Source organism: Malus sylvestris, chromosome 12 (assembly GCF_916048215.2).
Source record: "Malus sylvestris chromosome 12, drMalSylv7.2, whole genome shotgun sequence".
NCBI classification, from domain to species: Eukaryota; Viridiplantae; Streptophyta; class Magnoliopsida; order Rosales; family Rosaceae; genus Malus; species Malus sylvestris.
This window is the reverse complement of record NC_062271.1, coordinates 5,013,280-5,085,368: the sequence shown is the minus strand read 5'-3', so window position 1 is coordinate 5,085,368 and position 72,089 is coordinate 5,013,280. Positions and strand designations below refer to the sequence as shown.

The 72,089-nt window shown below is 37.9% G+C and overlaps 4 protein-coding genes, 1 long non-coding RNA gene and 2 pseudogenes across 5 annotated transcripts; 1 reads left to right on the top strand and 6 right to left on the bottom strand.

The window, feature by feature from the left end:
• Positions 1–13,123: 13,123 nt before the first annotated feature.
• On the bottom strand, positions 13,124–17,011 carry LOC126593644 (G-type lectin S-receptor-like serine/threonine-protein kinase At4g27290; annotated as a pseudogene).
• Positions 17,012–25,385: 8,374 nt separating this feature from the next.
• LOC126592029 (uncharacterized) lies at positions 25,386–26,757 on the top strand. Its single transcript, XR_007612575.1, has 4 exons — positions 25,386–25,613; positions 25,719–25,781; positions 26,127–26,377; positions 26,589–26,757. It is a non-coding gene; the product is annotated as an uncharacterized LOC126592029 (long non-coding RNA).
• An 11,736-nt stretch (positions 26,758–38,493) lies between these two features.
• On the bottom strand, positions 38,494–41,445 carry LOC126593643 (putative serine/threonine-protein kinase receptor; annotated as a pseudogene).
• Positions 41,446–42,705: 1,260 nt separating this feature from the next.
• Positions 42,706–44,923, bottom strand: LOC126593642 (uncharacterized). Its single transcript, XM_050259735.1, has 3 exons — positions 43,966–44,923; positions 43,449–43,779; positions 42,706–42,754 (listed from the first exon to the last, which is right to left on the bottom strand). Exons 1-3 carry the CDS (start codon positions 44,921–44,923, stop codon positions 42,706–42,708), a joined length of 1,338 nt encoding a protein of 445 aa, XP_050115692.1.
• A 3,400-nt stretch (positions 44,924–48,323) lies between these two features.
• LOC126592027 (probable glutamate carboxypeptidase AMP1) lies at positions 48,324–53,047 on the bottom strand. Its single transcript, XM_050257781.1, has 10 exons — positions 51,910–53,047; positions 50,817–51,059; positions 50,495–50,647; positions 50,302–50,370; positions 50,125–50,212; positions 49,947–50,030; positions 49,737–49,825; positions 49,296–49,409; positions 48,940–49,074; positions 48,324–48,769 (listed from the first exon to the last, which is right to left on the bottom strand). The coding sequence occupies exons 1-10, from the start codon at positions 52,876–52,878 to the stop codon at positions 48,587–48,589; spliced, it is 2,127 nt and encodes a 708-aa protein (XP_050113738.1). The 5' UTR covers positions 52,879–53,047; the 3' UTR covers positions 48,324–48,586.
• A 10,617-nt stretch (positions 53,048–63,664) lies between these two features.
• On the bottom strand, positions 63,665–66,888 carry LOC126593917 (amino acid transporter ANT1). The gene is made up of 3 exons (XM_050260087.1): positions 66,593–66,888; positions 65,052–65,699; positions 63,665–64,276 (listed from the first exon to the last, which is right to left on the bottom strand). Exons 1-3 carry the CDS (start codon positions 66,803–66,805, stop codon positions 63,866–63,868), a joined length of 1,272 nt encoding a protein of 423 aa, XP_050116044.1. The 5' UTR covers positions 66,806–66,888; the 3' UTR covers positions 63,665–63,865.
• Positions 66,889–69,381: 2,493 nt separating this feature from the next.
• On the bottom strand, positions 69,382–71,704 carry LOC126592460 (uncharacterized). Its single transcript, XM_050258134.1, has 2 exons — positions 71,500–71,704; positions 69,382–70,644 (listed from the first exon to the last, which is right to left on the bottom strand). The coding sequence occupies exon 2, from the start codon at positions 70,642–70,644 to the stop codon at positions 69,826–69,828; it is 819 nt and encodes a 272-aa protein (XP_050114091.1). The 5' UTR covers positions 71,500–71,704; the 3' UTR covers positions 69,382–69,825.
• Between the last annotated feature and the right edge of the window lie 385 nt (positions 71,705–72,089).

The window sequence follows — 72,089 nt, the reverse complement described above, 5'->3', positions numbered from 1 at the left end:
CGAGATTCGGAGGGCAGTGCCTCTTCGATTTTGGAGCAAGCAATCATGTTGGGAGTGTTTTCTCGAATGTGAGTAAAGGTTGGGCATGTTTGCTAGTCTACCTTGCCACGGAGCACAGAGGTTGACACACAGGGACTTTCCAATTATCCAGTAGTGGTGCTGTTCCTTTACCCTTGTGGGTAATAATATGGTAGCTAGACCTTCAAAATTTATGTGTCTAAACTTTGTTAGTGCTGTTTCTGTTCTATTCTTTTACCCTTCTTGGTCATAGCGATGTAGTGGGAGTTGCAAGCTTCACGTGTCTAAACTTTGTCAGAGATCTTTGGCAAAGTTATTTATGGTACCCATGAGCTAATGTTGCGTGTGGAAAGTGGATGATTAAACAGTAAGATTCATGTGCTTTCTACTTCACCAGAAATCTTCGATAGAATGCCCGTAATTTCCGCAAAGCTGAGTGTGCATGTGACAGGTGCTGACAAGGCTGAAAAAGCACGTGCCTCTTCAATTTCTGAGATCGGCCATCGTGGTCTCTGAGTAGCCCAACTTTTGAGAAAGCAAGCGCCTCTTCAATTTCTGAGATCGGCCTTCTTGGTCTTTGAGCAGCCCAGCTTTTAAGAAAACAAACGCCTCTTCGATTTCTGAGATCGGCCCTCGTGGTTTCTGAGCAGCCCAGCTTTTGAGAAAGCAAACGCCTCTTCGATTTCTGAGTAGGCGCCTCTTCGATTTCTGAAGCTCCGTCGAGTGCAGATTTTTATAGAGGCTGGCATTAAGTTCCAAAGCACACTTGAATCTCCACCAGTAGAAGCTCCCTTCTTGCACTTCTAAGATCTTGATTTGTCCGACCTCTTCTCTCTTCAACACCTTTGAAAATGTCTGGCCCCTCCGACCGTCGTTTTAACTTGAACCTTGTTGAAGAGGCAGCCACGCCTTCTCCAGACAACATATGGCGCCCATCCTTCTTATCCCCTATCGGTCCTCTTACCGTTGGGGATTCCGCGATGAAGAATGATATGACCGCTGCGGTGGTAGCCAGAAACCTTCTCACTCCCAAAGATAACAAACTACTTTCCAAACGGTCTGATGAGTTGGCTGTTAAGGATTCTCTGGCTCTCAGTGTTCAGTGTGCAGGTTTTGTGTCTAATATAGCCTAACGCCTATTTGCTCGAACTCGCCAAGTTGAATCATTGGCGATTGAAGTGATGAGTCTGAAACAGGAGATTAGAGGGCTCAAGCATAAGAATAAACAGTTGCATCGGCTCGCACATGACTATGCTATAAACATGAAGAGGAAGCTTGACCAGCTGAAGGAATCTGATGGTCAGATTTTACTTGATCATCAAAGGCTTGTGGGTTTGTTCCAAAGGCATTTATTGCCTTCGTCTTCTGGGGCTGTACCGCGTAATGAAGCTCCAAATGATCAACCTCTGATGCCTCATCCTTCTAGGGTTCTGTCCAGTACTGAGGCTCTGAATGATCCCCCTCCGGTACCTTCTCTTTCTGGGGCTCTACCGACTGCTGAGACTTCTCCTAAGCAACCTTTGTGAAGGCTCCCTCTTGTTTGTTTATTTTGACTCACGTATATGTACATATTTGTAACTTATCGGAGATATCAATAAATAAGCTTTGCTTCATTTCAACGTATTGTGTTAAATACACCAAAACCTTCTTCACTAAGTTATTTGAATTTTTCTTTTGTTGAAGCTTGTATGTTGAGGCTTTGTGAGTGGAGCATGTAGGTTGAGGTAGTGTTCCCTTAATTTCCCGAGTGAGGAAAACTTCTCACTTGGAGACTTGAAAAATCCAAGTCACTGAGTGGGGTCGGCTATATGAATCTTAGAACGCCATTGTGCTCGGTCCTATGTCATGTCCTCTGTTAGATCCAAGTACTCTAAGTCTTTTCTTAGAGTCTTTTCCAAAGTTTTCCTAGGTCTTCCTCTACCCCTTCGGCCCTGAACCTCTGTCCCGTAGTCGCATCTTCGAACCGGAGCGTTAGTAGGCCTTCTTTGCATATGTCCAAACCACTGTAAACGATTTTCTCTCAGCTTTCCTTCAATTTCGGCTACTCCTACTTTACCTCGGATATCCTCATTCCTAATCTTATCCTTTCTCGTGTGCCCACACATCCAACGAAGCATCCTCATCTCCGCTACACCCATTTTGTGTACGTGTTAATGCTTCACCGCCCAACATTTTGTGCCATACAGCATCGCCGGCGTTATTGCCATCATATAAAATTTTCCCTTGAGCTTCAGTGGCCTACGACGGTCACACAACACGCCGGATGCACTTTTCCACTTCATCCATCCAGCTTGTATTCTATGGTTGAGATCTCCATCTAATTCTTTGTTCTTTTGCAAGATAGATCCTAGGTAGCGAAAACGGTCGCTCTTTGGTATTTCCTGATCTCCGATCCTCACCCCTAACTCATTTTGGCCTCCATTTGCACTGAACTTGCACTCCATATATTCTGTCTTTGATCCATCTTCAGCTTCTTTGTTGTTCATTTCTGCATCCGCAGTTGCAAGGCTTACTTGGTATTGTGCCATCTGCATTGCCAAGCTACGCCTTATTCTATCACCCATTGATAAGATATTAAAGATTTTGAGGAAACAAAAACACTTTGAAAGTTGGAAGATTGGTGAATATGTTGTGTGATGGTTAGATATTCAACATATGCTTATATAGAGGATGATTGAAGGTTTGTGGTTCATGTGTGTCGGTTTGTGTTTCATGTGTTTTGTATGTATTTGGTTTGTGTTTCGTGTGTATCATGTGTTTTACATGTTTGGTGTGTTATACATCTCTATCATGTGTTTTGTATGTGCTTCATATGTGTTTTGTGTGTCGTGTGTTTCATGTATTTTGTGTTTATACATCTCTATGATGATTTTCATATTCTTCCATAGTGTTTCATGAGTTTCATATATCGATTTAGTGCAGCGTGATAAAGAAGAGTGTCATGACCGATTTAATGCAACGTTCATTTGTGCAGCGTGATAAAGAAGAGTGTCATGACTGAATGATGAAAGATTATTTCATCGAACGTCCGAGATATCCTCCTCATGATTTTCAGAGGTGGTATTGGATGAGGAGAGAGCTTTTTGAAAGCATTTTGAACGCAGTTATCCATCGTGACCATTACTTTACAAGGAAGATAGATGTCGTAGGCTGACAAAAGTCTATCACCTCATCAGAAGTTCACATCTGCATTTCAAATGCTAGCGAATGGGTGCTCTGTAGACTTAACTGACGAACATTGTCGACTTGCGAAGAGTACTACTATTGAGAACCTCAAGCGTTTCTGTAAGGCAATTGAAGCCATATATGGAGCCATATACCTCTGCAAGCCAAATCGTGAAGACTTGAAAATGCTTCTACGCAAGGCAGATAAAAGAGGCTTCCCTGGCTGATAGGAAGTCTTGATTGTATGCATTGGGAGTGGAAGAATTGTCCTACTGCTTGGGCTAGGCAATTCAAGAACTTTCACAACAAGTCAACCATCGTGCTCAAGGCTATGGCGTCTTACGACACATGAATTTTGCATGCATTCTTCGGCACTCCTAGATCAAACAACAGTATCAATGTTCTTTGGTTTTCTCCTCTGTTCGATGATGTTGTCAATGGATGGGCACCGGAATAGAAGTACAAGGTAAATGGTAATAGGCATGAGCTAGGTTACTACTTAACTAATGGTATTTATCCTAGTTAGTCTACTTTTATGAAAAGTTATTCTCATCATAATAGTGCGAAGAAGAAATTATTTTCGCAGAAACAAGAGTCTTATAGGAAGGATGTGGAGAAAGCGTTTCGGATCCTACAAGATCGATGAGCCATTGTTAGAAGGGTTGCACGATTGTGGAATGTGGAAAATCTCCATTCAATCATGATGACGTGCATAATTTTGCACAACATAATTGTGAAAGATGAGTACATACAAATTGAAGAAGATTCTGACGAAGATGTGGATGATGACCAACCAACATATGCGAGAGCTATGGCAAGATATGTTGAATATCTTGCTGAAACCGCATATGAGACCTGACATGATAGGGTCACACTGAGTGAGTATATGAGACGTTTAAATAGAATTCAAGCTCCTCAAGGTCATGACACACTCCGCAAGGATTTGGTTGAGCATATATGGTGCTGAGAAGGAGAACGTTGATGATGGATAATCTTAAGTGTATTAATGTGTTAGTGTATTAATGTGCTATGTTGGTGTATTAATGAGTTCTTGTGTTAAATTTAAGTGTCCTATGTTGTTAAAATTATGTAATAATTTTAAGTGTACTATGTTGGTATTTTCTAGTAATAAATTGAAGTGTCTTCTTGTGACAAGTCTTTTGTCTAGTACGTTGTCAAAATTATTGAAGGCCGTTTGAATTATTGAAGGCATCTATTGTACATCAAAGTGTGCAACAGTAAGTACAATAATTATTGAAGGCATCTAGATTAATAGAAACAATAATTAATAAGCCATAAATACACACGATAATTAATAAGTCATAAACTTAATACAAATGACAATTAATAAACCACATAAACTTAATACAATCAATAATTCATAAACTTAATAATGATATCCACTATCTTGACTTGGTGGTGGACTTAGGATATAGCCTTGAGATGAATCATCATCTTGAAATATACGCCTTGTGGCATGCCTTCGCAAAATTTCCTTCTGCTTATCACGTAAGAACTTCTTCCTCTTTGGAGTGTATTTGCTGAGGTCCTCCATCATGAAATTACATTCGAACCTTTCTTGCTCCATATTCCCTTCGTGCGTAATGGCCAAACGCATTTGGGTCACTTCTTCCTCCTGAGAGCTATGGCTTTCAGTCAATCTTGCAAATCCGGCAGCAATTTCTGCACTAATCGGATCTTGGGACTTCCTTTTTCTCTTTGCTTCCTTTTGCTTATCTTTTCCCGGGGGCCTTACAAAAGAAGAAGTTGGGGTCAATTTATCGACACCATCATTGAATCATTTGTCTGTGCGGCTTCACTATGAAATAATTTTCCCCATTTTTGGTTCGCATCGGTTCCCCACCTCGGACAATCCTTGAGGACATTCGAAGCATGATGTGTAACGACCCATCCCCAAAAATTATGAATTTTTTTTTTATAATTTTAATAAATGAATTTATGAAAATGCCCTTTGAGGCAAAGATGTTGACTCTTGTTGACCGTCTTGTCGTGTCATGTAAGATTCGTTTTCTTGGTGTATACTCGTAGTACTCATCGCTACGAATACGTGGGCGCAAACGGAACACAATTTGGAGTTATAACGAAGGAGTTATTAGCGAACGAAGTCGAGGACAAAATGATCAATTAATTATTTTCTAGAAGGCTCCAGATTTTTGGAGCAAAATCTGGAAAGCCACGTGTGTGGCCCAATTTTTAGGGTTTTTGACGGGTTCTAGTGAAATTGGGGCTTTTCCCGGAACAATTGGCCTTGGTCATGGGTATGAAAGTTGCTCCACTCATCGAGATCTTCATTCCTGTAAAATTTAAGAATTTTTGGAGCTGTTGGATTTTCCGGCAAGTCGGGGCGACCGACTGCCACGTGCGGCAACGCGTGGAGGAAAAACCCGAGGTTCCTTGACGTGCCGAATCCAAATCCGCCATCCGTTTTCCAAAATTATAACATTTTAGTAGAGTTTTACTAAAAGGTCCTTATTTATGTTTAGGCGCGATAGCGGGAAAGGATTACATCCTCGATAGTTTGAGCGACTTTCGGGCAATGGAAAACTTGTGAGTGGACCCCTTCTTAACCTATATATTTTATTAAATATTTATCTAGCATGAATGGCATATTTCATTATTTGAGTGATTTATATTTTATGCTTTGTTTTATGGATTTCTATATTATGATTTATTTAATTTACGTTTCATGAAATGTTATAAACTATTAGTTTTACATTTAGAAAAGGTTTACGACTATTGCTTTTATGCTCTTTGAAATATTACGGATTTATGAAATATTATGGAATGTGGTTTATGAGAATGATTTGATTTGGAATAGCTTTCATGGTTTTATACGATTTATGAGACGAGGTTGAGCTTTTGAACTTCGAGCTTTTATATGAGTTTTGAGATATGTTTTCAATACTTGCCTAGTGGGTTATCATACGACACATCCGCACACCACGAGTATTGTCTATGGCCATAGGACACAGATGATGGAGGAGGGATATATGATATATTATATACCCCCAGCTTCACCGCCGAAAGCGGTGTCGGACAACTTCACTAGCCACGGCTAGTGTCGATGTGGATGTATGCTATTCTATACAACTTTACCTTCAGGTGATGGACAAGTTATTCAACTTCACCTTCGGATGATGGACAGGTACTGGCCTTCAGGTGACTATGATACCCCTAGTTGAGTACAACACATATATGATTTACGATGCTTCACAAATGTTTTACACTGCATGCTAGGGTTTTTCATAAAACCTATATGTAGTATTATATATATGTTTTCAAAACAGGGGTTACTGTTCAGAAATAAAATATTTTTCCTATTATTAGTATTATTATTATAAACTTTGGTCCACTCACATTTTCTATTTTGCACCCCCTTCAGGAGTTAGGATCGAGGCACATGATCCCAGCGTCAGGGCACTTCAGCTTAGTTATCCTCTAGTCTTCCCATTATAGGTATCATTTCCTTGTTCATATATTTTCTTAGTAATCCTTTCATATTATTCTTAGTAGTTGTATACTCTGAACACGATTCTGCATCGGTTTATATCTTTCTAATTAAATATTTTATTAGTAAGCATGTTTAAAATGGCTTCATCACCTCTGATGTCGGCCATCACGTGTTTTCCTTGATATTTGGGGATATCAGGGCTGGGGCGTGTCATGATGCAACTTAAAAGCTTGATTTTTTTGTGTAGTTCTTGTCTTATAAATTGTCATTGCTTTGTCACCCTATGCAAGAAATACAGATAAACAAATTAGTTGCAAAATATTGTACATGACAAATAAAATATCAACAAAGAAACTCACAACTTCTGCGGCGCTCCTTCCACTAGCCATGTCAACCACGGCTCTCTCCAAACTTCCCTTCCATAAAGTGCACGCTTTGTTGATAACCTTCCACCAATTGTAAACACCACCACCTTCCCTTCGGCTGGCGTTGGAGTTTCAATTGAACTTATCAACGATTTTACCCCGCAAAATCTTTTTATTTTTATTCGTGCCAACGACACCATCTTCGCTAATAGAAACCCATGCCAAGCATAAAGCAACATATTCCTCACAAGTCCAATTACGACCTCTAATATGCTATTTTGCCATTTTGAAAAATTTGGAAATGGGAAGGAATGGTAGAAAGAAAAATTGGAAGAATTGTAAGAGAAACATGAGTTTTGTGTGGATGTTTGAACAAATACATAGGTATTTATAGAGTTTTTGGGTGAATTTTGAGTTAAATAATTTTTTTTTTAAATAATTTTAGCCATTGGATTTAAATTTGGGCCGTTAGATCTTTTTTTTTACCCTTAGATTTGATTATATTCAATGTCAACCATTGGATTCAATAAATATATAAATATAAAAAAAATTGGAATGTAGGCCGTTGGATCAACCAACGGCCTAGTAATCTAAGCCATTGGATTAAAAAGAGCCGTTAGCTCTCTGGCGCAAGTGGCCGGCATGCCCACGTGGGTGGGGCCATGCTGGTCTTAGTTGAGGCGTGTCGCTCCCGTGGGGCACGTTTCTAGGGGAAGTCTAGTGCTCAAGCGCCGATTTTCACGCGCAATGGTGGGGCCCACACCATTTTCTTGGCTAGTTTCCAGCTTTTTTTTAGGTTTTAGGTCCAAATTAGAACCTGGGTTGGATTGGATGAGGGGGAATAGAAGAGGAAAAATAGGTTTTAGGCCATGGATTAGAGTTGGCCTTAAAACAACTTTGAGCTTCACAGCTAAAACACATCAAGGATAAATTGGGAAACATGCAAGCTATTCAATTGTGTTATCAAATTAGAATCCTTCATAATGTGTTGTTGGAAGGCTTTTAGGTTTACCTCAGGCCCATCTGGAGGCTACACGCTGGCCATTGCAGTGCCATGCGCAACCGATGCACCGTGAGTATAGCTTGCATTCACCTTTTCTGACAAGGCCAAGAGTGGCTGATTTCTGGGAAAACCTTCCAGAGCTCGATTCGAGTTCATTTCTCCGCTAGTCGATTTGTGCTAAACCTTCACCAAAACATGCATGGAGTACATGAGTACGATCCTAAACAACGAATGGAAACAATACATGAATACGAGCCTAAACAACTATTGGAAACCATTTAAGGTGTTTTCGAAGCTAACCTTTGTTGGAATCGACAATATTTATCGTCGGGAAGTTGAGCCGCGATGGCGCTTATAGGTTCGTTGGTTTCCCGTTCAATTTTCTGGGAACAAGAGGTAAGGTTAAGCTCTACATGTCGAGGTGAGTTTTCTTGATTTTTCTCTAGACTTGCAGAGATAAGGGGGCGAGAGAGTGAGTTGCAGAGGCGAGGGATATAGATGAAAGAGAGAGAGTTTGAGTGTGGGGAGTGGGGATGACAGAAAGAGAGTAAGGGCAAAATGAAGATATATCTTTCAGTGTGACCGGAACATGAAGTGGTAAACCATATGTCAATGTACAAATAGTGGGATAGGTGTGTTAAAAAGTTAATAACTTAAATATTAAAATTTCCACCACTTATATAAAAACACATGGTATACTACTCGTGCTCTATTGACAATGAAAAATTTCTTGAAAATGAGGGAGCTTGCACGGGGAGGAGGGAATCACACGTGGGTGGGTCCCACGGCACACCACTCAAATAGAAACAATATTAAAACAATTCAAATGGCAGACAGATATTTCAAACTTTTTTTTTTGGACAAAAGATAGATATTTCAAACTAGCTGTGAATTATGCGGTATAAACTAAAATTAACGATCAGACAGAAATAAAATTATAAACAAAAAAAAAATGCTGGGAGTATCCATATCATGACCAATTAGAAAGAAAACATTATCATATTTTAATACAACATAAATTGATAGGGTAATGTTCTCTCCTACCCAGGTATGCCCATGCTAGCAACACACATCCTTGAGGCGTGCGTACGCATCCGTTATTGGAGGGTAATGCATCGCCAAGGCGACCATCAGCAAGAGTGGTAAGATTGTACTGATTATCAACAGAACGAGTATGCTTCGGCATTAATAGATTGTCATGGACGTCAAGTCTTGGAGGATTCATTGTGGAATTTGCTGTTGTAATGTTTGAAGTAATAGACGAATGTAATGCTGGAGATTTAGTTCCAATTCTAACTCCGCGACATCTCCTGTCCCCTATTATCAATGATGTAGATCAAATTCAAAAGACACAAGTGCACGAAGCAACCTTGTTTGAAATATTCCATAGAAAAATTAGCAAAGGAGTGCTTACATTTTATACTAGAATAAAGGCACAAATCCATAATTGTGCCAACTATTCTTTTGCTGTATGGGGAAGTGGAATGATTTATTATTTATTAATATTTACTGGACACAATTTTTAAAATTTGTATCATAAAAAGGAAATTTATAATTATTAATATTCAATGGGCATTTATTTTCAAATTGTGTCATTAGTCTATCTGAAGACCCACTGCACCTTTGTACTGTTGATTAGATAGATGATCCTATGGACACAATTTTTTGTTATGTGTCACTGCATGAAGGACTTCTAATACAGTAAAAAAATATGAACACTTACAATAAAGACAAGAATCATATCACCAAGCATCATAAACCAACATGCATGAAGATTAGAATCTAAAAAGCAACTGAAAAAGATAAGAACCTAACAAGCATTCATTGCATTGCAGATGGAAATGATTCATCGTAAATCTAAAACACACCACTTAGTACTACGGTCTAATAGTGTTCCTCTTCACTTGTAAGTGAGAGGTTTTAGGTTCGATTCTGTTCAAATGCGAATTTGAACCACATTATTGCTAGCCTATTTTGAGATTGAAACACAACACATTAATAAACAGCTCTGTAACATTATTTACCATAATTTTATAAATTTAATTTACAATCTAATTTTTTGTGTGTGCTAGATGCAAAGACAAACAAAAACAAAAACAAAAAAACAAAAAAACACTTTTTGTTGTCTAGCTTCAGTAAAAATGTTGTCAATTGACCCCACTCGGCATGGTTTCCGTGCCCATTACTGTTTTGTGTCATCTTTTTTTTTTTAATAGATGGTGCCATCTATGGAATGGGAATTGTTTGAGTCTGTTGGTGGTGGTCAAACAGACACAAAATTTTCAATTGTATCCTTAGTTTTGTACCCAAAGCCCATTTTTCTTGTAGTGTATCTTAACATTTTCTTGTACAAGATAAATGGGATACATACTATATTTCCAACTTCGAAGCAAACGGTACAATTCAAACTAATTTGGGATGTTTGGCGTGTGGACGTATGGATCGGATCAGTTTGGTTTGGTGGAAAGGCAATTAATTTCGTGCAAATGCATGCATGCATGGGATAAAGATAAATAGTCAAAAGATGATGGAATTATGCATGTGGTAATGATGAAAGTAAAATAACATGGTGTTTTGATGAGATCAGATAGTCTTCGGCCTATGGGAACAGGCTTTCATATTTGGAAAAGCAAGTTAGCACGAGATAATGGCGTGGTAAACTCCTGACCATTAATCACATGATCATGGGAAAATGCCATCACCGTTTGACTGAGTTTTCGACGTGTTGGAAAGGTTCTATTAGCTTGAAAATTATCATGAGAAATGCTAAGGAAAATGAGATTCTCTATGTATACTCCGTCAATTTATGTTTTTTGCATAATTTTTGTATCAACATTTAAAATAGTGTGAAAAATGAGAGTCCATGAAGAGTCCTACCTTGAGAGAATCTTGGCTTCTTTGACTTAAACTAGGATTCTAAACCTAGCCTCTTTATGTAATTAATTCATTATTTGATCAGCCATAGGTTTTGATTCCTAAAATAATTTGAATCTTTATCAAATCCCACCCCATTCCTTAATAATTTTAATTTAACTAGGACTTGACTGAGCTATGTCTAAATCTGATCCCTTAGTAAAGGACTCGATCGCATCATGCTTTTCTGAACTGAGAAAGCTAGCTTGAATTATCACTATTGAGCCGAGAGTCATGGCCTTCCAACTTCAGTCACCTCTCTTCAGCCCAAATCCAGTATTTCAAGCCCAAATAGTATTAGACGAGCATGAGGTACCGTTTGGTACGCAGACGGGACGGAACGAGACGGGACGGGATGGAACGGAACGAAATGGAGGTTCGTGTTATGTTTGGTATGCATAGGACGGAACGGTTTGGATTTCGTGTTAAATGACTAACTTAGCCTTGTTTGTACACCTTCTTCCCTCCGACCCACCAAACTGTTTCACTCTCTCTCTCTCCCCAACCTCCCTCTCCAAATCTGGCGACTCCGTCCTAATCCAATGGTCCAGCATCGACTCGCCCTCCCGACTCGACTGGCTCGGCATCTACTCACCCCCTTCCTCCCACCACGACAACTTTATAGGATACAAGTTCCTCTCCTCCGCCCCCACATGGAAATCTGGGTCGGGCTCCATTTCCCTCCCTCTAGTCAATCTCCGATTCAACTACTCCTTCCGGATTTTCCGCTGGAACAAGTCCGAGGTCGACCCCAACCACCTCGACCAGAACCACAAGCCCCTACCCGACACCGCCCACCTGCTCGCCACCTCAGATGACGAGCTTAGCTTCGAATCGGGTCGTGTTCTGGATCAGATCCACCTCGCTTACACAGACGGAGATGACGAGATGCGGGTCATGTTCATGACGCCAGACGGCGCCAGAGAAGAAGAGGGTTTGCTATGGTGACGTCGTCGTCGTCAGATGGGTTTGCTGGGATTGGGTTAGCAGTTGGGTTACTGGGTTTGTGGTGGAGGAAGAGGAGGGCTACAGGAGAGACAAGGGTAGAAGAGAGGGAGGTTACGGGAGAGAAAGGGAGGTAGACAATGTAATTAATGAAAAATAAGAAGGGTATTGTTGTCCAAAAAAATATAATTTTGTGTCCCACGGGATGGAAAAACCCATTCCAGGGGGGGAGGGGGAACCAAAATCTAACCCATTTTCGTTCCGTGGGATGCGCGTTCCACATAATTTTAGCGCACCAAACGTGGGACGGAACGCGTCCGTCCCACTCTGTTCCGTCTCATCCCACATACCAAACGCACCCTGACAGAATGATAATATTATTTTTGGCTAACGGATTACAAAAACAAATGATAATACGTATAAGGTGGCTGGATATGGAACATAAAAAGCAGACAGCATAAATCAAAGGAGTTGTTTGTCAATGAAATATCTCAAAGGCAGTTAGAAGTAAAACTGATTCTTTCTTTAACTTTTCTTTGTTTTCTCTCTGAGTCTCGGACCAATTAGCCGATCTATTTCAATCGATTGTTTCAACAAGTCAAAACCTCGTGAAGCAAACTGGTTGGTAGCTACGTATGGAACAAGATAGCAACTTTTGAATCAAACATCTGTACACACACTTCCTCTTTTTCCTCCTGAATAGTATGATTTATATGAAACAAGTTTATTGTCATTTGTACATATTGTATTGTCGTGTATAAATTTTTCTTCATGTGACAGTACGTTATTCAACCTGAGCATTACAGCAATAGTAAATTCGTTACATGTAAGTTGCTCTCAATTCAAAGAGAGTATGAGTATGCAGCTCAATAGCATGTAAGTTGCTCTCAATTCTTTCCTTGATTATCCATTTCCAACCTTTTTTTCTTCATTTGTCATTGCAGCCTATTTATTTCACCTTTTTTTCTTCATTTACTATTTTCCAAAACAATAAATAGGATATTTGTCAACTCTAACTCTTCAAGTAAGTGATTATTTGGTTAAATCTATACCATTATGAAATGATTTAATACAAGTACTGTAGTCCATTTATTTAGTTGATCAAATTCATTTCCACATTAAATTTGCTAACAACAATCTCATGTCTCATTGTTTCCCAGCTAAGACTATAACCTTCATGTCAACATTCTGAACATGTTTTGTGATAGTAGATTGAGGACTGACAAGCACCGCATTGATGATCTACCGAGGTTCTATCAACATAGTGCTGAAAGTATTCTCTGAACATGAAAGCATCCTTGATGGTGATTCAGGGACGCTTCGTTCGGTGTAGAAACCAGGCTGCTTTGGTGCCGGCAAGGTAACATCACTGCTCAACATCAGAATCACAGATGACATGCTTGGTCTATCCTCAGGTACTCTTTGCACACATAACAGCCCCACATGAAGACACCTTACAATTTCATATATGTTGCACGGATCAGAAAGCATTTTATCGATCAGTTCTAGTTGTTTATCTTGCATCCATAGTGTCCATGCCTTGAAAAAAAGTTGAAACATGTATGATATGCAGGAAAATATATAAAAGGGGCTTTGCTGCACACCTTCTGTACTGTAATATGGCATGTCATTAGAGGAAATGCTTCAAAGATTTAACTGTCCAATTCACTAGTTTCATTAAAGGAAAATATCAGCTCCTAGTTTGTTATACTTACATGTCCAAGAAGGTTAAGGTGGTGATCAGGATGACTAAATCCCCTATTCTTCTTCCTGCTCAACATTTCTAGCAATATAACTCCAAAGCTGTAGACATCAGATTTCATCGAGAAAATTCCATCTACTGCGTATTCAGGAGACATATAACCACTGCCAAATCAAAATCACAGTGAGAGAATTTCAGGAAAACAGCAGAATGTGAAACAAATCATATAACAAAACTAATCAGGCTTACTATGTTCCAACCACTCTATTTGTATTGGCTTGACTTTGATCAATGTCGAATATTTTAGCCAGGCCGAAGTCTGCAATCTTTGGGTTCATATTACTATCAAGGAGAATATTGCCAGCTTTTAGATCTCGATGGATAATCTTTAATCTAGAGTCATGGTGAAGGTAAAGAAGTCCCCGAGCAATTCCACCAATAATGTGGAAGCACTTAGTCCAGTTGAGCAATTGTTGTCCCTCTTGATCTGAAGAAATTTTAAGCCTATTTATCAATGCCAAATTGAATTCTGGTATAATAAGTTTGAAAGCGAACAATGGTATGACCTAAAAGACATATGGTTGGCTTTGGAGGGAGTCGTACCAAAAATAAAGAAGTCTAAGCTTTTATTAGGCATGAATTCATATATTAGAATCTTTTCATCTTCTTGAGTACAATAGCCCAGAAGTTTTACGAGATTCCGATGCTGAAGTCTCACTATCAGCATAACTTCATTTTTGAACTCCCTCATTCCTTGTCCAGAATTCTTCGAAAGTCTCTTAACTGCAACTTCTTTCCCTCCCATCAATGTGCCCTGTGCATCATCATTTCAAAAAGTTTTTAAATTTTGTATCACAAAATGGTTATTTTAATTTTAATTGTTTAAATTTATGTTACCTTGTACACAGGTCCAAAACCACCTTGGCCCAGCTTGTTGCTGCTTGAAAAGTCATCAGTCGCTTTGGCTACGGTGGTGAAGTCAAATAGCGATAACTCCATCTGTTTCCTGTCTTCTCCAAGGTACTCTTTTCTGAGATCCATTCTTATGACTCCTGAAATAGTAGGAGCTCTCATAAGTATGGCTAAAAAGATGTGAACAGTTACACTCTAGAAATAAAATACTAACACCTTATCTACTGCATTTTTCCTTGTCTGGAGTTTTATTCCCGAATCTTATGCTTAGAAATAAAAGTCTGAGATATTTACCTTCATTTCTGAGTCTCTTCTTCCATATGTACAATATTGATACAACTACTACCACTCCCAGGAGTAAAACTGCGGAGCTGATAAGAATTGGTTGCTTTTTCTCATTGCGATCTGAGATCCCAAATCAAAATTTTCATGTGAGCAATCTATCATGTTGCAGTAAATGTAAACACCAGCTTCATTTAGCTTATAACTTTTTTTTCGGGTAGAAACATGTACTACTGCCTTTTATTATAGACCTTGATCTAGGAAAACCTCAATTATGTTTACCATGTTGCCCTACCAAACCCCCTTCCGGGGGGAAAAAGGAAAAAGAAAGCATAGAAAGTAGACAAAACCCCATTTCACCTTCTTAAATATATGCAGTGACCATTATAACCAGTATGGGAAAGAACATAAAAGTCTAAGAGCTACCTATTTCTGAAGCTGCCATCCGTATATAGAGGTCCTGTGTGCCGCTACTAGTGAATTCTCTTATGTCAACGAGGTTACCAAACCAAAGCAAGCAGCCGCTTCCTCCCCCCTGATATCTAGATTTGCATACGCCGTACATAAGCAGTTTCCTAAACATAATCGCCTGCATCCCTTGAGGCTCATGCTTTTATTAAACCATGAAGAAGATGTGTCTGGCAATTTAATCCCATTGTACTTGAGGAAGCCATCTCCATGGCTGCAGGCCAACAGAATCTTTCGAATGCACCCATCGGACCAGTATCCTGAGTTCCAATCTTTTGGAGATTTTGGTGCAAATCCCTTCAAGCATGCACATATGGGAGCACGATTGATATTGCAAGTACTATATGCACCACACAAGGCATAAGTTTCACACCGATCTGCATGGAATGTAAAGGAAAATTCCAAACTCTGTGTTTGGTGCACCCTTGTGAACAGCTTCCCAACGCCTAACGGGTTCAATACATATCTGGAGAACACCGACCTGCTTTGGAGCGTGTACTTATAGTAGACCTCATCCTTGTTCAACCCAAATTCGGCCCCATCTATTGGATTTAATTCTCTTTTTCCTCTAAATTCCAATCCTGTTAAATGAATGTCGTTCCATGACCCTCCTCTAACCTGTATCTTCTCTCCTTTCATAGGAAAAAGTTGTGGTAAGCCACGATGAATTATCCGTAGCGAAAACTCTCCTGGAGCCGGATCTTCTGTGTTCTTCCAAGATGAGACATACCTCTCTAAACCGGTAGCTAAGTTCCAACCAAGCTTCATTTCCGGCAGCAATGTGTCACAAGGATAATCGAAACTTTGCCACGAGTAGTTATAAGGGTTAGTTTCATTTCTAATTTTACAATGAGATTTCCAGTATCCAAGAGTTGTGATACTGGATTCCCCACGGTTCTTGATGAATTCGATGACCATACAATGCTGTTTGAGCTATTAAGAAGGACTAAAACTCCTTGCTGAGTGAGATTCAGACGTCCCAAAGAATCACCAAGTGGTGTTTCTCTGTAGGCTACCCAAACAACTGTATCAGTAGAAACTGTGTACCATATCCCCAAGTACCGGCCTTTCGAGTTACCAGGGTTGAAGAATCCCAGTTCAAAGTCTCCACCAGCCGAAACCAGAGTTTCACCATCTCTAATAGATCGACTATGAGTGATTGTTCCTGGTGTAGTGGCAGATGCGATTCTTAGGAAGGAGAATAGACACAAAGACATGAAAAACCTTGTCAAGGATTGCATTGGCATCATTTCTACAGAGAAGTTGGAAGAAGCAAGAAGGTTTACACGACTTCAGGCAGATAAAGCAGCTACAAAAGCTAAGCCAGTCAATCAAGTAGGTGGTTTTGGATTAGCTCCTGGGATTTCGTCCGAAGTAGAATACATTTAACATTGTCAAGTATTTAGTTAGACTTGGGTCCTTGGTTTGAAAAGACTAAACAAAGGTCACAATTACATGCCATTTCCCAAGGGGTAAGCTGACAGCCAGCCAATAAATTGACCACTTCTCCAATGGAGGGAAACTTCAACATGAGACAAAAATGCCATCAAATAAGATACTACTCTGATGTGCTGCTGCAAGGCTTGTAGGTTTACAGCACGCCCATATGGAGTGACGCTGGTAGAGGCACTGTAATATACAGGCCCATTGAATGCATGAACAAAAAGTGGAATTTTGTCGCTACTCTTCACACCCAGAGAGACAGATATGCCGTAAACGATGGGTTTGCTAAGCAGAGATGGTGGATTCAACTCAACGGCAACCATTAATCTAGGCATTAAAGCAATTGTGGCAACCATGAAGTGGGTGCCGAGGGAGACAATGTGTCAAAACATTTAGGACGACCAGAAACCCGAGAATCAAAATAAACTTAAGCAAATAACAGATACAATGTGCATCTTATTTTCCTATTAGTTCTCAGATCTCTATATGGGATGGCAGTAGTAAGCCAAACAGGCCACATGCAGTGTGGAGCTTTGGATGAGAGACGGTATCCCCGATTTTGTATCTTAAGTGCTAGTGTTTAGACCCAATATTACAACAACGAAACTTGCAATTAAGGCTGTTGAGTAAAACATAGTTTTAGACCATTAGATGAAAAGTTGTTAAGCCTTTTGTTATTGTTCAGGATTAATATTATGCGTTTTTATCATAATTTTTCTTTTCCTTGTAATGAATTATCTTAACATTTTCTAGTGCAAGATAAATGGGATACAATTATATCTCCGACTTTAGAAGCAAGCAGTACAGTTCAAACTGATTTGGGATGTATGGCGTGTGGCAAGGCAATTAATTCCATGCAAATGCACGCATGCATGCATGGGACAAAGATAAATAGTCAAAAGATGATGGAATTAAAATAACGTGGTGATGTGATGAGATCAGGTAGTCTTCGGCCTATGGGGATGGGCTTTGGCCGATGGATATATTTTGGAAAAGCAAGTTAGCATGAGATAATGGAATGGTTAATCACATGATTATGGGAAAATGCCATCACCGTTTGACACGGTTTTTGACGTGTTGGAATGGTTCCATCAGTTTGAAAATTATCATATTTTCGGCATAATTTTTATGCTGATATTATAAAATATTATGCAAAAAACATAAGGTGTTGGAAAGTCCATGGAGTGTCCCATTGGGAGAGAGTCTTCTTGGCATTTGTCAATTATCATAAAGGTCTCTCATAAGCTATTTTGTACTAGGGTCTAGTAATATTCATCTTCATTTGTAAGTGATAGGTCTTATGTTTGATTATCGCGAAAGGAAAATTTGAACCCCATCGTTACTAGCCAATTGTAAGGCTTAACTCATTTCCCTGCATCCTTAATTAGTATAGATAATATCATTTGTTTAAAAATAAAATCTCTCTTAATATTTGGGACGCGAGGTGCATTTAAAGAATGAAGGTTTATGGCATAAGAAGACTAAAGGATTACTCTTTGATAGCCTTGATACATCATGACTTATCAGCCAGTATTGTGAGTACAACCAAATAGGGATTTATGGCTTGGCCATCAGCAGTGGCGAAGTCAGGATTTGCCAAGGGTAGGGGCGAAATTCAAAAGAGTGCAAGGTTCAATCGAAGCGGTTGCTTTCACATTGGAGAGTGCAAAGTGTTGAGTCAATATTCATAGTAGAAAATAGTCTATCCACCAAAATAGTTGTAAGCAATAATATCAAAGCCAATGTAAGCAGAAAGTACAACAAATTTAGTTTTCAAAAAAGTAACACAAAAAAAAGTGAAAACAAAATAATTATCAAACAATTTTTTGTTTTTAATATAATAACAGCTACATTTATAATTAATACGAGTTTCTTTGGTTTTAGGATAAAACAAAATTGTTAGGGCACTAGTTTTATATATAATAGACATGTGGGTGGGACGAGTTTGTGGGGCTTTAGAAGTGAAAAAGGAAAACAAACAACCATGCAGCCTTTCCCCAAAAGATATTAAAAAATAATAATAATAAAAACAAATGCAGCGTTTTATTAAAGCCAAGCCCTTTAAACAACAGCGTGTTAAGCTTTAAAAGAGAAAAAGAGAAGGCAAAACTCTTCTTCTTCTTCACGAGCTGTAGCCACTCGCTGTCGACTGTGCATCTAAACCCAGCCAGCAGAACCTGCCCAGATAATCGGGGGGTCCTCATCCCTCCAACCTCTCCCCTCCGTCTTCGTCATTCCTCAGCAAATCCAACCAAATTATCGCCCTTCCTCTGCAAATTCGACCAAGACAATGCACCGACCAAAACTAATTTTTACAGGTGCCACGAATTTCGACGAGTGGAGGGGCTAAACCAGCACTCCTAGGCTTATTTTCCGGCAAGGGGAGGGGCGGTCGCCACCCTCGCCCTCACATAGCTTCGCCACTAGCCATTGGCGAAAGTGGCACTATAAATATGAGGTGTTCTGCAACATTGAGGGACATTCAACTCAACACACTAAATAGTCCTACACAAATTTTCGCTCTACACGAAATCCTCTTAAACTTTTGAGAAAACGCTAACCTTCTTATCTTTGTCAACACACCTTCAGTTTGGATTAAAAGCACTGTATTGGCACTTGGTGACATCTTCAATTTGGATTAACATCATTGGAGCCGTAGAGTCAAAGACCGAGAAGCACTTTCAGTTTGGAGTAACAACATTGCTACGAGACCGGTTGACTATTTATCTAAGTCTTTGTCAACAAGGACTATTGGATTCCTTGTTGGAAAAGGTCATCTCATTAGCCTCTTGACAAATTGGGGTTTTACCAGATTACCTAGTGCTCGACACATTGAAAGCCGAATCCTTTTCATGATTAGGTTCTTAAGTATACTTTAGAGTTCGGCATTCCAATGGCCGAACCATGTTCACAATCAAGACAATTATTTCTTTCAAGTACTTGTGTCCATACAATTTAATCTCGATTCAACACACTTATATTTGCACAAATATAATTGAAGTGATTGAACCTGGTATATATGATCATGAACTTCACAACAACTAGCACCCTTATCTGCAAGCTCTAAAATCTAAAGGCCAAGACGAGTTCATTCCTCAGCCGAGATCACTCAAATACTAAAGTCGGCAGCAAATTTGACACCACTACCTCATTCATCTTACTCAACGACTAGCTCGGTCAACAAGTTAGGACACCCTCATTCAACCAAAAGAAGTAGTTATCTCATTAGCTATTCGGCATGCGCCACATAGGCTAAGTAGTTTTTAGGGTTAACAGCTAGTAAATTGATTTTCATTGCGAAGTTCAGGATGTGTGCACTTTGTTCAACAACTTCAACTATATCCGTGAGAAAATAAGTGCGTCGAATCGATATCAAGCTATAGGGGCAAAGATACTCAAATTATATGAGTGTCTTTATGGTGAACGTTGTTCGAGTGTTAGTGAATCTATCGTTTTGATGGGATATGCATCCTTTGAAACTAATTTCAATGATCGAACCGTCAAACTTGTTTATATATGCTTCGAGATCGCATACTCCAAAAATCGCAAAACACAAACATTCAGAGATCAAGTAACGGGACAAAACTTTTCGACGGTTATCAACGAAAAATCACGATTTAACGGTGATTTTAACTCCGATTTTGATGATTTTTTACAACTACACTCCTTGACCCTATATGAATACAATGAATGAATTCGATCTTTAATTTAAAATATTTACACTAGTGGATACCATAAAATCTTATATTATATTTAATGAAAGTATAAATAAATTCTAAGTGTTAGTGAATCTATCGTTTTGAAGGGATACGCATTCTACGAAACTAATTTCAACGATCCAACCATCAAACTTGTTTATATATGCTTACAGATCGCATACGCCAAAAATGGCAAAAAACAAACATTTAGAGATTAAGTAACGAGACAAAACTTTTCGACGGTTATAAATGAAAATTCACAATTTAACTGTTATTTTAACTCCGATTTAGATGATTTTTTATAGCTACACTCCTTGACCCTATATGAATACAATGAATGAAATCGATCTTCAATTTCAAATATTTACACTAGTGAATACCACAAAATCTTATGTTATATTTAATGAAAGTATAAATAAATTCTAAGTGTTAGTAAATCTATCATTTTGACATAGATACTTAAAAAACTAAAATTATGTCGCTCAGAACCGACGCAGGCTTTAAAATATTTAAACACAATACTTTATGTAACTTAAAAGCGACACCCATACTTTATGTTGCTTAAAAGCGACACTGTTTTGTTTAAAGCGACGCTAGTATTTAAAAATTATTAAAATATATGTCGGTTATAAGCGACATTAAATGCTTACGTCGGTTTAAAAGCGACGTAGACATTTTATGACGCTTATAAGCGACAGTAAATCCGACGTCATGTTCAGTTAATGTCGCAACTGTCTTGTCTGCGACTATATTATATTAAACCGACACCACCTACTGACACTATAAGGCCCTTTTGTAGTAGTGTGGATTTCATGTTAACCAAGCTTGCCGAGGTAGAGTCCCGATAGGACTATGCCTTATTGGCACCCAACTAGATATCCTTGACATCAGCTCTTCAATCCTCTCTTTAACTGAAACTCAAACTCTAGCTGGTCTCAGCTTCTTTGACTTGAACTAGGATTCTAATCCTAGTATCTTTATGCACTTAATTCATTCTTATCTGATCAGCTATAAGTTTTTATTTGTGGAGTAATTTGAATCTTTATCAAAACCCATCCTAATTCTTAATAATTTCAATTTCACTAGGACTCGATTGAGCTAGGTCTAAGTCTGATCCCAAATTAATCCTATTTTCATTAGGGCTCAGTTGCATCATGCTTCTCTGGGCTGAGAAAGCCAACTAGCCTAAAGTATCACCATTAAGCCGAGGGCATGGCTTTCCAACTTCAATCACCTCTCATCGGCCCCAATCCAGTATTTCAAGCCCAATTAGTATTAGACGAGCAAGACAGAATGATAAATTATTTTGGTTAGCAAATTACAAAAACAGAATGATAATACTCATAAGGTGGCTGGATATGGAACATAAAAAGCAAGGAGAATAAATCAAAGGAGTTGTTTGTCAATAAAATATATCAAAGGTAGTTAGAACTGGTTCTTTCTTTAACTTTTCTTTGGTTTCTCTTTGTGTCACATCCCGACTCGGGCTCCACCACATCTCGGGCTCGACTCCACCGTAGCACGATATTCTCCACTTTGGGCCCCGACCACACCCTCACGGTTTTGTTTCTGGGAACTCACGCGAACAGAACTTCCCAATGGGTCACCCATCCTGAGAATGCTCTGGCCCATTTCTCGCTTAATTTCGGAGTTCCTACGGAACTCGAAGCCAGTGAACTCTCAAAAGGCCTCGTGCTAAGTAGAGATGGGAATATAAATATAAGGCTTAGAGGATCCACACCCATGGGCGATGTGGGATGTTGCACTTTGAGTCTCAGACCAATTAGTAGATCTATTTCAATTGTGTTGTAAAATTGAGGATATGTATGCAAAGGAATAAATGAAATAAGACACAATATTTATGAGGTTCGGAAAATGTGCCTAAGTCTTCGGGGCAGAAGTACTACTTTCTTTCATTATCTAAAATAATAAGAGTACAATGATAACTCTCACTATTTTCTCTTCTCTCAGTAGCCCAACTCACTGGTATTTTCTTATGCATATCTCTTATTTCTTTCCTTCATCTCCTCTCTCTTCTTTCTCTTCTTTCCTCTTTCATGTCCCTTCCTCTTTTCTTCGTTACTTTCTTCTTCTCTTCCTCCCTTCTTCTATAGAGATTTTCATTCGACATAATATTGTAGCAACATTATCCACTTTACAAAAAAAATTCAAATGAATAGTGAAATTAATGTGCAAGAATAGTAATTCTTATGATTTTTCTTTAGATGAACAGTAAATAACTATTCATGTGGGCCATCTACATATTATTATATTATAACACTCATCTTCGAATGGCCATGTCAATATTGGTTGCCTCGTCAAAACCTTGATCTATTTTGGATGCTCCCCCTAATGAGTATCTCCTCATGATTTCGAATTATTCAATATGACTAATTACTAAGTTGATGTAATTCGATACCATGCATGATAGTTGGAGTTTTTGCTTCTGAAGGTGGATCACATGTGCTTCAAATTCTAATACGTCACAGGCCTTAACCAAACACATATATTTCTGATAGATATGAAGATGTAGCAATGAACGCTTGCTTCCTTGATTGTTGCAGGATCAATCTATTTCCATATACAAATCCTTTTTAGGAGCGAACTGAATGCAGGCCAAAGAGTTATTCAGATTTTGCTTGCCTAATAAGACCATGGTTCCTTGTGAGTTCTTTGCAATAGAACAAGCACATGTCTATAATTTTATGGGGATATAAATAGATAAACTTTACTTCGTTTCAATACCCATTTGTTGGTATTGTGCTCCACAGGAATGTAATAACTGATTTAGTGTACTTTGCTAAATACAATAAGGCATATACTTTATTAAGATGTGGTACTTCTGGACCAAGTATCAATTCATCATTTCCCTCACATGGTTTTTTTTTAATACCATAAACTTTCGATGGATAAGAATTCGTGTTGGCATATTGTTCGCTCTGCAGCTCGAATAATATTCATTTCAACACTTCATAATTTTTCTAGACCCTTAAGAGTCCTAATCTGATATCAACTCTTGCAAGAGATTTAATATATTACAAAAATATCATAATGATCATACTCACTAAGGCAATATATATCATCCATTGTTATTAAGTACATAACTTCTGGCCAACAAATGTAATGGGATTGCCTTTCTCCACAATAATTTTTCTTTTTTCGTCGACAAACAAAAAACGTAGCTCAATATCAGCACAACTCATTGATGAATCTAGCTACTGTAAAACCAAAATTATCATTGGTAATCATCAATTCGTGATCCCATAATTCTCATGTACATGCGCACTTGCATAGTTTATAAACATTTCTTTACTTTAGATATCCTCGCCTCTTCAGGGGCTTTACATTGTCTCTTCTAGGACAATCATTTCTAATTAGATGAATTGTTTTGAAAATTAGGATCATAACCTTTCTAGAGCGTTATAGAGTTTTGATTTTTAATCTTCACTTCTGGGGAGCTGAATCATTGGAACTTATACACCATGCTTCAGGCATGAAACACGTTAAATTATCATGTCCATGATTTGTCTTTTTGGGACTTGAACCATACGACAACTGTCATGCTTCGGGCATGCAACAATTTAGTAGTGCTAAGTCCATGAATATTCTTATTGGGACTTTAATCCATGTGACATCTTTGTAACTTATTAATGCATTTGGTAATAAGTAATTTTGAAAATTTGGATTACCGTTTTGTACATCATTTGAGTGATATAAACTGATGAGACGAAATGATTGTTGAATTCATCTTCGTCATTTGGCTGTTGTAGACTCATGTAGAGTTTGATGGGCTTGTGAGTATGATTCCCATCATTGAGCTTCAATCTTCCATTCACATGGCCAACCACTCATTTTCTCCCTTTGAACTTTTATGCATTCATAGTTGATCCTTTAGCTTTAGCCTTCTGCACAACAGAAGTGGTGCGCAACCTTTGCCTTTGAATGGTCATTCAAAACATCACTTCTTAATGACTCATCCTTGCTTGGAAACTTCAGTGTAAAGAGTCATCATCGTATTAACTGTTTTGCAGTGTTGGTAACATGAAATCTCATGCCAACAACAGTTGAAGATGACTGCTCAAGAGTAATGCAAGGTAAACAATCAAGCAAAGGTTCCGAACCAGAAGTTTGATTCAGGTTCCGACTGATTACTTTATTTCTCCTTGTCTTATAGGTAAAAGCAAGGGCAAAAGGCAAAGATAGGAAAAAAAAACATGATATGAGATACTTCTGCTCTTAAGGAAAAACAATAGAAACATTTGATGCTGATGTAAAACTTCTTGATGAAATTATTTTCTTGCTGAAGGAATGAGTTGGGCATTTTGAGGGACTTCGTTGAAGATGCATTCTTGGCAAGGGAGAAGAGTTAGACAGTTTTGGAGGTCTGCCTTGCCATAGAGGACAGAAGTCGACATATATAGGAATTCTCCAATAGCAGATAGTGGTGTCGTTGGGACCTTATCACCCATACTTGTCGGCAACATTGGTGTAGTTGGAACATTGAACTTTCAGAGATATTTTGACGAAATTGTCCTTGATATCCATAATGTAACGACCCGTCTCCAATTATTACGGTTTTTATAATTTTAAATCTTGAATTTACGAAAATACCCTTCGAGGCAAAAACGTTGAATCTTGTTGGCCACATTGTCATGTCACGTAATACTTGTTTCCTTGGCGTAGCCTCATAGTACTCGTCATTACGAACGCGTAGGTGCGAGCGGTTTTGAATTCGGAACTAAAATGAAGCTTATACTAATTTTTAAATGCAAGGGTATTGTGGTAATTTCACAAGTGGAAATTTTTACACCATTGGACTACTCGCCGGCTGCCACGTTGCAACTTTTCCCCCATTTTATGGAGGATTCCATTTTGGCCCGTGACCCTTATTCCCTGCCTATTTCTTCTTTCTGTCACTAAACACACGCACACACATCTCATATTTTCTCCCTCTTGACCGACATAGTCACGTCACCACCTTCCCTCTCATCTTCTTTTCTCTGCCGTGCCATTTCCCTCACCTCATCACATAACACCACTCACCACAGCCCTATCTCTTCCTCCCCGTACACCATTAATCACCACCACAACCACCTTATCACTCTAGCATACATCACCTTCAAGTAGCCTCCCTCATAAACCATCGTTTAATATAAAATTCTAGAAAATTTAAAGGTGGCGAGTATGGCAGTACTTGCGCGCTTGGGTGAGCGTGGGTGAACCCAAGGTCCCTCCTTTGGTTTTCGATGTGCCGAATCTGAATCTGCCATCTGTTTTCCTAAATTCCAACATTTTCGTAGAGTTTTATTAAACGGCCTTTAATTGTGTTTAGGTGGATCGGTGGAAGTAATCACATTCCCGATAGTTCGAGCGGCTTCCGAGCAATGGAAAACTTGTGAGTGGCCCCCTTCGTAACTTATATATTTTTATAAAATATTAGCCTAGCATGCATTTCATATTTCGTTCATTTAATACGTTTTATATTATGTTTTCTGGATTTCTATAATTATGGTTTATATAGAATTCATGATTTAATTGCTTTATGGAATATTTATAATTTATCGAATTTGCGTTTAATAACGGTTATGAATTATTGGAATTGTATATATGAAACTCCTTGGATTTACGAATATGTTTTATATATGAATTATGAAATGGGATTTTGAACCCTTGAGCTTTTGTGATTTGGCTTGAGATTTCGAGATATGCTTTGGTACTTATCTAGTGGGTTATCATACAGCATATCCGCACACCAGGGGTATAGATGTCTATGGCCATAGGACAAAGATGATGGAGGAGTGAGATATGATATATTATATACCCCCAGTTTCACTGCCGAAAGCAGTGTCGGACAGCTTCACTAGCCATGGCTAGTGTCGATGTGGATGTATGCTATTTTATACAGCTTCAACTTTGGGTGATGGACAGGTTATACAGCTTCACCTTCAGGTGATGGACAGGTCCTACCTTCGGGCGACTATGATATCCCTAGTTGAGTACTCCACGGATACGATTTATAGATGTTTTACAAATGTTTTACATGGCATGCTAGGTTGGGTTTTTATAAAACCTATACGTAGTATTATATATGTGTTTTCAAAACAGGGGTTATTATGTTAAAAAATAAAATATTTTCCTATTATTAGTACTAGTATTATAAACTCTGGTCCACTCACCTTTTTCTATTTTTGCGCCCCCTCAGGAGTTAGGATCGAGGCACATGATCCCGGCGTCAGGACATTTCGACATAGGTATCCATGAGTCTTCCCAGTATAGGTCTCACCCTGGCGTTAATGAACTTTATTCAGAAAAATCCGACTTTTGAAATTCAGAGAGTGGTGCCTCTTTGATTTTTGAACAAGTGGCCGTGATGCCTCTATAATTGCTTTTTCTATTTTTTAGAGGCATCAATTGTATCAAAAAAAAAAAAGACGCTCGGAAAGTTGTTCGCCTATGAAAGTTGCCCTTGTTGCATTTCTGATATTTTAATTTATATGATTTCCTTTTCTTTCATCCTTTCTGAAAATGGTTTGCCCATCTGGCCGTTGTTTTGATTTGAATGTTGTGGAAGATGAAAATATGCCTCTTCAAGACAATATCTAGCGCACATCCTTCTTATCCTCTAACAATCCTCTTTTTTTTCCTTTTTTATTTATTGTTGTAGTTGTAATTAATGTGTATGCATGCCTATGTATAGAAAAGTTCCCTCTCTTCATGTATGAAACTTCTGGTTCAGTTTGTTAGATATAGGAAACTATGGAAACTTCTGGTTCCATTAATATGAATCAATAAAGAAACTATGGAAACTTCTGGTTCCATGAATATGATTCAATGAACTTTTAATCAAAGATGTTTTCTAATATCATATGCTTCCACATAAATTCGGGCATTATGAATTCAGGAAAGTATCTCTTGTATAGGATGTCGATGATAACAAAATTGAGTTTTGTTAAGTTCACCATTTTCTTATTCCCAAAATAGAAGATATGACGGAACTTTCGATAATTAATTCATACCATATAAACACATGTCTAAACAAAATGTTAGAACTTCAAGTTCTTAACATTATTTATATTTTGAGCTTTAGGTCAAAACATTATACATATGTACTCGAAATATATTCTCGAGATCGACATTATTAGAACCTTTAGATTCATATTTTTCGAATTCATGCCCATACTTAATATGTACATGGATTAAGCACTTATGGTCCTATTTACATAAATCAAGGAACTTATGGTCCTCATTTAATAGTCTGTGGATTGAGGTGTTTATGGCCGTCATTTCAATTAAGTTAAGGAACTGTTGTTCTCTCAATTGATTCAAAACTTCAAGTTTTAATTTTTTTATCAAGGAACTTCGGGTCCAATCTTTTTATAAGATGATGATCAAGGAACTTCAAGTCGAATGTATTTATATGATGGAACTTCAGGTTCAATTCTTTTATATGATGAGGATCAAGGATTGGTTAAGGAGCATTAGGTCTCGTGTATACTCATCATAAAAAATGTATTACAATAAATAAACTAAAGCAGAGGGGGTTAATTCCAACCACCATAAATAAATTGCTTTAAATAAGTAATGATTGTGACAAGGGCTTTAATTCAACACAATTCACATAAATATCAAAAATTAAATACAATAATTATTATTACAAGAAGGGCGACAATGCCGCGCACGCCATTCACATTATAATATTGTTGATCCTAAAAACTACTTAGCCTATGTGGTGCACATGCCGAGTAATTAATAAGCTAACAACATCTTTCGATCGAATGTGGGGCATGCCAACTTGTCGGCCGAGTTCAGCTGGTGAGTAAAATATGTTGATGTGGCATTAGGCGCGATGCTGACTTCTTGATCTCGCGACTGGGCCGAGGAAGGAACACGTCTCGTCCTTCTAGTTCTAGAGCATGAAGACAAGGCTGCTAGTTCTACAAAGTTCAATATTAAATGCAGCTTTCAGTGTGTCGAATGTATTAACCTGGTAACACTTTACTTCGTCGAGAAGGTTGATGAGATAACCTCTTCCAACAAGGACTCGAAAATCCTTGTTGACCAAGACTTGGATAGGTAACCTTAGTCTCGAAGCAGTGTTGTTTATCCAAACTGAAGGTGCTCCTCGATCGGCTGATTCTACGGCTCCAGTGCTGTTTATCCAAACTGAAGATGTTGTTGGTTGCCTCTACATTACTGTTTATCCAAACTGAAAATGTGTTGGTGGGAAAAAAGAAAATAAAAATTTCAAAGAGATTGAGAGGTTTGCACAGGGCAGTTGTGTGTTGAATTAGAGGGGCTTTCTATGTTGCATGACCTCTTGTATTTATAGTAACCGAAAACTTACTAGCCAACCCATATAGTTCCAGTCGAAAGCAGAACACCTTTGTTGAGATAATTATCACAAAAGCCCTTGCCATCATCTCGATATATTGAAAGGGTTGGCAATTGCACTTTCTTTCTATTAAGACTAGATACACTAGTCACTTGATAAGGCTCATATTTAGAATTGTTGCCAACACTAAATTTCCATGCACCACGTGCTATATCTTATCACCCATTCACCAGATCATCATGATAATTCCAGTTTAAACTGGAATATGCCATTGCTAGCAAACCAAAGAGTGCAGCATCTCCTTCATTTTTGCTCAGATGCATCCATGCACGCAATGCAACTTGCAAAATAATTGCACCAATTTCACTTGCATTATCCTATCCTTTCAACTAAATCCAGGCCATGCATTATCAAAAAGTTCAATCTGATCACATCTCCCACCTTTACATGTTGTCTTATCCCTAAATCCTGATAAGTATTGTTTTTTCGTGTTGATTAGACCGCGAACAAGCCAAGTTGCACAACACTTAACCATATAGAGTCCTTATTGCAATGCAACCTCTTTCATTTGTTTGACTCTCAAGATGTAACCGTAAGATAAATCACTATATTAAAATTCCTAATAAAATAGTAATATCTAATATAGTTTCCTACACCCAACGGCTTAAAGTATACGGACCAAGTGCGTGCAAGATCACGGCTCTTAATGTTCAGAGTCATCCGACGGTCTAGAATCTTGCTCATTCAAAAGCCACAATTGCTCGGGCCGATGGTGTAAAATTGGGTCCAAACAAATATATATAGTGTATAATGAGGAATTATCCGCACCAATCACATTAATAACAAGAATAATAATGATAAGGAAAAAGTAAATATTAACTTATTGCTTCCCTTTTTCTTTCTAACTGTGGTCATGCATCAATGGTAGTGTATGAGAATTATAGAAAGATCGAACCGTGGGATATAATCCAAATTTTATTATTATGTAGATAAAAGGATAATGAACAACTTTCGTGAAGAAACTGTTTCGATCTAAGCTATAGAAAATGGGGTATTTGGCACTCATAAGATGGTTATCCATCTGTGGAATTGGAAATTGGGTTGATGTTTCCAATCTGAGGTCAGGAAGTTGGAGTTCAGAAGTTGTTTGCATGGTTGTCAGATTTTGTGCCAATTATAATAATAGTTATATAGCACATTTTTTCACTATAAAGAAAAAAATATAGGTGAGTTTGGAAGTGCTTTTAAAATGACTAAAAATGTTTTTGATGAAAGTGTTTTTGAATTCCAAAAGCAATTAGAAATGCATTTTGAAAGAAGCATCAGTTATGTGCTTCTTGCAAGAAGCACTTCATCACTTGTCTAAAAAGCTAAATATATTTTTTGATAAGAAAGTACATAAAAATCTTCACTAAGGGGAAATTGTGAATTTATAGAGAATGTTGGATAAATATCAACAATCAATGATAAATTTATATATGCTAATAAATGCGAATAAATAATTTAACAAAGTATGAACAAAACGAAATAATATTAAACACACAAATTGAAGATCGAGGCTTGCGTACCTCGATGTCCTTGAAAAATAAATTATGTCCCTGCTCAGTGCTTGTAGTTCTACGGACGTCTGCTTCACCAAGATTCAATGATCTAAGTCAGAATTCCAACACCGGAAAACTTGACTTCTAGCGAATTTCTTTGTGGTTCTCTCAATAAGAATATTTGGGATTGTAGAAGAAGAATTTTATGTTTTTGTGTTCTAAATGTCATGCAGATGGATGTATATAATAGGTTTATGCATGTTCGTAATAGGTATGAGAATGGGATGCGCTCTCTGGCTTTCTTTCATCACTTCATACTTCATCTAAAAAAATGAGTTTATTGATATAAAAATAATTAATTTATTTATTAAATATGAAATTAATTAAAAATAATTAATCAAAGAATTTAATTATTAGAGCTCAAGTCCCAAGGCCCAATGCCCATTTTTTGATAATTAGTACACCCCAAAGGCCAACCTCAAGGTTGATGACACACCCTGACCCGGAATATCCACCCGGACTCCAAATCGAGCTGTGTTGGCCGACACCCAAAGGGTGACAAAGCCATAAAGTGAAGTGATGTGGAAATTGTGAATAAATTTAAACTTAAAAGTGCCTAAATAGAAGAGTGCGCTTGTGAGCGGGAATGAACTCATTTCACATGTGATGACAGAGCATAAGTAAAGTACAGTAAAGTAGGATGAGAAATATACCATCGAAGGTAACCACCTATACCAAGATTTGCCAAGAATACTCGTCGATCCGAAAGTTCAGCTATTAGAACCTGAAGGGGTGAAAAACAAAGGTGAGTGTGCCTAAAAACAAAGTTTTATAAAAACCTTTTCGAAAATGTCATAACCCCTCGCCGTAAAACAAGTATAGTTTCCAAAATATACATACTACGTATAATAAGAAAATACCTACCTAGCCTGCAAAATCTCAATAATTCAATATGGCACAATAATTCGTAAATAAGTGCATGACAACCGTAATTGTATAATCTCACATAGGCAAACCTATCATAACGAGTGCTCATCGACACATGCTGACACACGAGTTTATGCAGAGGTGTTCTGACATGAACAGGACTGGGTGTAACAATGATATGCGATCTAGTACTACAATCATGTGAAGACTGGCGCTATGCGCATCACATACGAGTTCTAATTGCCTATAGCAATCTAGGATAGGATTGGCACCTACAATGGATCCAAAGTGAGCGTATAACATAAATATAATCATGCCACAACCATTCAACAATTCTAGTCAATATCATACTATTCATGACCATAAATATAATTAAAGCATCCCCCCTTATAGTAAGCTTACATGTGCATCCCATATGATTATTTCATCTTTTCCCAACAATAAGGCATTTCTTACGAACGTTAATTTAATTATGGCAATCACATAGGAAATTCATTAAGGAATGTCTATATGGAAATTAACCTATATATATATCAAAGAAAAGACCCACCCACAGATCATGTCGTCGAGTCGAACCCGTTCGAACTAGAATAGCCGAAGTCATCGATAATAATCGCACCTAAGCATAATATTAGGACCCATTAGTAAAACTCCACTAAAACAATTAAATTTGGAATCAAGGCGTCGAAATATGCTAAGGAAGGTCCCCCAATAAATTTTGTAAATAGTCAACGAGAAGGTCAACGGTCAACCAAGATGCCCCGGTGATCAACTACGTTAAAACTTTATAATTTCACTAAATGGATGCCAAAAATGAACTCAAGGAGTCGAGATTAGCCTAGGAGGGTTTTCGAGAAATTTGGAAAACGACAATATTCTATGAATATTATGAGCCCAATTTCGGAAATAGGCCGGCTGGGGCATTGGCCCAAAGGTTATGGACCAAAGATTATGGGCTAGGTTTTGGGCCAAGTTTATGCTTCGGACCTTTTTATTTTTATTTTTATTGAACCAGTCCCGTTGACCGGCCGGACTAAGCGAAGAATGACACCGGTCTTTGGCCGGGAAACTTCCCGAGCTTCATTCGAGCTCGAAACTCAACTAAAACTAGCAATCTAATATACCAATTTGAAGCTCTAAATGAGAAGAAGAGAAATATACCAACATAGGGTCTTGACGTGGCTGGAACTGGTCAAAAAACAGCTCGAAGCCTCGGATCTCTTGCCGGAAACTGGGGAAAAATCCCCCGTGCCATTTCTGCATCATAACATCGCTAAAACATCTCAAAATTTCCCCAATTATACACCAAAACAAGATTTAAGAAGTTTTTGGGGATTTTTTAGGCTCACCTTCGTCGAGAACGGCGAGAACTCATCAGAGAAAAAATTGAACAGTGGCGGCACCACTGTTCAGAGAGAGAATGAGAAATAACACGTTCCAGGGCTTAGGTTCCCAACATATGGTCACACGGTGGTGTGGTCACGCTCACTGGAGTAGCAACGGTGTGGTGGTGGTGGTGTATGGTTCCCAGAGAAGGAGAGTGAGTGAGAGAGGGAGTACCAGAGAAGAACGAGCAAAAGAAAGGGGGAAAGGAGAGAGATCCGGGAGAGTGGGGGAGAGATACACAGGTTTGGGGATGCTGACATGTGGCAAGAGAGGAAAGGAGAGTTGTGTGTTGGAGCGGGCCCAACGGTTGAAAATATTAATAAAATAAAATAATAAAAAGATCCAATCCAAAAATAATAAAATAATAATTTAGAAATATAAAATAGTATAAGATAATTAAAATAGTAATTTCTTCAAAAATAACTTTTGAATTTGTAATTCCATAAAATTTTAACCAAAACTTCGATTTCTATTCTGATTTCGCCTACTCGTTCGAACCGTCGAGTACTTCGAGAATACGCTAAAATAGCAGCGTGTACACATCACGAAATGATGGTCAACAAAAGTCAACCATCTCACCTTTAGGGTATATTCATCAATTCACTCTTCTAAAACGAATAAAACCGTAAAATTTGGGACAGGTTGTCATAGTTGAGCCTAATTTTATTCTTCATGGTCCATCACTCCAATCACTTTCTATAAGGGACAAAGCCTTATAAAGTGAATGAACCTTTTGGTAGTGACCAATGTTGGACAATGATATTTCTACTCAAAATTTCCATTAGAAAATAGGGAACTTTAACGAAAAGCACCTGGTACTATTCACTTTAACGAAAAACCACATTTTTACACTAAAAAGTCAATCCTGGTACTATTCACTTTACCCTATATTTTGTCCTTATCATTAAAACTCAAAGTTTTCAAGCCCTTTTCATTAGTTTTCCTTAGAAAATAACTAGGTTGTTGTAGGCCTATTTGATTGAACGATCTAGGGTTTACAGAGAGAAAAGGGGTCGGCGGTATTAAGGGAGAAGAGATAGTGATTTAATTGTGAGGTGTGTTTGATTCACCCCATTGTGCCTTTATTTATAGTAGTAGGATAGGTAAAAACCCTTCCCTTTAGGATTACAACATTTAGGGCTTGTTTGTTTGCCCTCATTAGAGTTCACTGGACAGGATTACTTTGCTAAGACTCCTAATCTTGTGTTTGATGCGAGTTGGACTAAACTTAAATGAGACTAAGTCGGACTCATTCCGACTAAGTGCTTCGCTAGGTTGTCCTAGTGAGACCCCCCAAAAAGCATGGGATTCCTAATCCCATCTCCAACAACGTTTGCACGCCTTTGTCGTCTGCAACTCTGACTCCCTTACCCATGCTCAGATCTCAAACCCACTGCTTAAATCTCAAAATCAATACCTAAAATTCAAAACAAAAAAAATGCAAAACCCCCAGAATTAAGCACCTGCAGACGAATCCCCACACAAATTCAAAATAAAAAGGCAAAATCACCAGAAAATTTTTAGATTTTCCTAGAAAATCGGTGAAGGCGCTGGGTGGAAAGCTCCGATAAACCCTCTGCGTGAATCTCTACATAAGGAAAAGAGGGGGAGAGTGGATGAGGAAAAGTGGGAGAGGGGAGGGAGAAAGTGGGCAGAGGAAAATAGGGAGAGGTATACGGCGAGGAAGAGAATTCTAGAAAAATAGTGAAACAAGATACAAAGAGGGAGAGGAAATGGAGAGACTAGCGGAAGAAAAGAGGAATGGGTTAAGATGAAAAAAAAATGAAAAGTTATTGGCAGATAGAGAGATGATTCTAGAAATAAAAAAAAAGTGATAAATTAATAATAAAATATTAATAAATATAGATTAAATAATATAATATTTGAGTCTTTTAGTTATCTGCTTCTTAGTCCGACACTGCACCAAACGCTTCACTAAGTTAATCCAGCTTAGTCTAGTCTAAGCCAGTCCAGCTTAGTCCCTGCAGCTAGTCCAGTCCGAGACAGTCCGGTGCAACAAATGCACCCTTAATAGGTAATCTACTCCTAATAGGAATATAAGATACATTCCTAGATTCCCTAGGATTTACATAATCACATTCCTATTCTAAATATAACTGCAACATAGGTTACTATTTACAAAAATTGTGAGTTTATATTACGGGGCAAACAAGTTTGCATGTTCTTCTACTCAATGCTAGTAAATACACGCCAGCACCGGAATGTTTCCGAGGTTTCTTCTTTTTCTTTCTTTCTGTGTACATGATTAGCAATTCCATACGTTTTTTTTTTTTTTTTTTGGGAGGGGGGACGAATAAGACCACTTAGTGAAGCTTTTAATTTACACTAGTCCGACTTAGTCCCATTAATATTAGTCCTTACTCGCACCAAACACAGACTAGGAATCCTAGCTAAGCTAGTCCAGTCCAGTGAAGTTTAGTGAAGGCAAACAAACACGGCTTTAATGCATTTTTATCTAATCAGTCATAGGTTTTGATTCTTGGAATAATTTGAATCTTTATCAAAACTCATCCTAATCCTTAATAATTTCAATTTAACCAAGACTCGACTGAGCTACGTCTAAGTCTGATCTCTTGTTAATCCTACTTTCATTAGGACTCGGTCACATCATGCTTCTCTGGGTTGAGAAAGCCAACTGGCCTGAAGTATCACCACTGAGCCAAGCATTGTGGCCTTCTAACTTCAGTCACCTCTCCTCAGCCCAAATCCAATATTTCAAGCCCAAATAGTATCAGACGAGCATAACAAAATGGTAGTATTATTTTGGTTAGCAAATTACAGAAATAGAATGATAATACTGTTAAGATGGCTAGATATGGAACATAAAAAACAAAGAGCATAAATCAAAGGAGTTGTTTGTCAATAAAAGATATCAAGGGCAGTTAGAACTGATTCTATCTTTAACTTTTCTTTGGTTTCTCTCTGAGTCTCAGACCAATTAGCTGATCTATTTCAATCGAGTGTTTCAACAAGTCAAAACCTCGTGAAATAAACTGATAGGTAGCTATGTATGGAACAAGATAAACAACTTTTGAATCAAACAAATTGGCTTTTTGTTAACACTTTCCCAGCCCTGCCCTACACATTTGTACACACACTTCCTCTCTTTCCTCTCTTTCCTTCGAATGAGCAGTATGACTTGTATGAAACCAGTTTTTTTGTCATTTGTACAATTTACCATATGCAAACTTTTCTCCACATGACAATACATTATTCAACCAAAACATCACAGTAACAGTAAACCCGTTGCATGTAAGTTGCTCTCAATTCTTTCCACGATTCTCCATTTCTAGCCTTTTTTTTCTTCATTTGTCATTGCAGGCTATTTATGACACGCCCCGATCCCGATATTCCTCGAATACCAGGGTAGGTACGTGCTGGCTGACACCCAAGGGTGACGAAAGCCATTTATTGAATGCAAATGCTGAGAACAAGAAATAAATAAGACTTATAAATTTAAAATAATATTGAATATGCATTTAAGGAACGTGTTCAGAGCATACAACTAACTAGAACACTAAAAGAAATAATATAAAATTGAATGAAACAAAGGATGGATCATACACCGAGAGGACTCGAAGACGCCGATGTGGAAGTGCCTTCACGCCGAGATTGTATGCCTCGATTTACAAACATGAGTGAACCAAGTCGATATATATATATAAAATAGTTATCAACATTCTAACCCCCAGGTTTTATGAAAACGCATATATCATGATAAAAATAGGTTTTCCGAAACCTAGCATGTCATGCAATGTCTCAAAACATATCTCGTATATATCGTAATCACTAATGAATGTCCAATATCCCTTCAGGCCCTATGCCAGCTCCCCGTCTTTGTGCCAATTGCCAGAGGAAAATCACCTCCAGGCCCCGTGCTAGCTCCCCGTCCCTGGGCTAATTGCCAGAGGAAAAACCCTTCAGGCCCTATGTCAACACCGTAACCGTCACCCGAGACGGAATTTATCCCTCGCCCCGTAGCAAAATAGGGACCACTAGGTAAGTACAAAACCATTGAACATACATTTATTTGAAAGGCAACTTCATAGTATAAAGTCATCCATCATCTATACTATAAAGAGGTGTTCTAAATGTGTTCTAAATATTATATCGTCGTCCATCGGATATTCTACAAAGAACACGGGTTATAGGAAAAATAGTAATAATTCAAACTAGCATCAATAAGCATGTTATCTCGTAAAACGTAATCATTAAATCATGCTTTTCATGTATGTTTTTCTACTATTAAACATGCAAACTAGCGGAGACAGAACACCACAATAAATTGCTCCTAAGCACATAAAGGGTTTAATTAATAAGACTATATTATAACAATTGAATTTGGGAAAATGGACATCGGAAACAGATTCAGATCATCGAATTACCCTAAGAAGGGTCCCAGTTAAATTTCTGAAAAGTCAACAAGGAAATATTCCTAGAGGGTTTGGGCCGAAGGGCCCTAGAGTTTTTGAGCTTGGGTTCATGCTTCACACAGCCCAAGGGCCTTAGTTCACTTAGGGTTTTGGGTTGGGTTTTAGAATTAGGAAATTGGATTGGGTTTAGGTAAATGGGCTAAGGGGTTTAGGCCTAAAAGGTTTTGGGTTTCTAGGTTAATGGGTTAGGGAATTGGGTTGATAAAAGGGCCTGGGGTAATTAATTGGATTTGGGCTTAAAATGGTCACGGGTTGGGCTGGAAGCCCGTGGGTTTTGGGCTAGTTTCAAAGGACTTGGCTCGGGTTGACCCGATTTCAGGCCGATTTCTGGGCACCACTTCAAATGCCCATAACTTCTTTGTTACTCAACAAAATCAAGTGAAACAAAAACAAAGGTTATAGTTCTCGATGAGACAAAGAGACTGGTACCTCCCACGATGGCTAACTTACCGTGGTTTGGCCAAAAAATGCCTCAAAAGCCTTGGATGCCGTTGGAAACTGGGATAGATTCAAATGGATATAACTTCTTCAATGCTTAACGAAATTGGGTAATTCAAAAAGGAAAGTTGTAGTACTCAACGAGGCGAAGAGATTGATACCTTGCACGCCAACCAACACATTGTGGTTTGGCCAAAAATTTCCTCGAAATGGGCAGTGCTCGCATGAAAACTGGGGAAATTTTCCCCGTGAGGTTCCTACATCCAAACATCAATAAAACTTCTTAAAACCACTTCCAAACATACACTAAGACATGATCTACAACTTTTGGATAAGGTTCAAGGCTTACCTTCACCGGAGGAGGAGGATACTCGCCAGAGAACTTTGGTGAACAGTGTAAGCCTAGAGAAATGGAGGGGTTTGGGGTGTTCTCTTTTGATTCTAAGCTCACTAGGGTGATAATGGAGATGTTGATGTTATTGTGGTGTTGGGTGCGTGCGGGTGGTGCTCGGGCAGAATAAGAGAGTGTAGAGAGAGAGCACGGGTAGAGATGTGAAAGTGGGGGAGAAGAAAGAACTGAGAGAAAAGAAAGAAAAAGACCGGGTGACACAAATCAGGGGGTGGGCCCCTTGGGCTCACCAATTAAGACCCAAAAACCATTTTAAAAGAAAAATTATCTATCCCAAGGTGCAAAATTCACAAAAATACCCCATTTGTTCCTATAAAATCAAGTCGGGTTGTTACAATATATTTCTTATCGTTCATTTTCTTATCCCACTCAACTTTAACCTTATGATATTTGTCAACTTTAACTCTGCAAGTAAGTGATATGTTGATTATTGGTTAAATCTATGTCATTATGAAATGTTTTAAACCAGTATGTAGTCCAATTATTTAGTTGATCACATTCATTTCCACATTAAAATTACTAACAGTAATCTCATGTCTCATTGTTTCCCAACTACGACTATAAGCTTCATTTCAACATTTCGAACACGTCTTGTGATAGTAGGACTAACCAATGATGATCTACCGAGGTTCTATCAACGTAGTGCTAAAAGTATTCACTAAACATGGAAGCGTCCTTAATGGCGATTCGGGGACGTTTCGTTCAGTGTAGAAATAAGGCTGCTTTGGAGAAGGCAAGGCCACATCACTTCTCACCATCAGAACCACAGATGACATGCTTGGTCTATCCTCAGGTACTCTTTGCACACATAACAGCCCCACATGAAGGCACCTTACAACTTCATATATGTTACACGAATCAGAAAGCATCTTATTCATCAGTTCCAGTTGTTTATCTTGCCTCCATAGTGTCCATGCCTTGAAAAAAATTGAAACATGTATGCTATGTTAGTAGGATAATATGAAAAAGGGCTTTGCTGCAGACCACCTATGATGTTAAATGGCATGTCATAAGGGGGTGCTTCGAAGTTTGCACCATATAACTCACTAATTTCATTAAAGTAAAGTACCAGCATCTCGTTCGTTATACTTATGTGTCGAAGAAGGTTAAGGTATGACTAAATCCCATGTTCTTCTTCCTACTCAACATCTCTAGCAATATAACTCCAAAACTGTAGACATCAGATTTCATTGAAAAAATTCCATCTACGGCGTATTCAAGAGACATATAACCACTACCAAATCAAAATCGCGGTGAGAAAGGATTTCGGGAAAACAACACAATGTGAAACATAAATCATATAACAAATCTAATCGTGCTTACTAGGTTCCAGCCACTCTATTTGTATTGGCCTAACTTTGATCATTGTCGAATATTTTAGCCAAGCCAAAGTCTGCAATCTTTGGTTTCATATTATTATCAAGGAGAATATTGCTAGCTTTTAGATCTCGATGGATAATCCTTACTAGAGTCATGGTGAAGGTAAAGAAGTCCCCGAGCAATTCCACCAATAATGTGGAAGCACTTAGTCCAGTCGAGCAATTTTTGTCCCTCCTGAAGAAATTTTAAGCCTGTTAATCAGTGCAACATTGAATTCTGGTATAATAAATTTGAAAGCGAAGGATGGTATGACCTAAAAGCCAAATGGTTGGCTTCGGAGGGAGTCTTACCAAAAATAAAGAAGTCTAAGCTTCTATTAGGCATGAATTCATATATTAGAATCTTTTCATCTTCTTGAGTGCAACAACCCAGGAGCTTTACGAGATTCTGATGCTGAAGTCTGGCTATAAGCTTAACTTCATTCATGTGCCCTATGCATCATCATTTCAAAAAGTTTTAAATTTTGTATGACAAAATAGGGTATTTTAGTTGTTTAAATTTATGTTACCTTGTACACAAGTCCAAAACCACCTTCTCCCAGCTTGTTGCTTCTTGAAAAGTCATCAGTCGCTTTGGCTACGGTGGTGAAGTCAAATAACGGTAACTCCATGTCTTCCCTGTCTTCTCCACAGTACTCTTTGCTGAGATCCTTTCTTCTGACTCCTGAAATAGTAAGAGCTCTCTTCAGTATGGGTAAAAAGATATACACTTTCGAAATAAAATACTAATACCTTATCTACTGCAATTTTTATTATTGATATCCGGAAATAAAATAAAAGTCGTAGTCCTTGTCTGAGATACTTACCTTCATTTCTGATTCTCTTCTTCCGTATGTACAATATCAACCCAACTATTAGCACTCCCAAGAGCAAAATTGTGGAGCTGATAAGAATTTGTAGCTTTTTCTCATTGCAATCTGAAATATCCCAAATCAAAATTTTCATGTGAGCAATCAATCATGTTGCATAAATGTAAACATTAGCTTTATTTAGCCAGGTTGCTTATAACTTTCTTTTCGGGTAGAAACATGTAAACTGCCTTTTATTATGGACCTTGATCTACGAAAAACCCAATGATTTTCACCATGCTTCTAATTGCTGCCCTATCAAACCTCCTTCTTGGGGGGGGGGGGGGGGGGGTGGGGGGGAAGAAGAAGAAAGCATAGAAAGTAGACAAAACCCCATTTCACCTTCTAAAATATATGTAGTGACCTTTACAACCAGTTTTCGAAAGAAAATAAAAGTCTAGGAGCTACCTATTTTTGAAGCTGCCATCCATATATAGACATCCTGAATTTTGCTAATAGTGATTTCTCTTATGTCAACGAGGTTACCAAACCAAAGCAAGCAGCCGCTTCCTCTTCCCCTGATGTATAGATTTGCATATGCCGAATATGAGCAGTTTTCTAAACATAATGGCATGCATTCCTTTAGGCTCATGCTTTTATTAAACCATGACGAAGATGTGTCTGGCAATTTAATCCAATTGTACTTTAGGAAGCCATCTTCATGGTTGCAGGCCAACAGAGTCTTCCGAATGCACCTTTTGGACAAGTATCCTGAGTTCCAATCTTTTGGAGATTTTGGTGCAAATCCCTTCAAGCAAGCACATATGGGGGCGTGATTGATATTGCAAGTAGTATATGCATCACACGAGGTATAATTTTCACGCTGATCTCCAGGGATTGTAAGGGAAAGTTCCCAACTTTGTGTTTGGTGCACCCATGTTAACTAATCCCCAATGCCTAACGGGTTCAATACATATCTGGAGAACATCGACCTGTTTTGGAGCGTGTACTCATGGTAGATCTCATCCTTGTTCAACCCAAATTCGACCCCAGCTATTGGATTTAAGTCTTTTTTTCCACTAAATTCATATCATGTTACATGAACGCCTTTCCATGACCCTCCTCTAACCTGTATCTTCTCTCCTTTCATATTAACAAGTTGTGGTAAGCCACAACGAATTATCCATAGTGAAAACTCTCCTGGAGCAGGATCTTTTGTGCTCTTCCAAGATGAGACATACCTCTCTAAACCAATAGCTAAGTTCCAACCAAGCTTCATTTCCGGCAGCAATGTGTCACAAGGATAATCGAAACTTTGCCATAAGTAGTTATAAGGGTTTGTTTCATTTCTGTCTTTTAGAATAAGATTTCCAGTATCTAAGAGTACTGATACTGGATTCCTCATGGTTCTTGATGAATTTGATGACCATACAATGTTTTTTAAGCTATTAAGGAGGACTTAAACTCTTTGCTGAGTGAGATTCAAAAGTCCCGAAGAATCACCAAGTGGTGTTTCTCTGTTGGCTACCCAAACAACTATATCAGTAGAAACTGTGTAGCATATTTCTAAGTACAGGACTTTTGAGTTACTAGGGATGAAGAATCCTAGTTCAAAACTTCCACCAACCAAAACTAGAGTTTCGCCATCTCCAATAGATCAACTAGGCGTGATTGTTCCCGGTGTTGTGGTAAATGCGATTCTTAGGAAGGAGAATAGAAACAAAGACATGAAAAACCTTGTCAAGGATTGCATTGGCATCATTTCTACAGAGAAGTTGGAAGAAGCAAAAATGTTTACACGACTTTAGGCAGATAAAGCAGAGACAAAAAGCTATGTCAGTCAATCGAGTAGGTGATTTTGGATTAGCTCTTGGGATTTCAGGGCAAAGTGGAAAACACCTAACATTGTCAAGTATTTAGTTAGACTTAGGTTCCTTGGTTTGAAAAGATAACTAAGTTCACTATTACGTACCATCCCACAAGGGGTAAGTTGACAGCCAACCGATGAATTTAACCATATGGATTGACGCTGGTAAACGCACTGTAATATACATGCCCGTTGAATGCATGAACAGAAGTGAATTTTATAGCTACTCTCATCCGGAGAGATAGGCATGCAGTACACCGTGAAGTGAATTGATGCAGGGAAAAAATATGAGGCAACCATGAATTAGGGCATCAAAATAATCAAAGCAATAGTGAATAAGTACATCAAGAAATCTAAGCATTCATCAACTAAGGGATAACCCAGGCAACCGTGATCTAAGATGACAGTATACTAGGGGGAAAAAAAACCTGAGGCAAAAGTGTAGCCTACTGGTAACCATCATTGGATACGACAATACATTGAGACAACCCTGAAACAACACTACGGGAAAAAAAAAATTGCAAGCAATCAATGGCGGATCCAGGATTTTAAACTCAGGAGGTCCCAATAATAAAGGTCAAAAAATTTATAGACAAAAATAACATTGAAACTTAAATATAATACGCTTCATTCAAAAATCATATGCAAAAAAAACATTACAAGTTATAAAATCCTAATTCAAGCATCCACGACGAGGTTTCATTCTGAAAATGTTCCATGATAGTTTCATTACCAATACATGAAAAAACATAGCCGTCACTCAACCATTGATCTCCCATTTTGTTGCGAAGTGGACCCTTAATGATATTCATAACGGAAAATGTCCTCTCCACTGAAGCGGTTGCAACTGGTAAAACCAAAGCCAATTGAACAAACAAATATACATATGCAAATGTTTGATGCAACCATTTCTCCACCATTTTCTTAGCAAGATCATTAATCCCCCGCATTTGAGAAAAATCATTATCAAAACGCACAAAACGAATATCAATATCAAGTTGATCTTGAAGTGCCAATCAATCTCGATCCATTAAATCTTTAGGATACATCTGAGCAAGGCGAATAAGCTTCTTTTTATCAAAAGTTACAAATGAATCATTCGGACTCAAACATGCCAAGCCAATAAGCAATTCGGTATTACCTTCAGTGAAGCAATCATCTAATTCTGTAAGTTGGAAATCAACGACCTCAAAAAAGAGCTCCACTTTGTAATGATGACGATTGGTCTTTCTTGGAGCCTTACACAATGACTTCCCTTGAATGACATATAAATCATCCATATTAGGCACCTCAATTTCATGGTCAACACAAAAAGATGATACTTTATCAACCAAAAGATCAAATTTTTCATCATTCCTCATGCAACGTAGTTGTTCTTTATATGTCTTGACTAAAGCCATTGCATTCACAATCTCTTGATCTTTTTCATTTTTTTTTTTTTTTTTTGCAATGCTTGTGACCAATCATTTGTAACTCCTAATATGAATTTCATCAAAAAGAGGAGGAACACAAACTCAAAAGATTGTAAATCTTTTAATAACCTTTTTGCTTCACCAGCACTATCATTGTAGCAATCTTCAACAATCATGTCAAGCACATCCACCACAGATGAGAACATTATAATCAAACTAATCAAAGCACCATAATGTGAATTCCACCATGTATCCCTAGCACATTTGAGACTAGTTTCTTGATTTAACCCTTGCCCCATTTCAAGACAATCATTTTCAATAGCTTTCATGAGATTTTCTTGTTGTTTCTCTCTAAGTGCATCACAACGCTTACATGAGCATCCAACAACATTCACCAAACTATTAGTCAATGTGAAAAAAGCACCAACATCAGAGTTTTTCTTTGCTACAGCAACAAGAGCTAATTGTAGTTGATGAGCAAAACAATGAACACATAATGCACAACTTTCTTCATCCAAAAAAAAAAATTTAAGGCCATTAAACCCACCTCTCATATTACTCGCACCATCATAACCTTGACCTCATAGGTTGGAGTAGCTCAAATCATGTAGTTTCAAGAACTCATCGCTGGACTCCTTTAGTTTACTTGAAGTTGTTTCGGTAATATGTTGGACTCCCACGAACCTTTCAATTACTTGACCTTTGTTGTCCACATAACGCAAAATCACCGCCATTTGCTCCTTTGTTGAAATATCATGTGATTCATCTACCATTATAGAGAAGAATTTACTCTCTTTCACTTCCTTCATAATAGCCTTAATGGTTTCGAAGGCACATGAATTGACAATATCTTTTTGAATTGAAGGAGCTATCAACTTGAGATTTCCCGAAGCATTTTCCAATACAACTTCCTTTATTTTCTCATCATGATCTGCAAGGAATTGCAAGAGCTCTAAATAATTCCCCCTATTATTCGAAGTGTCACTTTCATCGTGGCCACGGAAAGGAAGGCCTTGTTGCAACAAGAACTTAGTGCAATGTATTGATGCATTCAAGCAAAGACGATATTTCATACACTCGTTTTCTAACTGTTTAATCACAACTACTTCAATATGTGTCTTTTGGTTCATTAGATAACTAGCTGCTTCTCTGGCTTTATTGTGGAAACTACCAATAGGACCAACATGTTTGTCAAAACATTCTCTTGCATTCTTCCATTTCTTAAAGCCTACCCTAGTGAAGGCATTGCTTCCTAATTGTGAAAAGTTGATTTTAAAAAGATCGCAATGAAGACAAAATGCCGCATCTTTAGATATACTATACTCCAACCAATCATGTTCTTCAAACCACGAAACAACAAATCGTCGCTTTTTCTTTGCATGCAAAGTGTATGGGAACTCATACGTTGTACGCTTACAAGGTCTTTGCAAATATGCTCTTCGAACCTCATCTTGAATATTAGAAGGATAGTCCTTCATTCGAATTATTTTTCCTATGTCTCTCTCAAGATTATTAAAATCAATGTCACACTCATTTTGTCTTGAGCTCGAACTACCCGAACAAGTAGATGGTGCTATTGACTTTGGCTTGAAAAATCTTTCCATATTTCTTATTTCTAAACTACACATTTAACCAAAAACACAAAACATATACCAATCAACCAATAAACAAAAATTTCATCTAAATTTCAATGATAAAATGAGTATACAAACATAAAACATATCAATAATAGACTAAAAATCTCTACCAATATCTATTATAATTTAATTAAGATTAGATTAGAATCCCAAAAAACTTACTTGAATTTTGAACCAAATAGTGGTGGCTTGGAGAATTGAAACAAGTGTAGGTATGATATTGGAGTAATGTAACTATAATATCGGATTGGTGAGATTAAAAATTTAGGGTTTTGGGGGAATATAAGAAAGATGGGGATTAAGGGGAAAAGCAGAGGAGTGGGGAAAGGAAAGGGGACTCTTGGGAAAGATGTGGCCCATGTGGGGCTAGGCTTTAAAAGAATATGGAACATCATGGACAAACGGCAGCGTTTGTCACTTTTGTTTTTGTTTTAAAAAAAATTAAAACAATTGGCCAAAACATTGTCGTTTTGGACCAATTGTTAAAATGCCCTATTTTCTTTCTTCTCCCCTGATGTCTTCTTCTCCATTGCACCTGCAACCTACAACCTGCAGCACAGACCTTGTGTTCGAGTATGAGGGGTCCCCCAAAAAATTTCAAGCAGCAATTTAGGATCACCAAGGGATCGTGGGACCTCCCAGGCCCCTCTATAGATCTGCCACTGCAAGCAATGTATTGAGGCAGCAAGTAACCAACAAAATAATTAAAGGCTAATAGTACTGCCTCATGAATTAAGGCAACTATCAAGTAACCGAGGAGGGAACACTCTCGGTCTTGTATTCTAGAACTTGAAAGACAATGTTACTTAATTCATTGCGAAGTTCAAAATCTTCTTCACCAAGTTCAGCAGCTTCAACTGTATTTGTGAGAATATAAGCGCGTTGAATCGGTATCAGACTATAGGGACAAAGATACTCAAAGGATATAAGCGTCTTTATGGTGAACATTGTTTGACCGTCTGAATGCCAAACTCTGAAGTGCACTTGGGAGTAACCAATCATAGAACACTTCACTTTGCAAGGGAGCTAATGAAGTGACCTCTTCGGCAAAAGAATCAAAGACTCCTCGCTAGCTGAGACTTGGATAGATAACCAACAAAACTTGAAGCAGTGTTGTTAATCTAAATTGAAGGTACTCCTATATTGATTGATTTTATGGCTCCAATAGTGTTAATCCAAATTGAACGTGTCGCTGGTTACCAACACAGTGTTTGTTAATCCAAACTAAAGATGTGCTAGGCTAATTAGTATTTTTCTTATAGGTGTAAGAAGGCTTCTCGTAGAGCGTTTGAGTTTGTGTGTTGAGTTGTAAAGGTTTTTCACATTGCAAAATCACTTCTATTTATAGAGGTGGATTTCATGATAACCAAGCTTACTATGCCTTCTCGGCATCCACTTGGATATCCTTGACATTATCTCTTCAATCCTCTCTTTAACCGAAACACAATCTCTAGCTGGTCTCGACTTCTTTGACTTGAACTAGGATTATAAACCCAGTCTCTTTATGCACTTAATTTATTTTTATCTAATCAGCCATATGTTTTGATTCCTGGAATAATTCAAATCTTTATCAAAACTCATCTTGATCCTTAATAATTTCAATTTAACCAAGACTCGATTAAGTCACGTTTAAGTCTGATCCCTTAGTAATCCTACTTCTATTAGGACTCAATCAAGTCATGCCTCTTTGGGCTGAAAAAGCCAACTGACATGAAGGATCACCATTAGGCCAAGAGTCATGACCTTCCAACTTCAATCACATTTAATCGGCCAAATTTAGTATATCAAGCCCAAACAATATCAGACAAACATGACAAAATGATAATATTAATTTGGTTAACAAAATGATAATATTGATAAGATGCCTGGACATTAGAGGTGGGCACTTAGAACCGAAAACCGAAACCGAAACATGAACCAAATCGAACCACACCGAACGGTATGGTTTTGCGGTTTTGAAACCAAACCGCAACATAGAAAACGGTTTGGTTTCGGTTTTGGCTTTTGAAAACCGCACCGAAACCGAACCGCACCGCAAATATTGATAAACATTTAATTAAATGTCCATATTATATTTCATGTTTTAATTGGTTGTTTGTTAGAATCCATAAACTTAGTATGGGACTCAACCACACTAGAATATCATCATTCATCACTTTCTTTCGTTCATTAACTTGAAGGACCTTTGTTATTTTATACCATCACACACACATATATGTACAAGGGTGGACTAATCTTGTTATCAAGAGTTGAACAATGATCTAATGAAGTCCACTTATTTGAAGCATGATATCACATATTCTAATATCAAAGTTTCGCTCACGTTTAATGAATTCAAATTTATTCAACTTGTTTTATGATAAACGTTGTGAGGGACACCCTTTTATTGCACAAACATGTTTTAACATCACAACTGCATGCAACATGCTAATTGTTTACATAACAAATGTCTTTTTCCTATTGCTATTGGGAAATGCTTATTAATATGCTAAATTGCAAATTGTACATTTTTTCTTAAAAACCAAACCGAAACCGTTTGAAACCGCACCGAACCGAACCAAACGGTTTGGTTTCATTTTGATTTTGGCTTCAAAACCGCACCAAACCGAACCGCAAAAAAATTCGGTTTCGATTTCGGTTTCACTCAAAACCGAACCGAACCAAACCGTGTCCACCCCTACTGGACATGGAACATAAAAAGCAGAGAGCATAAACGAGCATAAGTCAAATAGTTGTTTGTCAATAAAATATGGGTATTTTTATTCACACTTGTTAGTTTTTGTTGATTAATCTTCTTCAATTCATCAACACAACGTCGGAAATTAAAAGAAGTGTATGAGATGTAAAAATGAATGTGTAGATAGCCAACCTATTTCAATCAAGTGTTTCAACAAGTCAAAACCTCGTGAGGCAAGCTGGTTAGTAGCTATGGAACAAGAGAACAACTTTGAACCGAAATCTTTTTTTTTTTCAAGAAAATATCGATGATACGAGAGAAATTTTATTGATCGATGATAAGTCAAAACCTCAACGGTACGAGTGGTGGCTTTTTATTTATGATTCTATTACTTGTTTCCGTCGTTGATTTGTACGTCCAGATTATATAAGAATTGTTAAGCGGTTTCTAAGTCAGCCACCATCAAATTTTGCAGAAAACACTTCATCACTTTTCTAAAAAGCTAAATATACATTTTAGAAGTTTTTTTTAAATGTTGATTTGTATGTCCAGATCATATAAGAATTGTTTTTCGGTTTCGGTTCGATCCCATTTTTTTCGGTTTTCGATTTTTTTTAATCCACCCCTAACTTGAAGTGCATTTTAAAAGCACAAGTTATGTGTTTCTTGCAAAAAAAAACACTTCATCACTTGTCTAAAAAGCTAAATATACTTTTTGATAAGGAAGGTACATCAAAATCTTCCCTCGCTGAAAGTTGTGAGTTTAAAGGGAATAACTAAGTTACTATTTACAAAAACTGTGAGTTTATATTACAGGGCAAAAAAGTTACATAATTTTCTACTCAATGCTCATAAATACAGGCCAGCACCAGAATGTTTCCGAGGTTTCTTCCTTTCCTTCACACTCCCTGCCTCCCAAAGGCGCCTAAACGGCGGGCCAGTGTACATGAACATCAGAAAACGTCTCCCCTCAGGGAATTTGTAGCCCTCTCTATGGCTCTGGCAACTCTCCAGACCTCGTGCTGAATTTTGGCCTGCCCTTCTCTCCTGCTCATTCTCTTTGCTCGAAGCATTGCATCGCCTACTCCGGGAAAGAAGGATAGTTTGCTTCCATGCTCACCAGGAGGCCCATACACCTACAAAAAGACGGGAAATGATCATGCAATGCGTTTGTATGAACACTTCGTCTCTTTTTCTTTGTTTCCACTCCCTCCCTCTCTCTCTGTCTTTTCGTTTGAACTACCATAATAAATATCTAATAATTTTCAATCACTTTAGGAAATCAAGGAAAAAGAAAATTACTTACAAGATGCTTGAGCCACTGTCTTCCTTCAAGTCCATCTGAATCCAGGAAGCCCCTTTCAGCAAGCATCAGCCGATCATTCAGTGCCCGCTTCTTCAAAACTACAAGCTCACTTGTATTTTCTTTCTCTCTCAGCTTCTGCACTCCATAAAATAAGAAGGGTAAATTTCACAGAATTTCCCAAAAGGTTTATGCTTATTCCGCTTCAGGACAAGAGAGAAAATAAATCAATGCAGTGCTGTATGCATGTCATTGTAATTTCACTTGTTTATTTCCAACACGACATAAAAATGGCATTGATTATTTGACTAATAGACGGCAACAAAGAGTGTCAATATGCCTATTTTTGAAGATTTTACCTGTGCTTCATCTTCAGCTTCTTTGGCGGCATAGGCAAATTCCTGAATAGCTGTTGTGAGGGGATGTAGAGATACACCCCCGTCCAACAAGTTGCTCAAAACATCTTTATAATGCTGCCCAAAATTAGTAAAGATGTAGGTTTAGCATTTAGTTTAAAAAGGACCAACCATATGCACGAAAAAGCCTAGACTGCCCCTTTTTTTAACCACAAATATAGTATTCTTGACAAATTCGTTAAATTGATGACGGCGAATGCCTAAATAATTTTCGTATTACATCATTTCATTCTATCCATTATAAAAATTAAACGCTTGCATTCCATTTGTCTCTCAATTTTATTGATTATACTAAAACAAAAGCCATTAGTAAAATGGTAACCATCAGTATTTCACCAAAAATAATTTAAGAAGTTAATAACAAAATTCGGAGAAGATTCACACCTTTAACTGATCCGCATAAGAGAGGAAACTGAAAGGTATAATTGAATCATCGGCCAGGTGGAGGGCTAGAAGTCCCCACATTCCAGCAACTGAGATAACCCCAAGAGAAGTTACATTGAAGTTTTAACAGTAAGGCAACAGTCTTCATATCTATTAACGAAACTAGACAACAAACAGTTTTGTAGATAAGTCTGTAAAAAGTATGCTTACCAGCCACATGTCTCTGAAACAAAGGATCTCCAAAGTTTGTCATCCACTCATAGGCATCAAATGCAGTGTGATAAACAGGAAAATCTGAACAAGAATGGATATTCATCACACTACCGCATTATCAATGTAAAAACTCAATTTTTCTATCCAACTTACTACAAGGAAATAAGGGGTGTACCAATTCCATAGTACATATCCGTGGAAGGAATCCCTGCATGTTGCAAAAATGGGGCAAAATCAGAATCCACAGCACTGAGTCTTTGGATCTGCAAATCCATGACAGAACATGTGACAAAACTGTCATAGTAGGATACCACATGAAAGTATGGAGCAAGAATGGAAAACCATCACTTACATCAACACTTCTATTTTCTGTCATCCATTTCTCATATACAGTGGCACCGACAGAGTCAGGATCTTTAACCTGAAGTCAGATTAAATAGCAGTCAATATTAGACAATACCAGGCGCCAACAGTGACTCATATCGAAACAAACTGACCATAACTTTTTTAGAAGTGCAGTTAATGTTTATGATTAATTTATTTACCATCTTTGTAACCTCAAGGATGATATTGTCCAGCTGAGGAGTTGCTCGAACAAAGAACCCTGGCCCTTGAACCGCACAATCTACATTGAGGTAGGCAAGGGCTTTGGAACCCAGATTAGCAATGTTCTGTTCAACCCACTCAGTAGATCCTACCTGAGAGCACCGAACATAATGAATTTTACCTTGAGAGATCAATAAATTCAAGTATTCTGATTAATCAACCTAACTATTATGTAATAAAAGTCACTTAACCATCTGATGCAAAACAATGACTGTGACCGCCCAGACTCTTTTTTGGTAATGAAAATGGAGAATCACCTACCATTCCAAACTCTTCTGCATCCCAACTACAGAGAATAATCGTCCTCCTAGGATTCCAACCTGAATGCATCAAAAGAGAATATCTACGAGCAATGTCAAGTAATGCTGCAGTTCCACTATTGGGGTCAACAGCCCCAAACGTCCACGCATCTCTATGGTTGCCAAGCAGCACATAGCGGTCGGGCTCTTCTGAACCTCTTATGACAGCAAAAACATTGTGAATCTTCACCACCTTTTTCTCCCCCTAAAATTAAGGCACAAAAGTATAAGTTATATACAAGGAGAGAGGGAGCAAGGAAGGATATTATCCCATGCAGGCGTAAATATCATTCCTCTTGTTTTTTTCAGAAAATCTAATCGGTAAGTGAACAAAATATTCAAATCAAAAGATGAGTATTTAAAAGATTGTAGAGGGGTATTTCTATAAACAAGATACCGATGGTAGACAAGGAACAACAGATTTCTAACTGAGAGACTAAAAGACAAGCTCTCGGAAACAATACAAGAGACACACGTACTCAGAAAACGGGAGAATGGAATTCAACAATAAATATGAAAATTATGGCGCTCCAAATTCGCACTATTGTGTAGTTATGGAAATGTCACCAATGTCATATACAAAAATCAATTAGCATTTCTTACTCAACATTCCTTCTTTTTAAAGCTAATGCCCGAAAAACTCGTATATAAACGTCACAATTCAAAGTTTGTCCCAGCAAGTATCTGATTCTCAGCTAAAGGTTGCAAATTGAGATATAGACCAACCAAACCAAGCAAATATTTCCAAATTTGATTAAAATTTAACCCCAAGTCAGCAATTCTCCTAAAATTGGCAAAAATCTCAAAGCTTTTTCACAAAATTATATGTTTCTAGCAAAAATCCCAAATGCAGAGCTGAGTTTATAACCCACATCCAAATTTGACTAAACTTTACACAGCCACCAGTCTGGATAACATAACAGAAATAACAGAAAACACCAAAGTAAAAAAAACCACACATTGCCACAAGCAGAAGTTTCCAAGCCACCACCTTTCACACAACATTTGACTAAAATCCATGCAACAAAGAAAAATGGGCACCAACAAAGCCCAACCTGGTAAGTGAAATTCACCACTGTCGGTCCAGGCCCGACACCGCCCACTGCCGCGGGCAGCGATTCCCTCCACGCTGGCGGCACGGGAGCCCCTCCGAGCCACCCCAGAAGCGTCTCGGCGGCCTCCGCGGACAGCGGCATGGATGGAATTTTCGGAAACTTCTTCAAAACCTCAGGGTCGTCCAGGTCCAGCCTCTCGGCTCCGTCGACCCCGGCCCACCCGGGACTCAGTGGGTCCCCCACGCCGTTCATCACAAACCCTCTCTCAAAACCCTTCTTAAACCCCCCACTTGCATCACCATCTCCCCCCTCGGTGTACAATAGCACAGCCAGCGCACCGTTTTGCTCGGCCTTCCGGACCACTTCGCCTCTGGACACGTCATCGCCTCTTCTAACAATCACCACGCACCCGCTGACGTTCACCCCGAGCTCCCCCAGCGCACGATAGTCCTCGTCCGTGCCGTGGTTGGCGAAGGCCAGCTTAGCGTGCGCCGATCCAGTGGGGGAATAGGCGTGGTACGGCGGAACGACGCCGTCGTGGTCATTGTTAAGGCCGGTCTCGGTTAACGGGATGTCCACGCGGGAGCCGTTGCTAAAATGCGCGGAGAGTGAGGAGTGGAGTGGGTAGGATAGGAGGGCGTTGTAGTGGGCCAACCGGGTGTCGAGTCTCAGGCCCAGGAAGTGGGCCCGGACGAAGTTGGCGGTGTCGAGGGAGGGCGGGGTGCCGGCGAGGTGGGGGTGGAGGGTGAGGGCGCGGAGGTAGGAGGAGAGGGTGGCGTTGGTGGCGTGGGAGAGGAAAATCTGGCGGAATAGGGGGGCAGAGTGGGAATTTGAGGAGGAGAGTGCAGGCTGGGGGGAATGCAGGGTATAAAAACCCAGAATGCCGACGATGAGGAGGGAGACGAAGGTGCATGTGGGTGAGACCTTTGAAGTGAAGAGGGTGGTGGAGTTGGGGAAGAGTTGACCCATTTTGACTTTTTACAGTCTAGGCTGGTTGTGGAGAGGAGAGAGAGAGTTGGGTTTTAGAGAGAGAGAGAGTTGGGGGAGGAGAGGGAGGAGTAGAGATAGAGGTGTGGGTGGTGGTTTCAATGGGGGTTTTTGGGACTTTTGGGCTGCTGGCCTAACATGGTTGTGGGAGTTTCGGTGGGAGATACTATTTCATATTAAAATTGAATAGTCTCCTTTTTATAATATTGCTAATATTTACTTATAAAGTAATAAATTGATAAAAATCAACTAAAATTTAGTGAAGTGATATTTTTGGCACTAGTAATGTAAGAGAGATCACATTTTTATCAGAATGTGTTGGGTCGTGCTCACCAATATTAGTCGTACCTTATTAGAGTGCCGAAAGTATGAGTCGCTTGTGAAAAAGAGTGATCATGCATATGCATATAAGTAATTAAGTTACTCTTTATAATGCAATTGATTTTGGGTGGAATCTTATATTTCTTCACGATATCAAAGTAGGTGGTTCCTCCTGTGAAGCTCCACGTCATTCGATTTGTGTTGTCCAAGTATTAGGCTTAAAAATTTGTTACACGGGTATGTTGAGATATCAATCTCAAATGGTGGAAAAAAAGAACCTCGTATTTGCTTATAAATAATTAAGTTACTCCTCATATTTTCAATTAATTTTATGGTGAAACTTCAATTTCTTCGTAAAGAAGTGATACAACGTGATCAAATATTATCTGCTTAGCATTTTTGTTCTAACACAGAAATATTAACAAAAAAATTATGTTAATTTGTTAGTGACTTTCCATGCACAACTCATTGGTTGCCATAAGAATCTTTTTACATACAAGAAAAAAGTGGATTAGAATAATTTAAATTTTTAAATAACCATTAAGTCAGATGGTATCTCTTCTCTAACAAATATAAACGGAGAACAGATTCTCATTTCAACCATCTATTTTTTTAACCACCTCACATCACATACATATATATATTTCACTGTATTTAAAATCTAGGGAAATGTTATTGGCACTCCAAAAATCTCATTCTACACTCCTTACAAAGGTATTTTTCTTTCCAAATATAAAAAGTTTGGAGTGTAGAATGAGATTTTTAAAGTACTAATAACAATTCCCAAAATTTATATTCTTAGCCTGCTAATTGTCTTGATACTACATATATTTTAATTAAACAGCAGGCCAATATATAAAACCTCACTAAGTCTACAATACGTTACAAAAATATTGTCTACTTGTATATAACTGAAATTTTCCACTTTCATGACATATTACCAAAGCAAGGTTTATTTTGATGGAAGAAAATCTCATGTATAATATGAATAAAATGAAAACTTAAAAAGGAGTTAATTACGTTTTATCATTACAAATTTTGGAATCAGTTTCACAATAGGTCATGCGATTTCAATTTTTTCATATTGTACTCCAACGCTTTGACATTCAAACAAATTACAATTTTGTAAGGTTAATCTAGTTAATTGTTGGCGTGGAAGTGCATAACTTACCCAGAAAAAAAAATCTTGATTTGTATTTTGTAGTGTGGTTGGTTAGTGTGCGAGTCGTGTAACACATGAAATGTTAATGGTTGACCAATCAAAACATAATAAAAGGCGTAAATCAGACAAATATCAAAAAATTAGAAGATGATGCTAAAAATTAGAAATTGTTTACTCATTTTGGAAATAAAAAACTTGGATGATGAGAAATGTAATTAACCTAATAATAAATTTAATCTGAAAATCTATAAACCGAATTATTTGATGGCTCTCTATCATAGTAGTTAAGAGGAGTGTTGTTCTTATACTACGGCACGCATTCGAATCCGATTAGTTCTCTAATCTAACATTTAATTTAACAAATTTATCATTTCAAAAATAAAAAAAGACACAGTTGAACACAAGGAAAAGACCGAAGGGTTATCCAAATGACGATGAGGATCCTCTCCAGATCCTCTCTGTGGATTCCAGGGATCCTCTACAGTTGAACACAAGGAAAAGACCAAAGGGTTATCTAAATGACGATGAGGATCCTCTCTGGATCCTCTCTGAGGATTCCGGCGATCCTCTAATCACGTATGTTCATCGTATATCGTGCGGCCAGTTTTCGTCAAATACTATTTATATTCAATTTTAAATACCAATTTTTTTAATAATTTTTAACTATACGATGTACGATAAACATACGTAATTGAAGAATTTACAAGATCCTCACAAAGAGAATTCGGAGTGGATGCTCATTTGGGTTATCCGTCGACAAATGGCTTGGAGATGTCCAAATCAACAAATCAAGGAGAGACGCTGTCAAGGCGATTGAGGTGTGATGTTGGGCCCACCGATCCTTTTAATATATTTTGGGTTCATGGCCCACCGGATTTTTCATAGTATAAGGGAGGTGTATGTGCATGATTGCAACCGTCTTTTTCTTGTGCAATACAAGGGAATGTGTATACATACACTGTATAGTGTCACAGTGTGCATGATGTGAACAGTTCAAAAGATCTAACAGTTAAAAGTCATTCAGTACTACAGTCTAACGGTATTTATTTTCATTTATAAGTGTTAAATTTGATTCTCGGGACGAATTCGAACTAAATTGTTTGGCTAGTTCATGATGATGATCAGCCTACTCCTTCACTCTTTGTTGTAGATAATGTCGTGCGTATTCTAATTGAAAAAAAAATCTAATAGTTAAAAAGTTTAGAGCATTTAATACTCTAAAATACTAAAGAAAATTCATACATGTAAATCGTAATAGTGTAAACTTAGATGCTCTGTGTCTAATTGCATTAGGGTTGTTTGGAGAAGAAACTAGTTTACCTCCAATCTAGGTTTTGACTTGTAAGTTCAAGTATGAAACTCGAGGTTTATATATATATGATTGCGAGTTGTTTTTTACTTTTAGAGTTCATGGTACGCGTATGAGTATAAAAGTTGAGTATAAGGTACGAGGCCTCGTACTTTATTAAGGTGATTGTTTATAACAATTTTAGTGTGTCTCAAACACATACGGGCACCTCTAATAGGAGGTGCAAAATACCATGAAATTGGCAGTTTATATTATTTATTGGCTGAAAAATTCTCTACTGAAAATGATATAAAACATCCATCTTTAACCGGAAGATGTAAATAAAAATGAAATTTTACATCTTACATTTTTGGAAGTGGACCACACCATTCAAACAAAGAAAAAAAAAACTGCATCTCTCTTGCTGGAGTAAAACTAAAATATACATTTCTCAAAAATGTAAAATGAGATATAAATATGACTTTTACATCTCAAACTTGCATCTCTTCATTGGACATGCTAGCATATATGGTACCTTATTTCACATTTACTAATTAGGAGTAGAGGAAATAATGATGCTTCTATACCATCATCCATGATCCATGTTGAATTATGAATAGTCACCATCACTGATATTTGTACCAAAAGTGCATGGGGGAATGGCTCAAATGGCTAAAGGTACAAAACAAAAGAGTGATGAATTTCTCAAAAGAACATTGTACCTCATTACATAAAGAAATTTACTTATAAATCGCAATTCGATACTTAACTACATATATAGTTAGCGAGAAAGAAAAAAAAAAAGCTGATTTTTATACTTCTTTTAACCTCACATATACCTTTTTTACTTTTGTTTCATCACACAAAAAAAAAACTGTGAAATGAAAAGAAGTATACTTATCATTTCCCAAATGAATAAAACCACTTCTATTCTTTTCCTCTCAAAAAAGTATATCCAAAACTATCAATTCCAAACCTTTCTACCTCAACAAAAAAGAGTTTGCACCAAGCCAGCTAGACTGCCTACTTTTAATAATTGGGTTTTAAAGCGATGAGAAGACATGAAAAAGTGGACTACTTTACTTCTCAACTTCTCATGGATGGTAGGAGGGTGGGATGAGTCACATACTCAATATTCATTTGCTAAAAATTAAAAATTAAATTACCCAATAGAAATGGCACATCATACTAACCTCGTGGCCATTGCTCCCTCCCTACATGAATATCTTTTATACTGAGTGGCATATCTTTAATGAGATACTAAGAATAATCAAATTGAAATTGTCTTGAATAAAATATATTTTTTTAATAATAATAAGTGATATTACTACTTTAAGATCTTTCATAGTGATTTACGTGAGTTTAATTCTTATACATAGGGATTAAACACCTTGAATTTGATTTCTATAACACAATTGCTACAACTGTGCCGACCCGTTCCTAATTTTATGTTTTTACATTGTAAAAACATAAAATTAAGAACGGGTTGTCACAATAACGGTGTAAGTTTGATAGAGGTTAGTTCTATCTATTAATTGTGAAATTCATCTAATTTCTACTCTACTATTGGTTTTTTTCCCTTCTCAAACCGTTGGTCATTTATTGTGCATGAATCAAAGTCATGAGTTCAATATATTGGACTAAAAAATTGGAATCATTCTCATAAAACACAAGTTTTCTAGTTCATTGTAAGAGTTTGATTGCTTTAAATTGTGTTAACGCGGGGTTCTTTCTGACCTCAAAGGCCCAAAGTAATTCATGCCCAAAAGAAGAAAGGCCAAGGCTCGACAAGATTGGGAAGGACAATCCCGAGCGTTGCAAACGATTGCTAGGTAGTTTGAAATGTTCGTCAGCAATGAAGCCGAACGTTTCCCCATAAAGTACCTTTCGATTGCCAAGAGCAAGTTGGGGTACTAACAATTTTATAACATGAAGTCCTAGGTACACAGAGACATGGCTCAAACATCAACTCTGGGCCACGTGGCGGTTGTTAAAGAGAACAGAATGCTATGAAGGGACGTAAAGACTGACAAATTAAGCGCTCGGTGTTGGCGTGAGTCAAATAATTGAATAGGAATGTAATTATGTTTCCTAGTTTGGGTATGACTCTTCTTTTGTAATGTCTTTAATATTCCTTGTAGTACAAGGATTGAGTATGTATGTATGTGTGTGTGTGTATGTGTGTGTGTGTGTGTGTGTGTGTGTGTGTATGTTGCCTCCTATGAGAGAAGAATAAAGTAGAATATTTGAAACCTTAGAATTAGTTTTATCTTGGTATTAGAGCCAGGGGACTTGCTCGTACAGCCACGTGATTGGGCGGGTCCCCTTTGGCCCCACGCGATGAGTGAGTCCCGACATGGCTCCACGTAGGGCAAGAGTGCCACGTGATTGGGTGGGGCTCCTTGACCCTACATGATGGGTGAGTCCCGACTTGGCTCCACATGGTTGCCAATATGTGGATCTCCATGTGTGACCCACAAAAGTGGGGTCTTACGTGCCGGGGGGGGGGAGGTGTTGGCTATCTCACATCGGTGGGGAAAAGAATAAATAATTAGTTTAAATAGGAATACCCCACTTTAACTAACACCGAGACATTTTGTGATAAAACCCCACACCTGACGGATTGGGGAAGTGGTAATTACCAAGTTGGGGACATTATCGGTGTTGTTGGAGTGAGGCCCTCAACCCGTCAACCTGAAAAATTCAACACTCAGGTTTGGATTCCCACCAATACTAGGGCCGATCAAGGCACACTCGGTACGCGTTGTCCCAAGAAAGAATGCAAGTGGACCTGAATGGATGTCACTTCGATACCACATGTCGGCTAAAGAAAGGGAGGGGACAGCTAGTAGGTTAAGCCTACGTATTCGACTCATTAAATGCAAAAGCAGTGAAGGATCTCAAGCTCGGGGACTTAGGGCTCATGGAGGGCTTGTATAAGAAGGATGAGTACTCCTTAGAAGGGGTCAGATCACTTAAGAGAGAAAAATGACTGTGTAAAACTGAGCGCTATTTATAATACTTTGTTCAATATATACGAAATACTTAGTGGATAGATCCTAGTTTTGAGGGGTGAACTACCTAAATATTGTTGTCTTTTTCTTGTTATTCTAAACTCTGAGCCCACTAAACATCGACACATGACCATTCTGGTCTTTGTTAACCTCACCGCTTTTGAGCGTTAAAAATTGGAATCAAACTCAAATTTTCGCTCTCCCGTGGAAGGCCTAAGCTAGACTAAGAAGACGTGAGAAGGTTTGAACTTGTGACTTAATGAGTCGAAAATGAATACCTTATCTACCGAGATAATCCATCCCCTACGCAAAAAACATTTTGAAAATCGAAACGTTTTCCATGTAGCTTGATCTTTACAATGAAAAAGAATGAGAATCTAAGTGTCTATTTTGTTTTTCCCCCTTACTTTCATTTCCCACTTTGTAATCTTGTGCCAAAAGCAGAGTTAAGTGTTCATGCTAAGCCAAGGTGACCTAGGTGAGTGGCCACAGCATTTAAGCTTGGAGGCACCGAAATCTGTTTGTCACCTGAAACGTCATATTCCAACAATGAGTGAAATCATTGTTTATACCACCCAACTTTTGTAGATGAAGAGACGGCCTATTTTTGGTCCACGTGGTTCTATTCTTGGATATTTCAAAAATTAAACTGAACTTTGTATTTTTTTAATTTTAATATTAATCATTAAAATATTTTACAAATGATTTGTAGCTGAGTTGATTTATCGATTCAGGTCACTTAAGTGGTATCAATGTGGTATCGGGCGACTACTCTTCAATGCCTAAATCAAATATTTTTAAACAAATATATAAGGATAAAAACACCTAAAAAATGGGTCTATTTGGTATCCTGTTAAAATTTTTTTATCATTTCTCAAAACATTTCTTAAGAACATCTTTTGGAAACAATTTTTTTAACACTAAAAAACTTGTTTGGTATGAGATGTAAAATTGTTTTTAAAATCTTAAAACTTAAACTGAACAAAGAAATTCAAAGAGAGGGAGAAAAAGGAAAGTGAAGGAAGGAAAGAAAGATAGGATCAGAGGAAAGAGAAAGAAGAAGAGGATTGAAGGAGATAGAGAGAATGAGGAGAGAGAATGAAGAGAGCGGAATGGAATGGAGAAGAGAGAGAAGGAAAGAGAAGAAAGAGAGAGAGAGAGAGAGAGAGAGAGAGAGAGAGAGAGAGAGAGAGAGAGAGAGATGGATTCGGAGTGAGAGGGGAGGAGAGAGAAAAATAGAAAGAAGTGGTTTAAGTTTTAAAACTCTAAAAATTCATTTTTAGTGTTTTTAGATATTAGGCTTTTTATTAAAGGGGTGTATTCAATTGAGAATGTGAGAGATTTTAATAGATTTATAAATCCATGGATTTTTATGAAGTTTAATTGATTTGTAGAGATTCCATATAAAATTTTGATTCAATTCCCTTAAAATCTCATGGAAAGAGATGAGATTTGTGGATAATACACTACGAAATCTCTCTAATTCACTCTAATTCCTCAACTTTATCAAATTCTTTAAAATCAATTTCTAATTGAATACATCCGGATTTCTAAGTGTCACAGCCCGTCCCGGGATTTATATATCGGGAGCGTGAAATGACGATTTTACCTTCGACGTTACTAAGGTATGTGTGTAATATGTTTTGAATCTTCATGGTTCCTAAGTTTTTTTGGAAAAAATTGATTAAGTTGGATAAAATTTTGAATGGTTGGATTGTTTGTTGGTTAAGGATTTAGACAAATGGATGGTGGGGATCATTTTGGGACATCACAAACCCTCCATCCCTCTCTCCCTATCCCGTGGACTCTCTCTCTCCTTTACCCCGACCCTTTCTCACTCTCTCTCACCCAAAAACTGTACGGACAACACCAAAACCACCCCAAACTTCATGGATCGATGTGGAGATTAGTACCATCGTGTTCGTGAGTGTCCTACGAACTCAAAGATACCATTTTCAGGTAAGAACTCCTTCGTTTTCACGTTTAAAACCCGAGGACCGAATGTGGCACTATTCATGAACTTTATGTTGGTTGATTTTTAGGACAATCCAAGCTCACAGTGAGCTTTAGGAGGTCCTAAGGAAGCTCGGGGACGTTCGTTGGGAAGTTTTGGACGTCGGGATCGTGAAATTCAAAGTTGGCCGAATTATCGAACTACCTCAGGTAAAATTTAGTGGAATTTAGACCTTGAAATTGGTGTAATGTGATTCCTCATGCTTAGAGCTTCATTTTGGTACCAATTTCGTGAAAAATGGTTGAAAAATGAGTGAGAAACCATAGTTGGAAGTTTTGCCCAGAAACCGGCGACGTCACCGGCGACTGGCGAGTCATCGGAGAAGACAATGGCATATTCCGTTAAAGTTTACAGAATATGCTAACGCCGTTAGTTAACCCTAACGGTAACCGTTAGCTTTTGACGGAATATTCCTGACGCCGTCCGCGACTTCTGTTAGGGCACCTGCGCGTGGGCCGCACGTAGGGCCGTGCCCTGGCCGGCGCGTGAGGGCGCGTGGAGAGTCCAAAAATTGTTCTAAAAATTATGCGACGTCCGTGACGTCGAGTAGATCGATGTGGTATATTCATATACCCAAATTGAGCACCGTATGAGAAGTTATTTCGAATTATTGGTGATGTGTTTAAAATTAACGTTTTTATAGTTGTTTCGCATATAGGTGACGTATATCCCGAGGACGAGCGTATCCAGGGACGCCACGGGGGTTACGACCCGTCGACTTATCAGTGAGTGGGCAGTTTTGATTTCGTATTACCTATATACAGTTATTTTCCCAGAAAATACGTTTTTATGGAAGTTATGAATTTAATTGCCATGCATGAAATCATTGAGATATTTAGTTTGATTACTGATGCATATATATGTGAATTGACGCGGTGGACGTTCAGGTGAGTTTATTTATATTTCAGCTGAGTTATATATGTAAATTGCCTTGAAAGCTCATAACCTGCACCTAGGTGATAGTGCTTATATTGTTATTCACCACACCGCACGCTCGTCTTGGATCCAAGTAGGTGGATGTCGTACAGACCATGTGAGGGTTCCGACATGCTAGTTGTACAGATCACTAGATGTGATTCCAACTAGTGGGTGACCTTAGTTATGCGCGCCGATGATTGATGAGAGAAGCACTAGAGCGTATTTATACACCTGTCATCGTACAGACTACTATAGGTAGTTCCGAGTGACGTGCATAGTTGAACCGTACAGGTCACCGAGGTGACTCCGGTTGGATTGGATGTTGAGCTTTAGAATCAGCCGTACAGGGCCATTGTAAGGTCTCCGGTTGATTTATTATTTCACCTGATTGATATTGATGCATTCTGATTATATTTTGGGCATGGCTTATCATTTTTGAGATATTATGATGATGGATATGTGCTGAGTTATGATGTGGCGTATATATATATGTATAAATATTATTTTCTGGGAAAGTATACAGGTTTTTACGGTGAGGGGATTAGAATTGTTTTAATGAAATGTTTTGAAAAACTCTTTGGTTTTACTGACCCACTCATTTTGTTTTGCGCCCCTCCAGATTCTAGTTAGCAGTTGGTGGCTCTCGAGGTCTTTTTCCGGCATTCTGACGGACTCTTGTCATGTAGGACTCACCTGAGGGTGATGTATTTTTATTTTAGTCATACTTGACTGCACTTAAACCTATGCTCTGAATTCACTTGTTTGCTTTATAACTAGTCCGGATATTTTAGTAGGTTGTTCTGTTAGAGTTTGGTTTGAATTCTTGCTTATGTATGTTGTTGTTTCGCTTCCGTGTCGCACTTATGGTTACGTCACGCTCACGTGAAGGCCAGCACACCTAGATCCTCTGGATCGGGGTGTGTCACTAAGGGTTTTAATAAATCATCTTAAAATTCTAATTGAATACACTTAGAATTTCAGAGAATCACTTAAATCCTGATTGAATACACCTAAATTCATTTAAAAAATTAAAATCCCTTAAAATCCCAATTGAATACGCCCCCTAAGTTAGTATCGAGTTCAAATTTTAAAAATAATCTTACCAAACAAGTTTTTAAAGCTTAAAACTTGAAAGTGTTTTTGAGTTTAAAAAGTTGAATTCAAATATAATACCAAACACGGCCTCACCACTCTAGTAAACCGTAAAAATCTCATCCAATACTTAAATGAATAAAAAGTAAAAACTTGCAAGAGATGAGTTAAAGTTAAATGAGGGATGAAAGTACAAAAAGGTTGACAAAGGGGGTGAAGTTTATTTATAAGTCGGTATTATTTCGATCTGTTGGGCTCGGATGCACGGCTAAGCGGCGTTATTACTTGCAAGCTTGGGAGGAGGTGCATTCTGCACTCAACAAAGATCCACAAGGGCCCGTTTAGCCTCGGACCTCAGAACCGCCACTGCGACAGAATATCTTGTTTCCTAACAAGTTTGAAGTTACATACAGAGATTTGGGTGTTAGATTGCCTGAACGCACGTTAAAAGTGCACATTTAAGTTTTACATTTGAACAAAACCATGAGATTCTATTAAGTTAAATGATATAACGATTCTTATTCAGATGTATAACTTAAATGCATGTTAGAGGCAAACCTAGTTGACCGCCGATGCAATCGGCAATTATGCTTCGGAGGTCAGGTGTGCCCCCATCTGTTTACTGGATGGGCCTTAGAATCAAGCAGCAGTGATCCATTCTTTGTGGTTAATGCGAGGACTTATTCTGGTGGAACTTGTTGCTTGATCTATAATTCCATTTTCGTTTATCAGATTTTGATCAATAACCCAAAGAGTTTGCATCTCAGTTGGTTACGGGTATTTATCCTCGCACCCGAGGTTCGGAGTTTGAATCCCCTCTTTCCTCGTGTCAAAAAACAAAACAAAAAAAAATTAGCGTCAATGACAGCAGCCTCATACGAAAACATAATAAGTACAACAGCGTTGTCACACGAAACTATTGTCTGTAACTGGAAAACAGCCACGTGGTAATCGTCATGTAGAAAATTTGCTTAAATTAGAAGTAAAGGATTTGATGGTTCAGATTTCGGATTTCTGCATCATTGGGCTGAAGAATATTATACACTGGTGGTACATCGAATATTGGAATCCAGATACAGATTAGAGTTCTTCTGCTTCCCCATTGTACAGTTTGTATTCATGTATCTCTTACTTGTAAAGTACTAATTACGACAAGCGATTCAAACGCCAACTACGGCATTGTAAGCGCCGTATGCGGCAAAAAGCATTCCGCAGAATAATATGCAACAATCCAAGGTTCTTTGCCACAATTTTAGGGAAGAACCCAACAATGCTAAGTGAAATGAAGCAGGTAGAACAAATGAGATCAGTGCACATACAGTACTTCCCACGAGCGACGCAAATACTGCAAACCCTGGAACGCACGAGGCCAAGACGGCCAGTATGATCACCACTATTGCTCGACTCACGTACACTGCAAACCTTCCTAGAGGTGGCATCGTTGAATAATCGTCATTGTCATCATGAGCTTTCTGAAACCATTTGCCTTTTACCAACTTTCCTTCTATGATCTCGTTTATCGGGTGTAGCATGATTGGGAAGGTAAATATTAGCCCCAAGCACAAACCAATCTGTTGTCAGTCAGCACAATGATCAGCGAATATATCCTACTACAGTTTTTCAAGGTATAACAGAAAGGAAAGACATTCCTGCATCGATCTAGTCATATGTCATGATTACTAGTTAAACGCCCATAAATCTTATCAAGAGAAACTCCATACACTGTAAGTTATAACCCATCAAGCAACCATGAAACAGTATTTTTCACCAAGGATTCGACACGATATATAGTCACAGTACATGGTCACCAAGTCATCAATTCAGCTATTAGGTCTCATATATGATATCTAAATCACGATATTATTGCTTGAAATTAGAGAAAGAAAACAAAAGGACTCCACAACCTCTCATATCAGATTACATAACAAGTACTTCCCTTATACTTAAAGATACATCCTACATGTATTAATTTATTTTTATTTCAATATCAAATACTTTTTAGAATGGAAATTATAAGCAAACGAAAAGACCGTGACGAAAATGAAGTATTGAACCAAGTGTGGGACGAATACAACAGTATATAGCTTGGCAGCGAAACTATTAATTAAGCTTCTAGGAAGCAAACAAGAGATTTGTTGTCATCATATATATTAACAATAGCAAGGACTTTTCTAGAGTTACTTTAAGTTCATCTTCTTGCCAAAATTTTTATGAGCGAATCAAATGAAAAGTTCCTTTTCATTTTTCTATCCAAAATTTAAGACAATGAAAGTAAGCAAGTGCATGTAAAAGTTGAAAGAATGATAAGCGTTGACTAGTATAACATGGAAGGTTGGAGTACATTACCTGAACCACCATGGCAGACCAATTGTGAGGGAGATTGAGAGTGACAATTTCGAGGGTTTGATCACCATAAGCCATGTAACCGGCGAATCCGAATAAGCAATAGACAAGGGTTATCCCTGTGAAAGCCTGAGCAAGCAACCTCGGGAATGTACTTTTATCTCGCATAGAACCTTCCAGTGCTAATGTCATCCCAAACCCCTCAAAACAGAACACCGCCACGCCTCCTGCAAATGGCAACCCTCCTATACTTGATGTGATCGCTGTCCTATCCCTAAAAGAAAACTCGCCCTCCACTGCCTGCTGTATGTCTTCTTTCACCACAAACGCCATAGCCAACACATTGCATACTGACGCAAACACACTGAAGGGTGCTAAAGCTGATAGACTGCCTATCCAAGACAACCCAATTTCGACTGGAACTAATAAAAATATACAGGAAGCAACTGAGAAACCGTGGCCATTCAACATTGACGAAAGGTTTTGTCCAATAAATACAAGGTACGCCACGGAACCTCCACATTGGGCAATCAGAATTAAGGATTCGGTTAGATAACGACCTGTTCTTCCCATGCATCCATGCCCCAAATCACCATAAGTTTTTTTACCTGATGAATTTTCTTCTGATGCCAACTTATCCCTACATTGCACCTGTTCATTTTCACGACATCACAACATAAGAGTTTAAATTCAAACTTTGCCTCATCCCCAAAATTAAAATAACCAAAAATCAAAGTACGGCATCATAGAGATGTGAATCAAGAAAAGAAAAAAGAATTCTACTTTACTCTAAGGAATCGTTCAATTCCGTTACAATTAGCAGGTTACATTGCAATTTGAACGATTGATCAGGTGATGATTGTTCAAATGTGTGGTTCAAAAGAATAATGTTGTACTCCAGCAGCATAACATGTCACATCTAAAAACACAGCACGTCACATAGTCTAAAGTAATGTCCAAATGAACTAGTTAGTAGCACCGATAACACATTGTCTAACAACATAACATATCGAATAGTCAAACGCTTGTTTGGGATTGCTTCTTGAAGAGCTAAAAGCGCTTTTTGGCAATCAGAAGTGCTTCTAACTGCGGTTAACATATAAGTTCAGAAGTGTTTATGGATCTTAGAAGTGCTTTGTGAAAAATGGTTCTTCAAGAAGGACGAGCACTTGGATTTTTAATATAGACTTGAATGTCTCTAATGAAAGTGCTTGTAGCAGAAACGCTTATAAACATGAGTGCTTCCTATGGAAGCTGTTCTAAATTAATGTTAAAACAATCTAACAATAAACGATATAAACGATCTCACAATATAACATGTTAAACGATCATCTAACAACATAACACGTCATGTAGTCGAGCAAAATACCATATTGATTAGTGTAACATAGCAAATAATCACACAAACAGAACATTGCACGCGTATTAACTAAAACCAAACGAAGATCTTAAGTCAGGATTTGTATAAGTATTCTTTATAATTATACAATTTCTTAGAAATCTTAAAAAATGGAGGGAAGAGAAGGGAACTGAGGAAAACTGACAAGGAGGAGCATGCAGTAGTAGGTGGAGAGACCAGCAACCATGACCCCAAGAGAACCAGCGAGCCAACCGGCGATTCTCAAAGCGAAGGGGAGGCCCAAAACGCCAGTGCCGACAACCGAAACAATAATATTTCCGAGCGTCTGCGCCGTCGAAGCCCCAGCCGGCCTGTCCAGCAGAGGAACCCCCTTGCTTTCTCCCCCTCCACCTTCCATTGTTTCTCACTGCGAGAATGAGAGAGGTGGGGAGACTTATAATTATGGAAGAGTTGATGGGCAGCTAGCAAATTCCCATTTATATATATATATATATATAATAAAATTGGGATTGGTGATAAAGGATGAAAATATTAAAGAGGATCCTTTCGTGTGGATTTTAAGAAATTGTAAATCGTGTTTGTTCATCGTATATTTTATTGTCAGTTTTTATCAAATACTGTTTATGTTTAATTTTAAATAAAAATATTTAAAATAATTTCTGACTTTACGATTTAAGATAAATAGACAATATTAACGGATCTTCGGATTCTCACAAAGAGGATCCAGCAAAGATCCGGAGTCGAACAATATCGGATCTGGTTGCATTTTTTTGGTCAATTTTCCATTTGATGGGGTTCTTCACTTCTTCTTTGCTTGTCTTGAGTTTGGAAGGACAATCTGGGAGTGGGGTTGGGTGTGAAATCCAATCGGAAGTGCACTCATAGCTCTCCAATGGCGAGGGTTGGCGAGGGTTTCGTTGCTTGGTATGTCACGGGTCTATGGAACATATCAACTTTGGATTTCTCGTTCTAGTGATGTGTTTTGTGTGATGTCCGTATAAGGGTTTCAAAATCATTTGTATTTGTGTTTATCACCTTTAAATTAAGAAATTAATCACTGAAGTATATGTATCTATATGATATCCTTGTAAGTAATTGGTAATGTTAATGAAATTCTATCGTGTCTGTTAGGAAAATAAAAAAAAGCTCTCAAATAGCTCTCCTGAGACAGAGACGTATGTGGGTGCGAGATTCTGTAATATGTACGTGTGTCGGATTCTTTGGCATGCCACGTGCTTGTCTTCCCTGTGAACTGTCACGTCATACAGCTAGATTTTTGTGGCAGATTTGTTTGTTTCTTTGAGTAAAAGATTCCAACCTCTAGAGTTGTATTACACATACTTTATGAGAAATATCATTTTTATTTATTTTTATTAATATTGTACCTAATTTTTTTTATAGACGAAGTTATTTGTTTTGACGGAATTGGCAGACATCTGAAAAACAAAAAAAATTGACATTAAGGAAGGAGAAAGAAAGAGAGAAAATAATTTTAGAGGGCAATGATAAAATGGCATCGCTAAGAAATTCAGAAGAAAAAAAAATTTGTTTGTGTAAAATTATCTATTAATATGTAATATATATAATGATTTTTTTTATAGCACAAAAATACATTTATTTCTAAGGTTTTTTTAATAACACCCCACAAATTATTGAATACACCCCACTTAATATTCAATGTTAAATGACTTGTATAAAATGACTATTTAAACCCTATTTTTCTCAAAAAAACCTAAAATAAAATATATAAAAAAAGCAATTATTTTCTTCATAAACCCAAATCATGAAAAATAAAATCCTAAAACTACCCGTAAGTTTATTTATAATTTTGTAGTTTGTACACACCTGCACTCACAATGTCTTGTCATTATGTTTTTTTTTATTAACTGTTAAGTATTCTGCAACATAACAGACAAAGATATATTCTGAAATATTCAAATCTTCTTTGAGATAGTTTAAGGGTGTTTTTTTTTTCTTTTGCTAATTTTTTTTAAGCATGCTTGCTGTTTATTTCTTAGGATGGGTGGGGTTGCAATATCATTCAAGCATGATTGCAGAACCGAATTTTTAACCTGGGAACAATAGGGTATAAATGGTCTCTGGTAAAAAAATGATCTTCATGCCTAAATTGGTAGTGGGCACTGAACTTTTCGGATTTGACATTTAGATAGATTAGTAAATTATGAGTTCTGGTAAAAAAATGATCTTCATGGCTAAATCGATATTTAAACAAAGCAAGTGAATACCATCATCCCTAACCAAGATGTCAACACATAGTCCCCTACGTTAACACGAGTCACCAAGAGATAGTTCAACATGTTAAATGAAAGCAAAGGAGAAAGCCAAAGTAGCAAAACTATTTGTTGGACAAAAAGAAGAAAATGAAAGATCATTCCATGGAAAATAATGAAAACCACATAAGCAAGAATATAAACTCAGATCAATTTTTATAATGTTTTATTTAAGGTAACAGATGCATCGACTAACAGAACTTTAATATAATAAGATTTAAAGAATGTAGGGTGTATGTGAAAATGTAAGGTGTATGTTGAAAATATGGGGTGCGAGGGTATTATGGAGAAGTATGTAGGGTGTGTTAAGATAATATGGGGTGCATTAAGTATGTAGGGTTTATTCAACAATATATGGGGTGTTAATATAATAAGCCTTATTTTTATGTGTTTAAAATAAAAATGATCAATTTTCAAATTTAGTTATTGAATCGTCAAGATCTAATCAGTTATTGAGTTTCTTTTTTATGTCGTCAATATTTATTATTTGAATATTGACGATAAATATTTGATTGATATATCGTTGATATTTAATTTCAATTCTTCAACAATAATAAAGTATTATCTCATTAAACGAGATTTGTTGTACAACTGGTCGAAAGTTATTGTGCTTGATTTTGCGCCAAATCCAACAATTAAAATTTTGATTTTTAATCTTTTCCTTTTCTCAACATAAGCAATGTGGATGAATAAAGTAAATTAAATGTAAAAATAAATTAGATGAGTTCAAATAAAATTTCTCTTGTTTCTATAATTTCTTTTTTCATTTATACAATGATATCTAAATTTTAACAGAAATGTAAACAACACGATACCCATCACCGTCAAAACGTGAGCATCGCCACCACATTACGTTCTCGCACGAAAAATATCGTCGTTGTGGGTCAAGGGCTTGATTTTCTGTGAAGTGGTTCGGATTTCCTGGGCGGCTCGGGAGCCCGAAATCCGGAGAGAATCTTAACTCGTAGTTTGTAGACATTTTCTTTCTCAGAATATGCACCAACCCGGAAACTGTACACATCGAAATGGAAACAACATACCTTGCTGCATTTGATGTCAATTGCAGAAAGGGATTTTGGTTTTGGGTTTTATCTCAGCTTGGACCTAAATGAATTCCGGAATGCTTTTAATATAAGCACGGCTGGCAAAAGCAGTCGATTGCATGCATCAGTTTCCTCCGGGGCCCTACTGCGCTGGCACCCATGTCTTTGAGCTTCTTCATGGTAAGATTCACCAACTGAACTTTACTGAGACCTTTCCTCTTGAAAATCCTAACAAACTGCCCCAGTCCCAGTGATGCTAACCACCTGCTTAACCCGCCAGCTCCCTGAAGCTTCCTCTCGAGATTCAGAGCTCTCAGCTTTTGCTTCAACAGCATTCCTTGATCGGTGAAAATACTGGGGCCACGTCGTAATCGTCTTGGCTGAATGATGGCTTTTGAGGTTTTAGATACTCCCAGTGTTCTATGAGACTCTGAAGTAGCAATCTGATCTGGATTTCGTAATTCCATTCTCAAATCTCGCTTCATTGGCTTCGGAAATGTTGAAACGTAATCGGCAGCAGGAGATTTCCTAGTAACTTGAACAACCCTTTTAGGAGCAAGAGATTTAATCTTTTTTTGCTCATGAACTGAAGTTGTCTTGGGACATGTCTCGGTCTCAACGGGAAACCGTGATTCGTTGCCTTCCGCTTCTCTGGCCACAGGTCGCAGCTGGACTGGTCCTGGATTCGGCGGTGGAGATTTAGTAGCAACAGGCAGGGGAGGTATCACAATTCTGACTCTCTGCTTTTCAACTATCACCCAACTATCTTGCAGATCAGGATCGTTATCGGAGTTTGAAGATTCAATTAGACCGCCAGCGAAGGTATTCTTCTTGTGCAAGGCAACCCCCAGTCGCCTTTGCCTTTTCTCGTCCATCAGCAGAGAACCTGCTTGTGAAATCATCTGTTCATTGGATCAGAAACAATGAGATCATTGTCGACGGAAAATACAATCCGACAGTTGGACACGTACTACTCAAACTCGAGCAGTTGATGGCCAAATAATGAAAAAACAACCAACAGCACTTCACATACAATTTGAATTGAAAACTGGATTCAAAATTCCCCTCCTCATCTTAAAACATAAAACGGAAACAATGAGATCATGAGTAACTATGAACTCTACGCAACACCATGAATCCCTACAGAATACCATACACTATAAAAATCCACCACAAGATACGCTGCTATTTTTCCGATGTGGGACAATCGGGTCCTAACATTTCTCCATTAAAAAACTCTAAAACATGATAATATATCAGAATTCAGAAGCAAAGTGTAGGAAGACATTATGATTATTGAGCTAGTATTGAATAATGGATGCAAAATTTAAACTTTTGGTGCAAAATTGAAACTAAGCATCCCAAAAAACTAAACCAAATCTACTTTATTTACACTATAGTTTGGATTTGGATTAGTGTCTACAGCTCAACTACTAATTGCTGAAAATCATCAGTTTTTGGGTATGTCTTCCTATTCTCATCACTATGTTGTCAATCTTTGATCGCTATGTCATCCATATTCCGTCCATATCTCGTCGATATTTAATTTTGATCGATTCAGCAATTGGGATTTGACGATTTCTGATCGTTTTCGCCAATTTCCCTACATTTTCAAGTAAATCCATGAATCCCCAGAACCCAAACAATCCCAGAAGCTAATGAAGCAAAGAATCACACTTGCACAAGCAAAGATTATAACACGAATAAAGGAGGGAAATTCAGAAACGGAACAAGAAAACCCAAATGAGGAAATTTACCAGTAGAGAAAGCCGGATGAGGAGGAGGCGTGATGGGTCGGCAGTTGTTGCTTTGCTTCTCTCCCTTGGATCTCTGAATCTTAGATCGAACCGGGCTTGGGTCGGGTCGGTTGGCCGGGTGGGTCTGAGTTTCCGTTGCGTTCGCAGCTGCTGAAGCCTGAATCTTTTGGTTTAAAGCAGTTCCACCGTGCCTAAGGCCCCATAAGGCTATCCACTATGCTATCCATCCATGAACAATAATTGTTTTTTGCAACTCTATCCCTATAGTAAATAGCTGTTTTTTGCAACTCTATCCCTATAGTAAATAGCTTTGGCAATAAACAATAAAATATTAGTTTTTATTAAATAATATAAAATAATTTTATTTATAATTTTGAATAGAATTTTTAATTGGTCTCGTTGTACCACTTTCTATTAAAAAATTAATTAATGAAATATAAAAAAAACAAAAAACGAAAAAACCAAAATAAACACCCACACGCAGATTGTCTATGGGTATTCATCAACCTCGGCGATGAACTCCGGCAAGAGCCGTTGAGTTCAAAGCCTGCTGGGTTTTACAATTTTTTTTATTTTACTTTTTTTTATTA

Bases quoted from the DNA above. Each gene is read 5' to 3' on its own strand.
- LOC126593642 (XM_050259735.1), bottom strand. From the start codon at position 44,923: ATGGAAAGATTTTTCAAGCCAAAGTCAATAGCACCATCTACTTGTTCG. The intron at 43,780-43,965 runs GTAAACTAAAGG...AACTACAATTAG, and splicing joins TATTACCGAAACAACTTCAA to CTCTTGTTGCTGTAGCAAAG. The intron at 42,755-43,448 runs GTTATTAAAAGA...TGGTTTTACCAG, and splicing joins AGTGCTGGTGAAGCAAAAAG to TTGCAACCGCTTCAGTGGAG.
- LOC126592027 (XM_050257781.1), bottom strand. From the start codon at position 52,878: ATGGGTCAACTCTTCCCCAACTCCACCACCCTCTTCACTTCAAAGGTC. The intron at 50,031-50,124 runs GTACACCCCTTA...ATTCTTGTTCAG, and splicing joins GGATATGTACTATGGAATTG to ATTTTCCTGTTTATCACACT. The intron at 49,410-49,736 runs GTGTGAATCTTC...AATTTTGGGCAG, and splicing joins CTTATGCGGATCAGTTAAAG to CATTATAAAGATGTTTTGAG.
- LOC126593917 (XM_050260087.1), bottom strand. From the start codon at position 66,805: ATGGAAGGTGGAGGGGGAGAAAGCAAGGGGGTTCCTCTGCTGGACAGG. The intron at 65,700-66,592 runs GTCAGTTTTCCT...GAAAATGAACAG, and splicing joins ACTACTGCATGCTCCTCCTT to GTGCAATGTAGGGATAAGTT. The intron at 64,277-65,051 runs GTAATGTACTCC...GACTGACAACAG, and splicing joins GGTCTGCCATGGTGGTTCAG to ATTGGTTTGTGCTTGGGGCT.
- LOC126592460 (XM_050258134.1), bottom strand. From the start codon at position 70,644: ATGATTTCACAAGCAGGTTCTCTGCTGATGGACGAGAAAAGGCAAAGG.